A 72,089-nucleotide genomic window follows, 5' to 3' on the forward strand; every position below is an offset into this window, starting at 1 on the left:
TAAGGTGCACGTAATGCAATTTACATGAGAATCAATATAATGTATTACATACCTGTTCATGCGAAGGGCTTAGTTGCTTTTGCTAAGAGGTTGATCTTTTCATAGACCTTTTTTTTCCAACCAATTCTAATGCATCATTTGTCTTTCGATGACTGTGATTAGAGGCAGTTTGATTTTTGATACCCTTTGCTAGGTGAATTTTTTCATCATAATCTACAACGTTGACTCCTGACTTGTTGAAGATGATGTTTACGCTTCGGCTCAACTTCTCATGTAGGTTAGGGGAAGCATGATTTTCACCTTCGTTGTTTTCTTCTATTTTCTTAGAATGATCTTCATGAGCTGCAATAGACTAATAGTGAATTAACTGCACCTTTTCAAGTAAGTCCCTTGACACTTTTTCATGCATACATAGGCTTCTTCACTTTTCGATGTCAAATCTACAACATGCATAAATGCCCTACATAGTTGTTGGTAACGGGAGGCTATGTGGCACTTCTCATCAACACCAGATAGACTGACATTATCTGTATCCAACAATTTAATCTTTGCTTGTCTCATCCATCTTCGCATTAAATATGACTCATGTATTTCTTGTATGTTTTCTTGATTAAGTGTCTTTAATGCATGACAACATAAAATACCTTTGAATTCATATATTTTGCACATACATTCAACTGTTTCGTTGTCAACATTATACGTAACATGTGTTTCTTGTCTTTTTAGATGCTCTTCTCCCTCTCATACAATGTGGTATTTGTGCATATTTTCAGTTTGCATACATCCTTCTATGTTGCAATTCATGACCTATATAATCTCCTTCTTGATACATTCAAATACAGTTAGTGTATACAGATCTGCAGATCACATCAATATTTTTATGCCCAAAGTTATAGGGCGTATGTTGAAGTATTTCACATCTTTTTCAAGCTTATTCTGTCTAAGATCGTCTATAAATAATTTATATTGTTTCATGAAGCAAAATATTGTTAAACATAAATACAAGGTTTTCTTCAGTGTGGCATGCATAAATTCAGCCATTTGTGTGTGTATCATATATACACAAAAATATTGTCTTTCATATGCCAATGTCTACTTCTCTTTGTTTGCATATAAATTTCATAACTACACATAGTCTTCAAGGTCGTACATCTGAATCATTTCCTCCCAATCAAACATAAATGTGACATCGATGCTCTCAAGTGCACACCTTGTAAACTTTTTATCAAACCCTGTCTTCTGATTAAATATGTGTCATATGTTCTTTACTGCATTTTAAAAGATATGCCACAAACATAGGCGATGATGTGTATCTAGTCATACATGAGACACAGCAGCCGCAATTGCGTGATCACCATCTGTAAGTACAGTTTCAGGGTGCTTTCCATTCATTACCTGTGTAAATACTCTGAACAACCACTCAAAGCTTCTCTTGGTTTGGTCATACAAAAAAGCATCGCCTAATATGCAAGTCTGTGAGTGATCGTTCACTCTGACAAACTGCGCAAATGACCACTATTCAGTATTAATCTTCACTGTCGTATAAAAAATAAGCACATCATTGAAGCATTCATAATCTACTCTTGACTTTAAATCTACCCAAAATATATTCACAGTATATCCATCTTCATTCAGTTGCATTTCACTAAAGAAAACAGGGTCATTGTTTGATTTCTTCTGTAGGTAATCAACCAAAGAACATATTGCTCTATTCTTCATGTTATCTGTCCTCTTCCTTCTCAAGTGGTTTCTTAGATCCATAAGTGTGAATGATACATTCTTGTGACCACCATATATGTGTGTGCATAAATTATATGTCTTCCTTGGTGTAATACCGACACTATCAACTATTTCAGCAATTACAACATGCGCTTCAGTTACTTTACGATATGACGTTAACATAGGAGTCATAAATGAAACTGCTAATTCATGGTTGTGATAACTTATTAATGTATAAACTACATATTTCTCATTAAGAAATCTTCTTAATATCATTCTCGTTGGACAACCGCATCTTGAATCTGGATTGCTTCTTGTTGGATTTTCACTTGACTTTTCCAACTTTTCCAACCTTTCTTAGAACAAACATATGTCTTTCTCATTACGACACCTTGTGCATTTTTTGACCAAGAATACCTTCTAACACTAAAGCCAAGTTTTAAGGCATAATTATTGTAAAATTTATATGCAGCTTCCTTATTATTAAACTGCATTCCTTCTATTGAAACAGAGTCAAGTGTACTATCATGTACATTCTCAGTGCCTGCACCTTTATCAAGTGTACTGTCATGATCGTCTACCTTATTATCGAATTACATTTCTTCTGTTGGAACATTTAAGTCAAGAGTGAATCCAATGTCTGCACCCTTCTTATCATGTGCATCATTAGTGTACATGTTCACTTCTTCAGGTGCATCGTTAGTACGGATGTTCACTTCTCCATAACTTTCCAATGATTGAGATACATCATCTTCACTGCAATCGGATGATAAGTTCATAACTGTCATATGCAAGATATCAATTTGTGTTAGCTAGCGCATACATTTACTACAATTTACTCAAGATGCATATAACAATAAATACTGATTAGTTAAGCAAGTCAAAGAAACGATTGAATGAATCACAATATAAAAGCAATAGCGATTTGTTATTTGCTTATAATATGCATCGAGTTGTTATTTACCATACCAATAAAAAAAATGATTTATCAAATATGTGTGTTGACGATAGCGATTCACATGACAACAATTTAATTATATCTACGACGTTGTGAAGCGATTTCAATAGAAATTGCTAAATGAGCATCGATTTGAATATGCAAATCACCACCGCAAGCACACAACAATGTAAATTTCGCACGCACACATTTTAAAATCATACTACAAATATCTTACAAATTGATACTAGAGAACACATAATATCTTACAAATCGATATGCATATCGCATAATATATTACAAATCGATACGACAATTCAACATAATAGCTTACAAATCGATATTAACAAACAAAACAATATCTCACAAATCAGTAGTATGTTATTACAACCACGATTTGCGTTACATTACATATACTGAGTGAATGGATGATACCGTGTAGGGTAGAGGCCTTTCCTCGCATCTGTAACCAAGCATTCTTGTCAATAGGTCTCAACGTTTTACAAATATCTTCAATTTTCCAACCATCGAAAAGTCAACATCCACCTGCAATAACAAAATAATGCCTTAATGGCCATAGTCAGAATACAAATAAAATTCAAGTTTATTAACCTCTTTTAAGTTACAAAAAGCCTAAACACTTAGGCTATTTCAAAAAATTATTATATATTTCAAAAGGTTTTCAAGATATTTTCTCAAATTATCTTTTTTAGAATTTAATAAGATGTATTTAAAACATTTTTGTAGTCATAGTCATGAATATGTGACAAATTCATCTTTATTGAATTTTGTAAGGCACAAAAACAAATTTCAAAACAAAGAGAATTTATAAATGAGTTTTCTCAAATCTTTCAAAAAGTGTATTTTTAAAATAGCATTCATGCATCATATATACTTAGGTTGTATCATTGCAGGGGTCCACAAGGCCATACGCTCATCCATTTGACACTTTCACAAAATTGATTTCAAAATATCTCCATTGTCAAAGTGGTTTTCAATAATTTCAAGCATGCATCATGTTTTTCATTAACTCTTTTCAAAACATATGCCGTATGTATGTTTTTAGGATTTAGAATAATTTTTTAGGCATTTGAACAAACAAAGCATAATCGTTCAATCTTTGGTTCGATTACCTCTGGTTAAGGCGACAGGAACAGTTGAACCTCGTACTGACAGGCAAGTCCCATCTTCCAAGTTTTTCCCGCATTTTTTAAAACGGGACGAGTTTTCTAAAAATCTTTTCAAAAGGTAAAATTTCGCATGATAACATCCCCTAGTGCAAGGTTAATGAATATGGCATCCTACGAGAAGAATGGCATTTTAAGGTTCACGGTTCGTGACCACACATATTATAATCTTTCTATGGGATGCCTAGTTCATGATAAACAAGGTTACCCAAGGGAGTGGATGAATTGGGAATTGTTACTCGACACTCTCCGACCCTTGATGGGGGATGCACGTAGTTCCAGAGACATCCAAGGAGGACATTATATTGTTGTGGAAGGTCGTCACTCGTCACTCAGAACAGCCCTCAAGAAACTCACTTCATGAAGAAAGGTCTGTTGTTTATCGTTTCCAGTGCAGCAAAGCAGGCAATGATTATAATTTCATTGCTTGTAACCTGGCTAGGCTCCAATTGCCTTACTTGCGATCGGATCTGGAAGTTTAAACCACCGGAGTGGTTCCCAGATCTGATCTGAAGATGTAATGTGTTTCTCTGTTCTGGTAGGGGTTTGCCTAACCCCAGCTAGCCAATCAACAAAAAAAAAAGATAATTATGGCATCAGAGTAGGTTCTTAACTGGCACTGTTCATTGTTAGTCCTAACTTCATGCAGTTGCACAGTTGAAGGTAGGTCCATGTCTATCTCAACGAAAGGAAATGGAGCGCATGCTCAAATAGCAATTGGTTCACCGTCTTCATGAATACACTCATAAAGATTGTGTATCTATGCTTGTTCCAAAAAGCTCCGAAAAACATTTAATAATTATAGGTGGAAGCATTGTATTGGAGCAGGTTATATGTTCCCCCCCGAACAGGGCAGTTAGCTACATCTCATGATCAGGGGTCTCAAAAAGCACCACGTATGTAAGCATGTGCATCTCGTATCCCCATGTTTGTCAGCATTAATTAGCATTGGAGTTTGATGCGATTGCAAAGACTTAAGTACCCTCTCCTCCATTGGTGCAAAAAAAATGACGGTTCTTGAAAAGGAGTGGTTGTAAAGACTTAAGTGCCCCGAAGATGATTATTTAAGACCCAGTCTCTGCACTACAGGATTATCCGAGAAAGATATCTCCCCTGGAGGAGGCCATGAACATCAACCCTTTCACACACACTCTCCCTTCTATTTCTGCTTCTGTGCACATCCAACAGAAGATCTTACATTGCTCCATCAAGCACCGACTGACCTGCACATTTACTGTTGTGGAGCCTGATTCAGAGTTTTTACCCTTACAGGAGGAGGGTCTGGGGGATCCTCTCAGTGTGGGTAGCATCATTCAACTTGAAGAGTTATGGAGTCTGATTCAGAGCTTTTACCCTTACAGAAGGGGGGTCTGAGGGCTCCTCCCAGCGTGTTCATGGCCTTTTGCCCTTACAGGAGGGGGGTCCGGGGGCTCATCAACCCTCTCTTGCTCTCTCTCCCTTCTATTTCTGCTTCTGTGCACATCCATCACAAGATCCTATATTGCTCCATCAAGCACCGACTGACCTGCACATTGACTGTTGTGGGTCCTTACTGATGAGCTGCCTCTAAATTTATTCGACTCTGGGTCCTTACTGCACTTGAAGTTGAGTCGTTGTATTTTTTGTTATTCGGTGGGTGGTGAGACCCTCCTCTACTCTCTCAAGACTCTTAGCTTGGGCAATCTTTCTTTTGATTATTGTGGTCGTAATGTATCGTTGAAGTTAAAATGAGGAATGAAATGACAATAGAAATCGCTGAAAATTTACAGAAATAAATGCCCTCCTTCTAGAAAACTGAATCGTCGGTTCCTCTTCCTCGGACGGACATAAATGCCCTCCTTCTAGAAAACTGAATCGTCGGTTTGTGAAAATGACAAAACTGCCCTCCATCGATATCGCGGGAAAACGTTCCGCAGAGTTTGCGTATGTAGCAAGCGTTATGTTGTATGATACAAATAGTTCAAAAAAATCCTTTCTCGCTCTAAGCACTCTATCGGAGATTCTTTGCTTTCATCTCGAGTTGCCGGAGCATCCTTTTCTTTTTACCAGAGCATCTGTTTCCGTCTTACGCGCAGTCGCAACATCGTTGCCACCTTCTGTTGCATATTAGTTGTTACTGTTGCTTACTCTACAGTTGGAATATCCAAATTCCCATCGTTTCAGTGAGTTTCGTGTAAGTTTTCTTTCTTCAATCTGAAGATTGGTTCTTATACAAGGATTTGTATTATGAACCCAAATATTCCGACGATTTCTAATGATGATGATCGTGTATTGTGTTGTGCAGGTTAGCAATGTCTGCGCCTCATCAGATTAGAGATACCCCGTCGTTCTATGGGTTGTCTATTAGAGAAGTGATCCGCCAGTCCCATCTATCTAAAGTTTTTGAAAGATACCAAAATATACTTAAGATTGAGAACGATGAAGACAGGGAAAAAGCCTTGGAATCGTATTTTGTGGAGGATTATCCATCAGATATCGAGGCTGCGGACCAAAGGAAGAACTTTGAAGAACGAAAGATGCAGAACAAGGATGACGAAGAGAAGGCAAAGGCCAGAAATATTGATGAGAATATAAATAGAAGGCGGAGAATTAACGCACAGCAGATGGAAAAGAGAAAGAAGAAGGCGGAGGAGTGGGAAAGGGATGTTAGTAATATGATGGCGGAGGCTCATAGGAGAAACTTGGAGAGTAGAGCAATGCGACACAAGGAGGCGGAGGAGAGGCGAAGGCAAATGAATAAGGAGGAGGAAGAGAAGGAACAGAATATTCCTCAGTTTGAGGAAGAAAAGGAAAGGCGAAGGAGGGAGTTGGAGTTCGAGGAAGCTAAGGAAATGCAAAGGCAGCAGAAGGAGAATGAGGAAAAGAAGGAAAGGCAACGGAAGGAGAAGGAGGAGGAGGTAGAGAAGGAAAGAGAAAGGAAGAAGCAGGAGGAAGAATTGCAGGAAAGAAGGAAACAACAACTGCAAGAGAAAGAAAGGCGGCGGAAGGAGAAGGAGGAAGAAAAGGAAAGGGAAAGGAAGAAGCAGGTGGAAGAACTGCTGCAAAGAAGAAAACAAGAAATCGAGGAGAAAGAAAGGCGGCTGAAGGAGAAGGAGGAGGAAGAAAAGGAAAGGGAAAGGAAGAAGCAGGAGGAAGAGGCGAAAAGGGAGAGACAAAGGAAGCAGAAGGAGGAGGAGATAAAGGAGAGAGAAAGGAAGGAGAAGGAGGAGGAGATAAAGGAGAGAGAAAGGAAGGAGAAGGAGGAGGAGAAAAGGCAGAGAGAAAGGAAGCAGAAGGAGGAAGAGGAGAAAAGGGAGAGAGAAAGGAAGGAGAAGGAGGAGGAGAAAAGGCAGAGAGAAAGGAAGCAGAAGGAGGATGAGGAGAAAAGGGAGAAAGAAAGGAAGGAGGAGGAGGAGAAAAGGGAGAGAGAAAGGAAGGAGAAGGAGGAGGATAAACGCGAGAGAGAAAGGAATCCGAAGGAGCAGGTGGAAAAGGAGAGAGAAAGGAAGCAAAAGGAGGAGGAGGAGAATAGGGACAGAGAATGGAAGCAGAAGGAGGATGAGAAAAGGAAGGCGAGAGAAAGGAAGGCGATAGTGGAGCCGGTAGAGATGGAGATTGAAAGGCAGTTCGAGGCAGTGGACCCACCAGAAAGTCCCAGGTTGGAGCGAGAACAGCAGAAAATAGCGACCAAGGTAAATATATCCGTCCTGTCTGCGAAGATTTAATAATATGTTTAGCGATTTTGGTATAGCGATTACTGTGTTAGGTATTGATATTTATAGCGATTACTGTGATAGTATGTCTGCAACCGATATTATTTATAGCGGTTAGTAGAATAGTATTTATAAATACAAATGGAAGTAATTTATAATTTGTAGGAATAATATGTTATTTTGTGTTACAGGGAGGTCACAGGAGAAGTAGAGCACCAGGTGAAAAGCTCAGAGGTCGCTGTCAATGGCCTGTAGTTCTGTCTTGGTATGGTCAACTGAGTGCATATCAGAAGGACCGACTACGAAATATGCACTTCAGTGGCCTTTTGGACCAGCAATATTTTGAAACTTGCTGGAATACCATGACTCACCTGGTAAATAAGTGGAATGATAAGACTAACACATTCCAGTTTGATTCTTTTGAGATCACCATGACTCTAGAAGATGTGGCGAGGATCACTGGCCTTAAGTGCGATGGCAGTGTTGTCCTATTACGGCATTCAAACTATAACGCAAGGGAAAACTGCACTTTCCTTCTAGGAATGTCGATGGACGAATGGAGTCAATGTATTTCTGGTGGAAGCAATTCCACATCAATGAAGGTCTCAGTTTTTCGTAATAAATGGGAAGGCCACTCCGCTACTTGTGCATCTGAAACAGCTGACCAAGAGTTGTGCGACTTCCTTCTATATTTTTTTGCTCTTATATTATTTTCCGATTGTTCGGGTTCGAGAATAAGTTCCATGTGGCTGCAGTACCTGGCAGACTTAGACGAAGTCGACAACTATGCCTGGGGTGCCACTATGCTCGCACACCTGTACAGTCAACTCCACCGTGCGAGTAATGGTACGAAAATAGTTGGCGGATTTTGGCCATTTATTCAGGTATTTGTTGATTACATACTTAGTATTTGTAGACAAATCTCATTGCAGTCTGTGGCGTTGCTAATAATATTTTTTTTGTTAGGCCTGGGCGTTGGAACATATTATCCCATTGCGTCCACGGTGTGGCCCTCCGATTTGTGGTTTTCCAAAGATCGGTCGCTGGGCCAGAATAAACGTCGCAGTTTATAATGCTAAGTCCATTTTAGATGGGCTGCAATTAAATGAGGTAAACGTTCTAAAATTGTTTACAATCGCGTCAGCATTTACCATTGAGTATTATAAGTCGTTGTAATGTTCAACATTCTTAAGTATACATCGCTGCAGGATTGTCTTCCGTAGTGCATATCGTTGTTGCCATATCATGCGTAAATAAATTTTAATATATTTGTCATTCGTTATTAAAAAGAATTACCAATGTACAGGTTTTGTGGAGACCTTATGGAGATGGGGAGGATGATGATGAAGACGTTGTTGCGGAGGCTGCTAGATTGTCTTACCGCGATTTGTGGCTATTCTGCAATTTTGAAGCCGAGATGCAGCAAGGTAGTCGAGTTCTCCTACAATCTGGCTTGGGGCAGTCTATCCCAAATAAGCCTTTGGAGGTGAGAAGGAAGATGAATAATGGTGGGGGCAGGCACGTGAATTGGAGCGATCGGTACAGGGATGAATTATTTAATTGGAACTCAGGTGGTTTCCCTGCCGTACCGTATGATCATGAAGGACGACAATTTGATCCCTTCTATTTCGAAAGCTATTGGGAACCAATGCGGCGAAATCGGAAGATTGAGAAAATTGTCAACCCATGCCTCCCAACTGTCCCTTCTCATGTTGTAGCCCAGCCTCTACAACCAAAACGTCGCCTCGATCTGGTTAATATGACTAGTCCATCAGTAACAAATCACGAGGAAGACCGAACTCTTGCTCCAAAAGAGAAGACTGTCTCTGCCGCAAGGTTCGAACTTATTGAGAGGGAGAATAAGAAATTAAGGACAGAAGTAAGAACTATGGGGACCCAATTGAATGCAGTGGTGGACATGATGACTAGTCTTCTTAGGCAAGGTTTCGCAACGAGGAGGCCACCCAGGATAGACGGTCCACCAATAAAAAGTGAGAGACAAGTCTATGAAATTTCATCAGATTCATCCAGTGACTCGGAATAAATCCTAGATTTTCATTTTTATCACGCTATACATTTGTTGTAATTGTATAATGAGTTGCGGTAACGTGAAATTCTTTTACTGTTTAATTCTTTATTATTACATCTTTTCGACTTTGGGTCTCGGTAATAAATAAACTTTCCTCTATGGGAGGATTAGTAGGTTGATAAGAAGGATGGTTGTCTTCATCTATATTTTCTTTTTTACTAAACTAATTGAGTTCATCATCACTAAAAATATCATCATTTCTAGATAGTAACTTAAACAAGAAAGAGTAATCCATATTCTCTTTATGGGATTCATCCTTCTCAAAACCACTAACGTTTCCTAAGAAAGTCACATTCCTAGAAACATATAGTTTGTCGTTCTTAACATCATAGCATCTAAATCTTTTTTGAGTTTCAGAATATCCAAGAAATGCATAAGGAATGACTTTTGGTGAGAGTTTGTCATTTTTGTCGGTAAGGACAAAACATTTACATCCAAAGATTCTTAACCTATTTTAGTCGGGTTCCTTTTGGTATAAAATTTTAAAAGCTGAAGTTTTGTTTAGATTTTTTGAAGAAAAGTGATTTATAAGATAAACGGATGTAAGAGCCGCCTCGGCCCAAAAACTTTTTGGAATGTTTTGAGCAATGAGTAAAGTTCTAGTTGTTTCAATAATATACCTATGTTTTCTTTCAGCTAGATTGTTTTGTTGTGGTGTTTTTGGACAAGATCTATGATGAACTATTCTATGGTTTTCAAGATAGTTTTTAAAATCATTTGAAAGATACTCTCCTCCGGAATCAACTCTAAAGATTTTTAAATTATCATTAAATTGATTTTTAATCATCATATGATATGTCTTAAACGATGCAAAGACTTCATGCTTATGTTTAAGGAAGTATATCCAACAAAATCTTGAATAATCATAAAAAAAATAACATAGTAAGCAAATCCTCCCTTAGATACTACGGGTGTCGGTCCTCGAAAGAATAGCGCACAAAGTATTGGCGAAGACAAATACAGCGATTGTTTGCCATCGCTGATTACAGCGATGCAAATAATCAATAGATAAGGAAAGGATTTGTTGTCATCGCTGGATACTTCGTGCTTTGAGTCGGAGAGCGATCTGTGGCATCGCAGCATAAATCCGAGTGCACAAGTTCAAAAGATTTGTTTGTAAACGTAGATCTTTGTTCAAAAGTCAAGCTTCTCATTTTTCCAGAAATGCAATGATTATAATTGAAATTACTTTTACAGATATCTTTGTCTTCGCAATCGCTGTATTTGTCTTCGCCTCGAAAGAATAGCGCACAAAGTATTGGCGAAGACAAATACAACGATTGTTTGCCATCGCTGATTACAGCGATGCAAATAATCAATAGATAAGGAAAGGATTTGTTGCCATCGCTGGATACTTCGTGCTTTGAGTCGGAGAGCGATCTGTGGCATCGCAGCATAGTGATTTGTGGGTATTGTTTGAATGTCAAATCACTCGTGGAAAACGTATTTTTGAATATTTAAAACTTAATGAGCGGCATGGAAAGACGTATTTTTTAATACTTCGAAAGCAAGCATTTAATTTGGCGGCGGTTATCAAAAAAAGGCGGCATGCGAAAAGCCGTATTTATATTTTTTTTAAACGCAATCAATTAATTAGCTTCGTGCTTTGAGTCGGAGAGCGATCTGTGGCATCGCAACATAGTGATTTTTGGGTATTGTTCGAATGTCTAATCACACGTGGATAGCGATATGTGGCATCGCAGCGTAAAACGTTGTTGATTTTTGTTGGACTGTCAATCTTAGCGTGATGCGAAGGATTGTTCAAGTGTGCTGCGATATGTGGCATCGCAGCGTAGGACTGTCAATCACTGTGCTGCGATGCCACAGATCGCATTAGAACACATATATGCATGATTGAATCACTATGAAGTTTTTTTGACAAACTTAGAACATATATATGCTTGATTAAATCACTATGATTTTTTTTTGACAACCTTAGAAGACATATATGCTTGATTGAATCACTATGATTTTTTTTTGACAACATTAGAATACATATATGCAAGATTGAATCACTAGAATTTTTTTGACAACCGTAGAACACATATATGCATGATTGAATCACTATAATTTTTTTTTACAAACTTAGAACACATATATGCATAATTAAATCACTATAAAATTTTTTTACAGCGGTAAAACACATATATGCATGATTGAATCACTATAATTTTTTTTTTCAAAAGCTTAAAACATATTTATGCATGATTGAATCACTATTATTTTTTTTTGACAACCTCAGAACACATATATTCAATATTGAACCACTATGATATTTTTTTGACAGCCTTATAACACTTTTTTGCATGATTGAATCACTATGATTTTTTTTTATGAGAGCCTTAGAATACATATATGCAAGATTGAGTCACTATGAAATTTTTTTGGTAGCCTTAGAACACATATATGCATGATTGAATCACTATGATTTTTTTTGACAACCTTAGAACACATATATTTAATCACAAATATATGCATGATTCAATGTCTAAGATTTTTTTTTGACAGCAATATAACACATATATGCATGAGTGAATCACTATAATGTTTTTTGACAAGCTTAGAACACATATATTCATGATTGAATCAATATAAAAAAATATTGACAGCGTTAGAACACATATATGCATGATTGAGTCACTATAAAATTATTTGGCAACATTACAACCCATATATGCATGATTGAATCAACATAATTTTTTTTTGACCGACTTACAACACATATATGCATGATTGAATCACTATGAGTTTTTTTTACAACCTACGAACATATATATGCAAGATTGAATCACTATGATTTTTTTTAGGGCCTTAGAATACATATGTGCAAGATTGAAATTTTTTTGAAAGCCTTGGAACACATATATGCATGATCGAATCACTTAAAAATTTTTTTAACAGCCTTAGAACACATATATGCATGATTAAATCACTATGAATTTTTTTTGGCAACCTTAGAACACATATATGCATGATTGGACAACCTTACAACACATATATGAGTGATTGAATCACTATGAAGTTTTGTTGACAGCCTTAGAACATATATATGGCAGATTGAATTTTTTTTGACAGCCTTAGAACACATATATGCATGATTGAATCACTATGATTTTTTTTTGACAACCTTAGAACACATATATGCATGATTGAATCACCATGAATTTTTTTTTATAGCATTATAACACATATATGCATGATTGAATCACTATAAATTTTTTTGGCAACCTTAGAACACATATATGCATGATTGAATCACTATAAAAAAAAATCACAATCTTAGAACACAAATATGCATGATTGTGTCACTATAAATTTTTTTTGACAGCCTTAGAACACATATATGTATGAATGAATAACTACATTTTTTTTACAAAAAAACTGTATTTATATTTTTATAAACGCAATCAATTAATTAGCTTCGTGCTTTGAGTCGGAGAGCGATCTGTGGCATCGCAGCATAGTGATTTGTGGGTATTGTTCGAATGTCTAATCACACGTGGAAAACGTATTTTTGAATATTTAAAACTTAATGAACGGCATGGAAAGACGTATTTTTTAATACTTCGAACGCAAGCATTTAATTTGGCGCGGTTATCAAAAAAAGGCGGCATGTAAAAAGCCGTATTTATATTTTTTTTAAACGCAATCAATTAATTAGCGGGCTGTTTTCAAAAAATGGCTGCACGTTAAAGGACTTTACCTTTGTAGGTGAGGACGGCGTTTCAGTATCTCCGTTGCAAAGGTGCCATCGATATCTTCGTCCAGGCATGGCGCCGAAGAAGGGGACAATCAGAGCAGTACGACCAGCCATGGCGGACAAGAAGAGGACTAGTGGAGCAATACGACCCAGCACGACGCCAAAGACGATGGGAGCACTACGACCGGGCACGGCGGCAACGGAGAGGACGATGGTAGCAAAACGACCAGGCACAGCGCCAGAGGAGTGGACGAGGGGAGAAAAACGACCAGGCACGGAGCAAACGGATAGGAGGATGGGAGCTAAACGACCAGACACGTTGCCAATGGAGTGGACGATGGCAGCAAAACGGCCACGCACGGCTTTGAACAAGAAGACAACCACATCCACAGTACCAGGACTAGCGCTTAAGAGGTATATTCTTTGAAACGCCTGAGCGGTTTAGTGAACATTTGGCTTTTCATGTCGTATTTGGACTAGTGTTGTTTACTGTAGACAATAATTTCAATGTCCAATCCTGAATACCACGCTCATGGTGCACTCAGTGCAACATCCACAGTCTCGGGTGGGCGGCAACGCCCTGACGAGTTCGTAGATGACATCGAGCAGATGCAAGATGAATTTGCAGATGGGAACACTATCAGTAATTTTGTAAGTATTTGTCCACTATCAATTTCTAGGTCATCGGTTTGCATGTTCTGAAGTTCGTAACTTTGTGCAACCAGATAATGTATGATTTTGTCAATTACATTCAGAGCAACCCAACGAGCAATACAGTACGCATCATCAGCCCGTATTTCATGGTATGTCTGTGCCACTGTTGTTCTGTTTGCTTTCATGACGTACTCACGTTTCTTGGTGGTTAAACCTTGCTATTTCGTGCAACAGATGTACGTCCGGCGAAAGCCATACGACATAGGATTCGAAGATGCACTACCTTGTTGGAACAACGATGATGAGTGCATAGACATTTCGAAATTTGGAAAGGTAAGTGAACAAACCTCTTATCCAAGGTTTATTCGTAACATCCCCATCACGATAAGTCTCTGGAACGAAAAATGATTTTATCGATTCGCAGATTTTACTTCCTACACTCTGACAACATCCAGACCATTGGGTCCTATACGAGATGAATTTTCAGCTAAAACAACTATGGTGCTACAACTCATTGGACTGCCACAGTGGCGTAGAACGTGATGCTATGCATTTGGTAAGCTTGTACCCAAAGGTGAAGTAGCTATTCGAGGTGGACCGAACTGTAATATATTATCCCTTTTTCATAGGCGGGATTCCTTAACGGGCAAATGGGTGTCGACATTGGTGAGTGGATGTTGCTCTGTGCTGACGATGCTCCGTTACAAAGTAATGGGGTCGATTGTGGCATATTCGTAATGAAGCATATTGAAGCAATATACAATGGAGAACAACCTTGTTTCCACGCTGTATAAGCTTAGTATCCGATGTTATTGGGTATTCTTGTTATATATTGGATTTCACATTACCTATTTTGTTGCAGAAACATATTCCGGTAATACGCGACGAAATATGCGGAAAATTGATTGAGTTTAAAACGAACGGCAGACATAATAGTATAAAGTGAAACCTATCGATTGCTCTGTCTGTACAACCTAACGAGGCCCTCCATCACCGTTCTCGCCGTCCTCCTCGACAGTAACCCAGTAGGTGCAGTCGCGCTGAGGGTGGCCAGCAGGAGCTCCGCCAAGTCATGTAGTGTATAACTGTAATGTTTCAAGGTGTTAGTGGGTATCTAAATTTTTGTCATGTAGTGTAAAAGAGGGTCGACCCCTATATGTTGTAACCTTTTCAGGGTTTTTTGCTAATGAAGCTTAAGTTGTCTTCCCTCTCTATTCTCCTCTCTTCTCCTTTTGTTATTGCTGGTTTCCCGATTTCAATATGGCATCAGAGCTCTATTGAAAATGAAAGGGTGCTTTGTTGAAGATCGGTGAGAGGAAGAAGCTTCATCTGCATCGGTCGTGCTGGGACCCACCTCAGTTTGTGTTCTCCACAGCTGACGTCCGTACCAACCTTGAAGTCTTGAACTTTTGGTCGATTGATGTTGGATTCCATTAGCTCTTGATTTTTTGTGATTGAATGAATCAAGAATTTTAATGGTCGGATGAAATCTCAATTTTTAGTGGATTTTCTTGTATTTTCTGAAAAAACTGATGAACATTACCCTGAATGCAAAAAGTTTGTGATTGTGATGCTATCGGTGGGTTTTGTTTGCCCAAATCAATTATAATCTGGTCATTTTTTGGTGTGTGATAGATTGGGACTGATTTGAAGGGCAATTTTGGTGTTTGGGTGCAATTTTGATGATAGATTTGGGTTCCTAGTTCAGGCGATAACCCATTTTCTGTAGTTTTTCTCTGTTTCGACCAGCATATTGTGTTGGGTTGCTGGTGCTTTCGACCAGCACAAGTACGACCAGCATATTTTTCTCTGGCGAAAGATATTTCTAAATATCGCATTACGTGAACTTATCAATAAGAAAGGTTTGTTCTTAGAAATCGTTGTATTGATGAATCGACGGTAATGTACACCTAAGGTGATTTCTTTAGACGTACTTGTGGATTTATTTGAGACCCAAAGATTCGGTCCAATCGCATTGACTACCATTCAGAATAGCCCTCTGGCATGACATTGTTTTCATTAATGTGGAGTGCTTTTTTATTTAAGATTTGCTTTTGGTTTAATGAAACTGACGTATATACTCGAAAACTGACAGAGGGTGATAGGACGTTTCATTAATATTTGAATGACACAACACACAGTTCCACTTTGCTTCGCGAATAAGGAACTGACATAATCGACAATTTCTGCATACACGACTTATTCTTGAATCGAGTGCATAGGCGGCTTCGACGCAGTTGTCGTATCCATCTATACCTTTTTCATAGGTCTGTAAGATCATAATTGAAGAAACCGTCGTTTAAAATTCAAGCAATTTTTAAATGCTGCCACAGGTTTTCATGGTCGTAGCAGTGTGGTTTGCCGTTAGACCACCAAGCGTATCGCTTTGTACTATTCGTAAAATACGAACGCGACATTAAAGCGATGTTTAAGCATACAACATTTCATAGCGATGTTGAATATTATCATTTCGAACATTAGAAGTCTTTGTTCATTGCACACATCGCAGTCTCACCCTGCGACTGTCAATCACGCGGGTTGAGCGCACATCTTTTATCAATTACAAGCCTTTTAGACCTCACCTCCGTCAGTTTCTCCTCCGAAATTAGAAAGGACGTCAACTTTTTGCAGAGTTCTTCGCGGAATCCGGGTACATCAACCTGCAAAAACAGATTGTAAACTAGAAGCAATAGACATGCCCTTAATTGCCAATAACAGAGGCCAAGGAATGGCATACAGCGTTGAAACAGGGTTCTGCACCATTGTATATCGCTTCAATGTACTTTATTACAAATACGCCGCAATCAACGCCATTATCTTGTAAAGGAGCATGGTATGCCGTGCGATAGATCCACTCGCTGACATCGACTCCCAAAATGGCTATGAGGAAACCGATCTGAGAATAATGCGACCGAAAGTAAATTCATGACCCCAGTACACTACACGATACTCATATAGATGGAATCTTACGAGATGGGAAATGTCTAGCCGTAAACCACTGTCAACTTCCAACGAATTGTAACACCATAGTTGTTTTTCGCGTAAATCCATCACGTATAAGACCCAATGCTTTTCAGACTGCCAGAGTGTAGGAATCAGTATCTGCAAATAGATCAAAAAAATGTTGTTACCACTGTCACGCTGTAATATTGCACTGTAGGTTTGTTTGCTTACCGTTTCACTTGTCATAAGGTCTCTGCAGTGATTATCGTTAACCCAATAAGGTTTGCCGTCTTGAAATCCACTGGAGTATGGCAAACGACGTGATATAGTCTGCAAACCGAAATAAACATTGCTAACACCAACGTTAACATACGAATCAATTGGACTAAATCAATAATGAAAAGCAACATAAAATACAACCGATATACCATGAAATATGGGCTGACGACGCTCACAGTCTGGCTTGGTGCGTTGCTTTTAATATAATTTACGAAATCGGATATAGTCTGTTTGCAGCAAAAATGGTGTTGTATTGATCATACGTACACATGGCTTACGTTTATAGACAACTACTACTAGTTTAATACTAACAAAATTACTGATCATGTTGCATTGTGCGAATTCACTGCGCATTCGGTTGATGTCCTCCAGGAGTGATTGACTAAGTTTTCGCCCAACTTCGTTGGTGGATGTTCGACTGAAATGAATGCGGACATTGCAACGACCGATATTTAAATTACATTATATAGTACACAAAAACAAATCGCAAAAAACGCATGAAAGAGACGGATTTTGCTGAACATGTAGACTATGTGTAGACAATATACCCAGGATTCGCCATTGTTGGTCGTGTAGCTGTCTTCGTCTGCCTCACCGACTATAATTTTCTATGTTCGAGGGCGGATCTCCAGGTTTATGAAGGAACCGTCGGTTTGGTTGTTGCTGGTTCACGAAGTAGAAGACAAACACACCTTCCAGTGCTTGTGCGACTATTTATGACCTAAAAGATGTACTGCTCAACCAACATGATCAATGAATACTGTACGACAACTCAAACATTTATGGGTATCCGTTGGAAAATACACATTGAGTAGCCTTTTATTTATAATATATGGATACAACTTTTCACAAGATAACAATAATGATTTCAAAAGGCAAGTGGAGGTGTCGGGAACGCGAAAGATTTGCTGGAGAAGAAGTTCACTGGAGGTGTATGGCGATTTGTGGTTATCATTGAATAGCGATCTGTGGCATCGCAGCACAGTGATTGACAGTCCTATGCTGCGATGCCACACATCGCAGCACACTTGAACAATCCTTCGCATCACGCTAAGATTGACAGTCCAACAATAATCAACAACGTTCTACTCTGCGATGCCACATATCGCTATTCAACGATAACCACAAATCGCCATACAGTGATGTCATCAATGGCAGAAGCAAAAACCCGCTATCTATCGATTTGAACAAATTCAACCACGAACCGCAAGTCGTCAATGACAAACGACTATAAACTCTCAAAAAATTCGGCATTGTGGAGATCGGGTCATGCAAAGAGGCATGCCAACTAAGTTAATAGCCCACATGAGATTCCTGTGTGCCAAACCTATCTGTCGACTGCATCGTAGCCTGTCATGAAAGAGAAAATATTAGACACTGAATTAAGTTTCACAAGAAATGCATACCTCCTCGCAACATCGATTACATACCAAAAGCCTTGTAAAACTGTAGCGATCGTTGCCGGAAATCTGGTCGGGAGGAATGTAGGTTTGAACGTTTGTCGGTACTTCTGCAGGGTATTGCTGCATGATGGACATTACACGAGTTAGCTATTTGACAAGCTTCACGCAATGGGAAGCAATATAATGTTTTACATACCTGTTCATTCGAAGGGCTTTGTTGTTTTTTATTACAGGTTGGTTGTTTCTTAGTCCTTTTCTTGCCAACCAATTCTAGTGCACCCTTTGCCCTCCGACGACTGCAATCAGAGGCAGGTTTTCTTTTGATACCCTGCGCTTCATGAATATGTCCATCATAATCAACAACGTTCACTACTTACTTGTTGAAGATAATGTTTACGCTTCGGCGCAACTTCTCGGGAGTGTCAAGCGAGACATGATTTTGACCTACGTTGTTCGATCCCATTATCTTCGGCTGGTATTCATTCGCTGCAAAAGACTTAATGTGAATTAACTCCACGTTTTCAAGTAACTCCGTTGCAGCTTTTCTCGCACATGCATAGCCTTCTTCGCTTCTCGATGCCAAATCAGCAACATGCATGAATGACCTACACAGTTGTTGGTAACGGGAGGCTATGTGGCACTTCTCGTCAACACCAGATTTACTCGCATTGTCCATAACGAGCATTTCAATCTTCGCGCGTCTCGTCCATCTTCGCATTACGTAAGACGCAGGTATTTCTTGTATCTTCTCTTGATTGAGTGCCTTTAATTCATGACAGCATAGGATACCTTTGAATTTATACATTTTGCACGAACATTCTACCCTTCTGTTGTCGACATTGTACGTGACATGCGCTTCTTGCCTTTCCTGATGCTTTTCGCCCTAACAAAAAATATGGTATTTGTGCATATTCTCGGTTTGCACCAGTTCTTCTATTCTGCAATTCATGACATGCAACACCTCTTTCTTGATCCATTCAAATATAGTTAGTGTATACAGAGCTGCAGGTCGCATCAATATTTTCATGCCAAAAGTTAGAGGTCGTGTATTGAAGCATTTCACGTCTTGTTCAAGCTCATTCTGTCTTAGACCGTCTACAAATAATTCATATTGTTCCATGAAACGAAACATTGTTAAACATGAATACAGGGTTTTCTTCAGCGTGGCATGCACAGATTCGGCTCTTTGTGTGCTTATCATACCTGCACAAAAGTATTGTCTTCCATATGCCAATGCCCACTTCTCTTTTTCTGCATATAAATTTTGTAACCACAGACAGTCAGCAAGGTCGTATGTCTTAATCATTTTGTCCCAATCTGACTTAAAGGTGACCTCGTCTACGCTACGAAGTACACACCTTGTAAAATGTTTGTCAAACCCTGTCTTCTGATTAAATATGTGTCCTATGTTCTTTGCTGCATTTTGAAAGATATGCCACAAACACAAGCGATGATGTGCATCTGGCCACACATGAAGCACTGCAGCCGCAATTGCGTGATCACCATCTGTAAGTACAGTTTCAGGATGCTTCCCGTTCATTGCCTGTGTAAATACTCTGAACAACCACTCAAAGGTTTCCTTGGTCTGGTCATACACAAAAGCACCGCCTAATATACAACTCTGTGCGTGATGGTTCACTCCCACAAACTGCGCAAATGGCCACTGTTCAGTGTTAATCTTTACTGTAGTATCAAACACAAGCACATCATTGAAGCATTCATAATCTAATCTAGACCTTGAATCTGACCAAAACATATTCACGGCATATCCATCTGCGTCCACTTGCATTGCACTAAAGAAACCATGTTCATTGCTTGATTTATTCTGTAAGTAACGAACCAAACAACATATTTCTCCGTTCTTCATGTTATCTGTCCTCTTCCTGCTCAAGTGGTTTCTAAGATCCAAAGGTGTGAATGGCACATTTTCGCGACCACCATCAATGCGGGTAAACAAATTGTATGTCTTCCTTGGTGCAATGCCGGCGCTATCGGCTATTTCAGCCATTGCAGCATGAGCTACAGTTACTTTATGATGTGACCTTAGCATAGGAGTCATAAATGATGCAGATAAATCATGATTATGATCACTGATTAAAGTACGCACGACAAATTTCTCATTCGGATGTCTTCTCAAAACCAATCTCGCCTGACATCCACATCTTGATTCTGGCGTGCTCCTAGTTGGATTTCCCATTGATTTCTTCCAACCTTGCTTGGAACAGACATATGTCTTTCTAACCAAGACACCCTGTGCATTTTTTGACCAAGAAAACCTTCTCACACTGAAGCCAACTTTTAAGGCATAATCATTGTAAAATTTATATGCATCTTCTTTGTTATTAAAATGCATTCCTTCTACAGGAACATAGTCAAGTGCAATTCCATGTACATTCCCAGTTCCTACGGTTTTATTAAGTGTACTGACATCAAAATCAGGATCATTATTGAATTGCATTTCTTCTCCTGGAACATTGAAGTCAGGTGTACTTCCGTGTACATTCCCGGTGCATACACTTTTATTATGTGCGCTGTCATGGTAGTCTACCTCATCATTGAATTGCATTTCTTCCACTGGAACATTCAAGTCAATAGTGGGTCTAATGCCTGCACCCTTCTTTTCATGTGCATCGTCAGTGCAGATGTTCAATTCTTCAGTTGGGTCATAAGCATAAATATTCAATTCTCCAGATCTTTCTATTGATTGAGCTACATCGTCTTTATTACAACCTGATGATAAGCTCAATAATGTTTTAAGCAATATATCAATTTGTGTTTGCAGTAACATGGCAAACAAGTCGATATTATCTCACAAAAACGAGAGTCTGTTACTAATACAACGGTTTGAGATACAATGCATATGATGAGTGAATGTAGGATACCTGATGGGGTAGAGGCCCTTCCTAGCATCTGCAAACAAGCATTCCTGTCAATAGGTCCCAGCGTCTTACAAATATCGATAAGTTTCCAACCTTCGTAAGAATAAGATCTACCTGCAATAACCAAACAAAGCCTTAATGACACACAAGACGACATGCCTTCTTCATCGATAGCATGATGCTGGGAAGCTGCTCACGCCGCCTTGATGGAACTGGTTGGAATGTTTGTGCATCATTGCTTTCTTCATTAATGCCTAACAACAACGACAAATAAAAGAAGACAGTGGAATGTTTTGTAAGCAATATATCAATTTTCGTTAGCAAGCGGCATAGGTTTACTACGATTTAATCAAGATGCATATAAGAACGGATACCACTAGGGTTACGCAAGTCAAAGCAACGATTTAATGAATAAAAGTATCAAAGCAAGTGCGGTTTGATGTTTGCTTGTGCTGAGCATCGACGTGTCGCTTACCATGCCAATAAAATAAACATGTCGTACATGTGTGTTGACGATAACGCTCTCATAATATCCACGAGGCTCTAAAGCGAGTTCAATAGAAGTCGCTGAGAGAGCAACGATATGCATGTTCGCAAATCGCCCCGCCATGCGTGTCAAGATGTGTTTCTGCACCCAAACGTTTTCAAAGTCTGTGTACAAATATCTTACAAACACATATTACAAAACATATAATATCTTACAAAATGATATGTATAGCGATTTGTCAGATATTGAAAATTGATACGGCAGTTCAGTTTTTATAACTTATAACTCGACGATACAAAAACATACTATCTAAAAGGTCGATAAATATATCGCACAATAAATTACAAATCGATAAGGAAGAACTTGAACATAATAGCAAACAAATCGATATTAACTAACAAAAATGTATCTCACAAAAACGAGAGTCTGTTACTAATACAGCGGTTTGAGATACAATGCATATGATGAGTGACTGTAGGATACCTGATGGGGTAGAGGCCCTTCCTAGCATCTGCAAACAAGCGTTCTTGTCAACAGGTCCCAGCGTCTTACAAATATCGATAAGTTTCCAACCTTCGTAATAACAAGATCTACCTGCAATAACCAAACAATGCCTTAATGGCACACAAGACGACATGCCTTCTTCATCGATAGCATGATGAGATGAAAAGCTACTCACTGTGCCTTAATGGCACTGGTTGGAATGTTTGTGAATCATTGCTTTCTTCCATGATGCCTAACGACAGCAGTAATGAAGAGAAGACACTGGAATGTTTTGTAACACTGGAACGTTGATAATGGGAGCACTGTTACAGCAGATGGCGCAGGCGAACGTCTCCACTTTAAATGGTTAACATCAAACTTTCTGGAAGGAGGACTTTTTGTCCTTTTCCCCACCCGTCGTTTCACAACTTTTGAATGGAGGATATTTTTGTCATTTCCTCGAACCGTCATTTCAGGGCTAGAAAAGCAAGTAAGGGTGATTAAGTCTTTGCAACAGCACCAGAGTCCGATGCAAAGTTATGTAAACATACACGGGAATACGAGCCCCATGTGCATGAATACGTGGCGCTCATTCGATCCCCCGAACACGGACGTGGGATTTAGTGAATCATCGGGGGCGAACATACACAACCCTCCCGACTTTAATCAAGGCCACCACCACACACTAACCTACCAACTTGATTACGGAGCATTTTCCCTTTTGCATAGACTGACGAGATTTTTCTTCCTTTTTTTCAACTGGACTCTCTCTCTCTCTCTCTCTCAGGTTTCCGACCTTCCCTTTTTCTTCTTTACTGTCTTTCATTTCTTCTTGCTATGCATATAGAAACTGATTAAATCACTGGTTAGTGCATAATGGTTGAATAACTCTATTTTTTATAGTCTGTCCACTCATTGTCTTTAACTTTTTTCTTTGTTGTGCTTTTCTAGTATTGCTAATGCAAAGTTTTCATTATTGCTTTTGAAAATGTAAGTAAAACAGCATTCTTTGCAGTAAATGATTCTTTTGTAATTAGCTTTTTGGATTCAGTGATGGGGTGTGAGGAGATGATCTCTAATGCCCCTAGAGGCTGTTTTGTCTGCAGACTCACCTTGTCAAACTACATATTTTCCTTATATCGCTACAATCTGGAACTTCACATACTGTATTGCTACATATTCTCTTTATATACCCGGGCTATGTTCAATTCTAGATGACTATTATGTGCGACAGAATGATCCTAATAATACAGTAATTCTAATAACCACCGCCCTATCGCCTGCGTAGCCAGCTGGGTTGTTGAGAGGGTGCTGAGATGAAGGCGAACCCTGCTGGTGCACAGTTGTGTCTGTTTCAGAGGTGAGCCACATATACCAGGGTGGTTGTTGGGCCTCACTCTAGGTTTTCCTCACTTGGTCAAGGGTTCTTAGTCATAAAAAAATACAGTAATTCTAATAATCTCTCTCCACATGGTTAGATTTTGCAAAAAAAATGTTGGAAATGCCTATATTTATAGTTCTCATATTAAATTTGTATTTACTGCATTTTTTATCCTTGATCATTAAATTTGTTGAATACAATACTTTATAAAAAGTGACTGATTCTAATCATCTCCATGCTTATGAGTACGTACCTTTTTTATAAAGCTCCTTATGAGAAAATTTACACCATATGCTATCCCCTGCCCCCTTTTTTGTGCTTTCAATTTCATCACTATCACTATGATCATATATTTTGTTACAAAGTATAAATTATTCATGAAATCTGAATAACAACTCTTGCTTTATTTTATTGTGAGTGGTTTATGTTTGTTTATTTTGATTTTAATGTTACTTTTGTTTCTTTTCTTTCAAAAGTAGTAGTTTTCTCTTAACAATGAACTCATAGAGGTATTTCTTGACATATAACATGATCACTGGCTTCCTGGTTATAACTCATGTTAATATATATATATATATATATATATATATATATATATATATATATATATATATATATATATATATATAATATTGTTAGTTGCTATGAACATGAATTTTATATGGATCACACAAGTTTTTTCATTTTGTTATTATAAATTTTTTTATTTTTTTTATTATAAAATAATAATTGAAGAGATAGTCACAGAGACAACACCTATACCAACACCGACTGATGGAATAAAGCAAAAAGAGTAAGAGATAGATTATCTACTGGTTGATCCGTCCTACTATGGAGTATGAAAGAGGCTTGACATGCGGATATTGAGGGAACCTGCTCTGTTGTCAAAAAATAGGTGTTCAACATATTCCACAATAAATACAACATTAGTAACAAAAAGTCAAGAAAACTACGCTAAAATAAGAAGCATCTAACATCTTCAGTGGCAACAAGAAGAGTTGTTGAAGATACACAAAAGGTTGACAGTTAGAGTGAATAACACTTGGTATCAACTCATAAACACTAAGCAGAGTTAGAGCATACAATAAAGAGGATGTTGGTTGTAACTTGATCGACACTCGCAACGACTCCTACATCACATGTAAAATCAGCAAGCACGTTCAACATAAACTTTGTTAGCTCCTGGTTTGATAGAGGACTGTACACGGGTTCAATGACTTAATTAGCTCTAGCATAGGCCTTCCAAACAACACTTCACTCGTAGCTTACAGTACTGAGGAGGAACCAAACTAAGCACCGTCTTGGGTTCATCTACTCTCTCTCTCTCTTGGGCATCTCTCACACACAAGAAACACATACGAGAAGAAGGGGTTTCAAAAATTTCAGATTTCTTTAAAACTTCTCTCTTTGAATATTACATGATAATTGGATCGACTTTATGAAAGAAGAGAAAGACGTAAGCCTTAGAGACCCTAATATAAAAACCCATGTTAATGCAGACCTAGTTCTAGCTAACTAAACTCGTGCCCTTATATTCCAATATTTACACTACAAGAAACATGTGGATTAGCGACGACCTAAATCCGTCGCTAAACAGCTTAGCGACGGATTGGCATCGGATTAGAGACGGATAGCTTTCATCGTGAATTTTTCGATGCTAATTAGCGATGAAATATATCTGTCGCCCATTCTGTCGCTAAGTAGCGACAGAATGTATTTGTCGCCAGTTTTGTCGCTAAGTTGCGACAGAATAACGAATGCCAACATCTGTCGCAAGGCCGTCGTTACTATACGACAATTTTGGTGTTGCGACGAATTTATAGTCGTCGCTATATTCAATGCTAATAGTAATTAGCGACAGATATATTCATCGCTAATCCATCGCAAACAAGGAAAAAATTTAAAAAAATTATTTGAAAATTAAATATTGAGAAAAAATTTCTCGTGATACAATTTATATTTCCTGTACATCATCCCAAGAATCAGTTAGATGCTTGGAGCTGATGTTGACAGGAGAAGTCTCTGAGCTATGATTGGAGGAAGCAACGACTAGTGAGGTGTTCATATTACTCCCAAACCCGAACACACGACCCTTTTTGGGTTCACCTCCTGCAGTCACCCATGCTGCAAGATCAAATAATGGATGCTGAGTAGAGTCATCGCCATATCGCTCTACCATCTGTTGCTCATATGACACCTACAAAATAATGTTTACAGTATGAATTAATAATTAAGAATTATAATGTTTATGATAACTTGTATATTATAATAATTATTAATACAATAAATACATACTGTTGTCACTCTCGCCTTCTCCAATACGAACTCTCTTGTGGTCTTACGTTTATGTGTTTGAACAAGCACATCTTTGTATGGCACAATGCCTCATTTTTCTACTTCCTGCAAAGTGAAATGATAAAAGATTTAGTTAACAGGTTTGCAACAATACTTATAAAATTGATTTGTTTATATATTGATGAGTTATCATTTTCTTTAGGTGGCTCCCAAAAGTCCTAGATTCACCTATGTGTAGATGGGCTTCGGGCATTTTCGCTCAATTTTGTGCAGCCTTCGCTGAGTGGTTTCAAAATGCATCCCCAGCCCACTTGTCACACATTGCATCCCAAACATCTGACCTGATAGTAGGAGGTTCATGACCCTTCCACTACAGTGGATCATCTAACCCGCCAGATGCTTTTCTTGCTGCAATCTTCATATTATGCAGCATGTCTGCAAATTGATTGACAGCTACCTTCTGCCACACCTTCCTTGCATCATGTTCCTCCATCGTAGTCGCGAAGCGATTCATGCCTATATATATTTTCAGAAAATTAGTAGACATGACTATAACAAATAATTAAATATAAAACACATTAATTATGACAAACAACTATATACCGTGAATGAGGACCATAATCTGTCTATCACCTCTTTTGGATACTCTTTCTATTGAGCGATCGGTCCTGATAGATGTTGAAGTAGTGAATTCCTAATATCGCGTACTACTTCTTGTGGCTCGAACCTCGTGCTGCACATGAATTGGTACACAGTAAATATCAATATACAATATTTATAAGATATGTAATAAATGAAAACGAAATACTTACCGTCGATTATCGATATACACTATTCGAATGAGTCTTCTTATGCCAGACTGAGAAGACCCTGCATCCTGTGTTGGCTCCTGACTTATATGATCAACTGGTGTAGGTGGGTCATATACAGGCGAAACATTATCTGTAAAAAAATATGTTAGAAATTCTCAGAATACACATTTTAACTAATCAAGCATCCAATTAGTACTAATGATATACCTATCAAAGGAGCTCGTGAAGATGAAGGTTGAGATTGACTACTACTGGATGAACGACCACTGTAAGCTCCACAAACCATATTCTAACAAATAAAAAATATCATGTAATACATTCAAATTGTTTCAAATCATTCACATCAAGTATTTCAATACATTAAAATCATTCAAATCAAGTATTACAATACATTCAAATTATTCAAATCATTGGAATACTTGCAAATCATTGCAATATATTTCAATACATTCAAATCATTGAAATACCTGCAAATCATTTAAATCATTGCAATACATTCAAATTATTCACATCAAGTATTACAATACATTCAAATCATTCACATCAAGTATTGCAATACATTCAAATAATTCAAATCATTCACATCAAGTATTGTAATACATTCAAATCATTGTCACACATTTCTATATATTCAAATCATTCACATCAGGTATTGCAATACATTCAAAACATTGGAATATATTCAAATAGAGGTTTGTATTACAAGATTTTGCTCACAAACTTAAGAATTCTTCCTCATCACTTGTTTGACTTTCATATTCTTCTTCTTCTTCTTCTTCATCTTCATCTTCTTCATCTTCTTCTTCTTTATTGTTTGCCCATCCACTTGGTATATCATTTGGATCATATTTACGTTTACGAATAATATCCTAACCAGTTAAAAGAGAATCATCAGAATGTTATGATGAATAAAATATCAAATTTATCATGCAATATATGATGTCATACAATCACAAGAATTATGATGCATGCATTGATAACTCAATATTTTCATGTACAAACTATTCATAACACGATACATTCATTTTAAGCATGCTTTCATTATATAATTTCACATGTAAGTTATAATCAAATTGAAAGTAACTACATACAAGCATGGATACAATCACATTAAATATTACAATACATCGAAAACATTCATATCAAAAAAATGTCAAACATGTACCTGCAGCAAACACACTCCAATATCCTTCTAACTACTATCATGCCTAGCATGGAATCCGTACTCCAAAAATAAGAACATTTTTATTCTCATACATTAAAATCATGCTCAGCATGATCTCCAAAGTCCAACAAAGCAATCATATATATCAACAACTAAGTGAGTGTGTGAACAGTAAAGTGTTGCATTCAATAAATTAAATAACATGTGATGCACTTGCATCACTTACTCACCACGGGTATTTACCTGTTTTGTATTGTTTTTGTCACTTACTTACCACTGGTGGCAGGGCACAAGCGGGATCCGTTGAGAAATCTGCAAGAGACACAGTGTTAAAATGAAGTCATCATCTGCCGAGAAAAAAAAATAAAATAAATATCAAAGTCGAACGGGATTCCGATGAGGCGGAACGCCTCCCAGGCATCGACCACCTCTTTGTTCTGCCCAACAGGTTTTCGAGTTCGGCCGGCCAGTCAGTAGGCCAGCGATGTACGACAGCGGCATGAGGTCTTCAGAGACAGTGATCGTCCCCTAGAGCGGGAGGCATGGGGTGATGTCATGGTTCAGGAACCCGACGATCGTCGGCCGCCCCCCGGCCCCTTTGCCAAAAAAAAAATGAGGCAGAAGGGGCGACCCCCTGCCCGAAAAAAAAAAGAGGCAGGGGGGCGACCCCTTGCCGGAAAAGCAGGGGAGCGACCCCCTGCTCGAATAAAAAAATGAGGCAAGGGGAGCGACCCCCTACCGAAAAAAAAAGAGGCAGGGGGTCGCCCCCCCCCCCCCCTGCCGAAAAAAAAAGAGGCAGGGGGGCGACCCTCTCTGCCGAAAATAAAAAATGAGGCAGAGGGGCGACCTCCTGCCGGAAAAAAATGAGGCAGGAGCCCCCCTGCCGGAAAAAAGAATGAGGCAGAGGGACGACCCCCTACCGAAAAAAAATGACCCACTTACCTGGGAGACACCGGGCGGTGATGGGCCGAGGGAGGGACGGGCGACGGACCTGGGAGCGACGGGCGGCAGGCCGGGAAGTACGTCGGGCGGGAGAGGGTGGCGGTCGAGGGAGTGCATCGAGCGAGAGAGACGAAACAGGAAAGAGAAAGAAGGGTTCTGATTAGGGATTTACGGGAAACTTAGCGACGGATTTGGCGACAACCTACTTCTGTCGCAACTCTGTCGCAAATTTACATGACCAGTTAGCAACGAAATATTTCTGTCGCTACGTAGTGACGGAAAAAACTCTGTCGCTAAATGTCGTAGATATTGCGAAAAAAACTTGACGTCGCTAAGCCGTCACTAATTAGCGACGAATTTGGCGATGAAAGTTTTTCCATCGCTATAGTGATGGATGAGCTTACGAGACCAATTCAAGAAAATGTGTCGTGGTGTATGTTGTTTGCTGATGATATTATTTTGATTGATGAGTCTAGAGCTGGGGTTAATGCTAAGTTAGAATTATGGAGACAAACATTGGAAGCAAGAGGTTTTAAGTTGAGTAAGAGTAAGACATAATACATGGAATGTCGATTTAGTAAGCAACGAAGTAGTGATGGGAGTGTAGTGAAGCTTGGTGAGCAAGAAATACCGGTGGATAATTGTTTCAAATATTTGGGATCTATCATTCAAAAGTATGGAGAAATTGATGGGGATGTAAATCATAGGATAAAGGTTGGGTGGATGAAATGGAAGAGTGCAACTGGAGTGTTGTGCGATCGTAGAATGCCATTGCAGTTGAAGGAAAAGTTTTATAGGATGACTATTAGGCCTGCTTTACTATATGGTACAAAATGTTTGGCTGCCAAGAGACATCATATTCAAAAAATGAGTGTAGCTGAGATGCGTATGCTGAGATGGATGTGTGGAAATACAATAAAAGATAAGATTCAGAACGAGGAGATACATAAGAAGGTAGGCGTTGCACCCATTGAAAATAAGATGAGAGAGAATCGTTTACGGTGGTTTGGACATATTCGGCGAAGGCCTAATGATGCTCCAGTTAGAAGGATGGAGAAATGGAAAAATATATTAGTTAAAAGAGGTTGGGGTAGGCCTAGGAAGACATGAATGGAGGTGATAGGAAAAGATATGAATGCTTTGAACCTCACCGAGGACATGGCATTGCATAGAAATGATTGGAGGAGAAGGATTCATGTGGAAGACCCAGAATGATTTTCTTTTTTGGTTCATATCGCCGACCCCAATTGTTTTGGGATGAAGGTGTAGTTGTTGTTGTTGTATTTCCGTAAATATTATGGATTTTAGCGATGGATTTATTTCTCTCGTTAATCCACCGCAAAGTTGCGACGGAAAAAATCCGTCGCAAACTTCCGTCGTTAATGACCATTTTTCTTGTAGTGTTACTTGCCTCCTACTCAACTACATGTATTTAAACTACTTGAACTAATATATTAAATAAAAAAATCAAGAAACTTCCTAGCATTCACTACTTTTACTTGGAAAACCTAACTGACCTAATTTAACATAACTCTATTTAAAATAAAGAGTTAGTTTAAAACCTAAACAAACATAATACTTAAAACTAACAACCATTACAAAAAAAATAAAAACTTTCATTATAGAAAGTTATATTTTTAGAATTTACAATAATATTTTTGAAATGCAAAAATATGTTGTTGCTGGTCCTACTCCAAGGCCCAAATCAATAAAAAAAGACAGCTAGTTTGCTTGATTTTACAAAATAAATGATAGTAACTAAAATTCACTCAATTACATCTCACCACAGGGATCAATATTATGAGTTACCAACAATATACTTATGTATTTTTTTTTTTTTAAGAATGTATCAACTGTCTTGAGAACTCTTTTAAAAAACCATCAAACAGCAAAAAATATTCAAAAAAAAAAAGAGTTGAGAATCAGAGATTTTGGCTATATAACATCAAATATGCAGGCATTTCTAGAAGCTCGCCACTTTACAAAGACAATACAGTAATCTTACGCATTCGTTGTAGGCCACTTGAATTAATGGGTTTGCCTCATTTAAAACCGGGTCACTTAATGAGCCCGTCTTCCTGTTAAAAAAAAAACGATCACACCAGTAGGCCACTTGCATTAAGAATAAATTCTGCCTGTTCCAACAAAGAAAATTTGAACATTGGAAAAGTGAACATTGGTACCATCGAGGTGGTATTCCATGTGGTAAGTGGGGCTTAAGAGTTATCTGGTAGGGGTCGGACTAACCCAAGCTTGCCTTTAAGACAAAAAAACAGAAGAAGGAAACATTGGTAGTTAGGGTAGCTGGTTGTCCCCGGGTGCTAATCAGGTCACCGAGGCTATGCCCCCAGCTTGCTTACGAGGGAAAAAGAGAAGTGAACGTGCGAGATTCATTGTTCACATGACCGTGGAAAGTGGGTAAACTACTCGGCAAACCCGTAGAACTACAGATGATTAGGTGAGCTTTTGTTAATTCAATTATTCAAGAGTAAACAGAAAGATAACACGGGTAAGCTTTCATCATCATCATCCACCTTTTAAAACCATTCGGGATTCTTTTATTATTTCATTTGTCATTTCCTCACATGGATGAATGGCTTCGGCATCAGTCAGGTTTACCCCGAGTCCGGCAATATGGCATAAAATTTGTGCGTTAAGCACTTGATTGCCCTCCCTCCATCAGGCCTTGGGCCCCACAACTGATAGGCCTGTCTCCAAGATGGAGGGTGATCAGGTGCTTAATGCACAAATATTTGTGCAATGATCTTTTCAGGGGTAAAAACGCTGGGTGCAGTGAGATTAGCAATCTCACCCAACATTTACCATCACAAACCCCACTTGTATTGTAGCTCACTCAGCGTACTTATTACAGGATCCTCTCTCGTCTACCCCTGAGCTGATCCATATAAGGGTTGCCCTCATATGTGCAGGGTCTCAATTACCAAGTCACCGACATCCTCCTGCTCTTCTAAGGACGTAACAGCTTGCTAGCATTCTTCAAAATGGCGACCAAGCAACCTGAATCCGGTGGGCCTAACTCACATGCCATTGAACTTTCCGGCGACGATGTCTCTTCGCAATCTAGCCGGAAAAAGGGTGGGTGGACCACCTTCCCCTTCATCATAGGTGAGTTCAGTTCCAGCAGCTTCACTGGCTCATACTGTATCCTGTTTTCATATATATATATATATATATATATATATATATATATATATATATATATATATATATATATATATATATATATATATATATATATATATATATATATATATACGAAGCAGAGTCATGTCTGTTTGTGCACAACCAGGAAGCTATGGCATGTTAACCGTCGCTGCATTTGGTGCATTTGCCAACCTCGTGGTGTACCTCGTTCAACAATTCAATGTGGACCGGATCACTGCGGCCCAGATCTTGAACGTATTCCTTGGATCCACAAACATTGCTCCAGTTGCCGGCGCCATCATCTCGGATTCCTACCTTGGATGCTTCTTAATCTTTGTGATATCTTCGATTATCTCCATCATGGTTTGCCCATTCTCCAATATCTTTTGTATGAGGAACAGCCTCTCGTCCTCACCTTGCTTCGGCTGTAAGGGAAAGGGCTGATGCCTGAAGGATTTGAACCTAGCTAGACAGCCCATCTAGCGGCCTAGCTAGGCCCATCCCACTATGCCAAACCCCTTTGGGGCACCCATTCAACATATTATTCTACATAAGCATCATAGAAGAGCAAGCAGCGTATTTTTATTCCCCATAATGCATGAAACGTTGCTTTCTTGGTTTTATATTGCTCTTGTTTTGAAAATCAAAACTACATTATGAGATAAATGACTTTGCTTTATTAGTACATGAAAAAGCTAACTCCAATCTTTGAATAAACAGGGCCTTATTACATTAACTCTAACAGCAATATTGTCGTCGCTTAGACCGCCACCATGTGCACCATCAAGCAATTCATGCACACCTCCATCGGGTTTTCAGTATACAGTCCTCTATGTTTCGTTGGCGTTGGTTGGTGTAGGCATTGGAGGCACCCGATACACAATGGCCACGTTTGGGGCGAACCAATTCGGAGACCCCAAGAGTCAGCAAGTTTTCATTAGTTGGTTCTTCTTTGCAATGTATGCAGCAAACGTCCTGACCTTCACAGTCATTGTATTTGTGCAAGATAATGTTGGTTGGGTTTGGGGTTACGGGATATGCGTAGCAGCTAATGTAATTAGTGTTGCTGTCTTCCTCCTCGGCAAATGGCATTACCGAGATGTGAGGCCCCATGGGAGTCCATTCACCAGCTTTGCTCGCGTTGTAACTGCAGCAATCAGAAAGAGGGGAGTTGTATTGTCAGAAAATGCTGATAACTACTTTTATCAAGATGATGAGGCGGCCAAAAGTCAGAGATGTCCAGTGACTCCAAAACTCAGGCATGACTTTCCTTCCTTTTCACCCATTTTCATTTCTTTTCTAATATATATGCTTGTACGTAAGCTTTTTCCAATTATAATACAACCAGTTGACTAGACAAAGGAGACAAAAAAAACAAAGCTTAAAATATGGTTATGGAAGAAGCATATCTACACAACAATTCTTTTTAAAGAAATACAACCCGGATTTGATACAATTCTCTGTACCTGGGGTCCATTTTCAATTGATTGAACATCACAGCTACCAAAGACTGGCGTCTCTCCCTTTGCGTTAGAAAACGGCGATGGCAACGCAATGGTGTTGAAAATTCATTGATGGAGAAGCGAAGCTAAAGTTGAAAGTAACATTATAAATAACGAAAGATCACAATCCTAGTAGACAGAACATACAAACATTGGAGGAAAAAAAATCATCACGTAACCATGCTATGTTTTAAAGGTGAGTCTCGTCATGTGCATAACATAGTTGGTCGGGTATGACCCCCATAGTATTTATCCAGACAACAGAGATAAAAGAAGCTTACATTTTCATAGAGCTTTTCATGCATGCATAAGAGAAAGAAAGACCTGCCAAAAGATATCTCTCATATATGTATTAAAGAGAGGTTGTTCATTCACATATGCATGCATGAGAGAGAGAGAGACTTATGAAAACTCAATAACCATTTGTGCAATATGGGGATATTATACTCATTTTGTTCATTTTAAGGGAAGGGATCTAAAAGAGAGAGAGACTTATGGAAACTCAATAATCATTTGTGCTATATGGGGGTATTATAGTCATTTTGTTAAGGGATCTAATTGGGTCTACAATAGGGGTGCTTGTATTCATTTTATATCTTTTTGGCAACAATATTCTCCAGAGAGCTCATTTGAGATATCATGGCCTTTTCTAATCCTTCTAGTGAAGGATTCGCCCCAGTTTAGGTTTGCCTATTGCTAGAAAATAGTCCTAGAGCTTAGAATTGTCTAGATTTTAGAGATTTTCTTGTCCCCAAAATCCATAGATTCCCAAACAAGTCCCCTAGATCCTTGATCCTTCTTCATTTTGCTTCCAAAAGTTTTCTCCAATTCCACCTAAACACCTTGACATGTAGCTGCCGGTATCACCATATAGACCCACTACTTCAAAAGTCATGCCTACAGAAGTTCTCCTTTATCGAATTCAGCAGATGAAGATATTGTGCTGGCTTGTAGTGATTGCCATATTCACAAAAAGTCACTCTTGTCTGATTCCCTGCAATCGATAAATTGGATTATTCATTTTAGAAACAGAGAATCAGATTCCGTTCGTAATAAGAAACTGCACCAATAACATGGTAACAAGTCACCCCTAAACAGTCAGAAATTGATAAAGAGAAAATCTTTAGCATTGAAAAGAACCTGGTTTGGTTTATGGATCATATTTTTTACTGGGTATGGTTCTATGCCTAGCTGGGGTTACCTCTTCAGAATATTTCTTTGTATTCCATAAATCTTCGATGAAATTTATCTTTTCATTTAATGAACTGATAGGGGTCCGTCTAGCCCCAGCTTTCCTATAAAAAAAAGCAATGAAAAGAACCAATTAGGCAATCACTATGCAACTGCTCAAACGAATATTCCATTAAAAAATAATTTAAGGAAATAGTAAGAAGGAACTACCAGGTTCCTTGCATGCTGATATTTGTTTGATGCGTGTTACCATGCAGGTGCCTGAACAAAGCAGCTATTATAACAGAGGGTGACACACATTCAGATCGAACACTGGCAAAACCCTGGAGACTATGCACCACTCAACAAGTAGAAGACCTCAAAACCGTCATCAAACTACTACCAATTTGGTCCAGCAGCATATTCCTCAGCATTCCTATTGGGGTCCAATACAGCCTGACCGTCCTCCAAGCCCTCACCATGGACCGTCACCTTGGCCCGCGCTTCACAATACCGGCCAGTTCCTTCGTTGTCTTTTCTATTATTGCCTCATCCTTATTCATTGCTTTCCTGGATCGTGTTGTCTACCCACTTTGCCACACTCTGTTGGGGAGGTCCCCCACTCTGCTTCAACGCATTGGTGTCGGGCATGTGCTCAACATCATTGGCATGGCTGCCTCGGCTCTGGTCGAGGCGAGGAGGTTGCATATAGCGCATAGTGATGGGCTCACAGACCAGCCCAATGCAATTGTGCCCATGTCTTCCCTTTGGCTTGTGGTTGGACTAGCAATGATAGGTGCTGGTGAGGCGTTTCATATTCCTGCTCAGATGAGTTTCTACTTTGAAGAGTTCCCTGCATCACTCAAAGGCACCTCGACAGCCATGATCGCGATGATGATCTCATTCGGATTTTACCTAAGTGCTGCTTTAGTGAATATAGTGAAGATGTCAACTGGTTGGCTGCCAAACAATGTTAACCATGGGAGAATAGACAATGTTTTTTGGATGCTTGGTGTGGTAGGAGCTATCAACTTCTGCTACTACATTTTATGTGCTAAGCTGTACAAAAGACAGCCCTTCAAGCGTTGAACAATTTATGCAACTGAAGGAAGTGGTGCCAGCAAGGGGAATTTGGTATCCATTCACAGTGTTACACCACAATTCGATAAAAGTTTTATTCCAGGAAGAAACTTAACAAGGTAGTTGCATGTGTAATAAATTATTATTGTAAATGTCACACTTGCATCCCGATAAGATCCATTTGATTACCTTGAATCTCCAACTTCAAACTCTATAAAAAGAATTCAAGTGGTTGATGTTGTTGGATTTTTAAATCTACGAAAAACTAAAAGGATCACCTGAGAATTTATTTTTAAATGCCACTATATAAGGTTTGAGAACCGTAACCTAATTGTAATCACCTGAGAATTTATTTTTAATTCAGCTCTTCATAGAATTAAAAATTAATAAAAAAAAGCATAAAAGATCTCTTCACATAATAACACCACATCATATGAGATATCGCATGGCCCAACCGAATTAGATCACATAAAGAGATCCTAAACCAACTTATTGTATGTAAGCCCACAAAAATCCCAACAGATGAATGCAAGGATGAGAAAGAGAGAGATATGTGGATATGAGATTCACGTATCTTAGTTACTTGACATACTTGTTTCCATTTTTTTTTGGCAAGCTGGGGTTAGGGAGACTTCTGCCAGTTACAACTCCCTGATCACATTACAGTCTATGTGACACTGGGTCTGGAAACCACTCAGATGGTTTAGCTTTCTATATCCCAGAACATCTTAAGGAATCAAATCGATCAAGAGAACAAAGATACATAGTTGCTCGATTTATCAATCAAAATACATTGAAACCTTTAGAAAAAAGGAGAGAATCTTCATCAAATCTGCTTTCTTAGCAACAATCTTGCCTCTCTCTTAAATTAAACAATTGATAGATGCAAAAATATCTCATTATGAAGAATCTAAAACTTCGTCACCCTTTGAGATTTCAGTTAAAATCTCATTCCATGATAACCACCTTCTAAGACTACGTACCTGCCACATCCTTGACTACCCATCCCAACATAATATTTCTCCCAACATGACCTTTGAAATTAAAAAAAATGCAACTCTTCAAAAGTCCTAATCCAACTCTCTTTAGGACGAGCTCATCAACCAGCAAATAAGCATCTATAATGAATGATATTATCCACGTCCCTACACATTCGGAAGACATGAAATTATACTTCATTGACAAGCAGCAAGATAATCTGGCTTTCCTCGATTTGAAAATTCTCAAACACAATTTTATATATTGTGAGTTTTCCACAGCTTGCGAATAATAACATGAAACTCAACCAACCACACATCATTTATCATCATTTTCTTGAATTCATTTTCCCCCCACCAATGCAAAGTCCGACTTATAGGCTTACCCAGAGTCTTACATCTACCAAAAAAATGCACAATTCTCTTCCAAAAATCCCCTTATATATTCTGAAATTGATGAAGAGATGATCTGAATTTCAAGAATCTGCTCTAAACAATGCACATTGATTAGAAATTTGCACTACTATCTGCTGTGAGATCAATTTTGAGTTAGTCTAATCACACATGCCATTCTCAAGGTTAAAGGATCTCTAGCAACATTACCAGGAGGCAGAATCAGTTTACTCTGATGAAATTTGTGTGGGCCTAAAAGAAAAGAAAAGAAATAAAATAGGGAAAATCCACAAGAAAACAACTATTCAAGCATAACCCAAAATAACCTCTTTTTTTTATAATCTCAAGCATCAAACACAAATGCACATGATTTATTTACACGTAAATCAAATCTCTCAAATATAAACAAAGAAGCATAAGCAACTTAGCTCATCAAAAACCATCTCTTTAACATCATTGCAACATCTTTCACAATCTTCCATGTGCTTCAACAATCACTCGCCTTTTCCTCTTCAAATATCCTCCAAAATGGTTAATTTTACACTTGCAATAGAGCTCTCAAGGTGGGTAGGGCATGTCTCACCATTTTTTCCATTTTTTTCTTTTTATTCTCTCTTCTAGACACTCCTTTTATCTCCTCCAAGGTCTTATACAAGATTCTTCTAATAAAAAATACCACATCATCAGGAAACCCTTACTTTTGCAAAAATGACTTACACACCCATTTTTAAACCGAATAACAAAGTAGCCTTCTAAATTAGGTTTAAATACCAACAACCTCCTTATGTAATGAAATATACAAAAATACAAAACAAGTGTTTCTAAGGGCTTACAATATCATAAACACAAGGTGTACATGCACATACATAAGTCCAACTAAGAGACAATACAAGAGCACAAAAGCACTACACAAGCACTAGTGCATTCGAGAAACAAAGAATTTGAAAGAATAACACAAAAACATTAAAAAAATTTATTGAGCATGAATGCTTAAGACAATCATTGAATAACAAGAGGGAGGGTTCACCCCTATTTATACACTAAGAGGTAGTCTCAAATAGAGTTGTTGGATTGTTCCAACAACTCTATTAACTAGTCAACTCTATGTTGACCAGAGAAACCCAACAACTCTATTAAGTCAAAGACCAAATAGTCCCTATAAAAATAAAAAATGACAAAAATAAATAAATTAAAGTAAATGTATCAATGCGCCCATAATGGGCACAACCTATTACAATGACTGAAATGACCAAAATACGCATAATTGGTATTTACTTATTATATCAATATAAATACACCTTAAACCCAATTTCACTTCATTTTCTTTATTCCAAGCATATGCTTCAACCTTTCAGAAACATCATGCTTTAAAGTTTTGTAAATATGTCTGCAGTATCAATGACAATGCACTAACTTCATTTCTTTGTTTTCAACTTGATTTCAATATGCTTGCTTCTATCATGAAAGACATGGAACTTTTCCAATGATATTGCTAACTTATTATAAAAATATATGCTTCTCTTTATTCTTTTTAAGGATTTTTCATAAAAGAAGCACCTTTTTAAATCATAAAACATGTCAAGAATTTGCGACCACCAACTCTAACTCACATGTAAATAGGATAACATTATGTTGCTTTTTAGGTCTACATGTAAATGTGGTATCACCCATGAACAATGCAATGTTGGAAATGTTCTTCCCTTCATCTAAATCTCTTGCCCAAGCACTATCTATAAACAACAAGGTGAAAATCATTTGAAAATAAGTAAAATAAGTCATGATCAAACATACTTTTTATGTAGCGAAATATTCTTTTGGCAACATTGAAGTATTAATTTTTTCCTTCATATATCTACTCAATAGGCCAACTCCAAAAAGAATATTTTTTCTTGTACATGTCAAACAACAAAAGCTTCAAACAAAGTTTTTAAAGTAAGATTGATTGACATTTCCATAATGAGTACCTTTCTTTAATTCAATCCACACTCTATTAGTGTGTTTGTAGGATTTTACAAATCCATCTTTAATTGCATGATAATTCTTCTTGCATAGGCACTTTGAGAGGTAAAATGTTTTATCATTCATTTGCTTTACTTCAATGCCAAGGAAATGTGAGATCAACACCATGAGCCGTGTTCTTCTTGAATTCATCAATCATGTTTGAATTGTTATTGGTGAAAATGAGATCATTAATATATAGACATACTATCAAGATGTCACTCTTTTCATTCATCTCTCATATGGGACATTTATTCATAGGGCCATTTTTTAAAACCATTTACACAAAAATAAGCATCAATTCTTTCATTGTAAGCACATGGTACTTGATTCAAACAATATAATGCTTTCTTTAACTTATAAACTTTATCTTTATGACCTTTCATCACATAATCCAATGGTTATTCATATACATTTTTTCTTTAAACCTGTAGAGAGAACAAAACAAAAGTCACAACTACACAAAAGAAGGTATTATAACCAAATAGTTATGAAGTTTCAAAATAAATATATATATTTCGAATAAGAATAACACTCAAGCAGAATTTTTCAAATAAAGTAGCAATAATTTTAGACAATTATTAAGAAAGATAAGAGGAGCATACCTCGAAGAGAATTTTTTATGAAATCAATTTTAGACAATCATAAACTCAAAATCAACATATTTTTCAAGAAAACATAAATATTGATCATAAGGGAATTTAATCACTAAAGAACTTATAAGTTATCAAGAAGAGATAAACAATCATGTATTAATAATATCTCAATTTTTTAGAAAAATACTTCTAATAAAGCAAATCATCAATTTATACTAAAAACAACATTCATATAAAGTATAACATTTTAAAAAAGAGAGCACTCAAGAAAAAAAAGAGTTAATTAAATTTATGCATACAACAATGTGAACAAGATAGTCAATACGAAACATATATATGCAATATTTTTAATGCACATAATAATGAATTAGAGCAGTCTCATAAATCATAACCCATTAGAATTCACTCACACAACCAAGAATGGGTTTAAGTACAAGGAACCAACTAACAATCTTTAAAACATATATATATATATATATATATATATATATATATATATATATATATATATATATGTTATCAATGAAATGCATGCAATTTTATTAATAAACATTTTTCCATACAAGGAAAAAACTAGTAAAAGTTTAGAAATTTCATGGAGAGATTTTAGAAATTTTTATAGTGCTATGCTACTCACTAGACTGCACTTTGATATCCTTCCAAGCAATTCTGTCCTAAACTTTGGGTATTAAAAAATGGGTTTTTAGGTCAAGTTTTAGGCTAAGGAAGACTATGGTCAGAAAGTAGGGTATTTTAACTACCCTGAGTAAATGTTTTAGGATTTGGTAAGGTTCGTAGGTAGGTAAAAATAGGTATACTAAAGAGGTCTATTTTATAATAGAATGTTGTCACTCTTACACAAAACAAGGTATTGGAAAATGTCAATATCTCACAATTTACCAAAGGGTTTAGGTTGATTCTTTTTGTCTCAACCTCTAACTGCTTACAGATTGATCCCAATAATTTGATATATTTGGTGTGTTTTATACTATAAACAGAATCCCTACAAAACTAAATTCTACTAATCTCAAACATAGTACTAATTCAAATAATGCTAGATTAGCATCACGGATGCTCAATCCAACCTTAATAGGCAAGAGAGTACTCTAAATTACATGAATTTAATATCTATTACCAAAACTAGCTGCAAAAAAAAATAGCTAAACAAAAAATGACTTCTACATACCAAGTATCTTCAATACAACCTAATTTACCAGTTATAATATTGATTTCAGATCTAGACTCAATAATAGTCAATCGGATCAAGAAGATGATGCATTTGAACTTGATTCAATTGCATCTCACATCAAACAAGAGATCTCCATCCATGAATTTCACGTAGATTGAATTTAACGCCAACCTATGTGGAACTCATCTAACCTCAATCAAAATTCAATAAATTCAGATGCAAATACTTCAAATCCAATCGGATCTACACTTTTGTCCATCATTTCACCAATCTACTATAGAAAATACTCTATCTAAATGAATTCCATGATGAATTTGGAAAGATCAAGCCAATTTAAAAGGAATTCACTCCAATGTTGATGGATTGGCTCAAATCTCCATTGATCTTGCTGAATTTGTGTTAGATTTATTGTCACTCCATGATTCATGCACTATCTGATCTCGATCTCCATGAATTCCACCAATTTGATCTTATTTACAAAAATTATTTTCACATTGAATTTGCCTTCACAAGGGAAATCAACTACTCTATTTTTGGATTTTTTTTATCTTGATTGCAATTTTTTGGTGTTAATGAATGGATCTAACTACTATATTACCAAAATGATAGGATTCTAACTCTAAATGGTAAGGAATTGGTTGAAAATAATGAAAAACTGAAAGGAAAATGGAGGATTAGGGGAGTCAGTTAGAGTTGATAGGTGACATGGAGGGAAATAGCGCTTATTCTCCCAGTCTCTAGTGCTGAAGGACTAGGGATCAATAGCCAAATTCCTCAATTGAAGATGAGGATCCTCCCGAAGAGCTCTCAAAATGGAACTCTAAATTCTATTGTGAAATCAATGAGAAAATGAAGATGAATGATAAGAGTTACAATAGCCTACACCTAGATCTTTTTTTTGAAGTTGATGAATTTGGATATTGCTCACTAATGATCCAATCCAACTCTAAAGTAATCAAAGTATAATATAGTGGACTCAGTTGCATCGATCATGCTCCGGCTAGGCATGCTAGGTGGTGAGTACACATCAAATGCATTTCAAAAATATTGCAAGATCTATAGAATTTGGCATCAAGTGATAACTTCCTACACTCCTCAACAAAATATCATAGTAAAAGGAAAAATAGAACCATTTTTTTATATATCTATAAGCATGATAAAAAGAATAGGGTTGGATAATAAATTTGGGCTAAAGCGATGGCATGTGCAGTTTGTCTTCTTAATAGATGCCCAATAGAGAGTGTGAAGTTCACGATACTGAAACAAGCATGGATCTCCTACAAGCCAAATATAGCACATTAGGGTTTTTCCCCTGGGCTTCCCAACAGCCGCTCCGTGTGAGATCGATGGCCTTCAGCCGGCCGGTCTCCCTCCTTGGTCGTCCCCTCGCACTCGAGCGCTGGTGCACTCATATAGGTGGTGTGGTTCCCTCGTTGGTTCTTGTTTCTCATGTCTCTACCTGGTAGGGACGGTTGAGGAACGAAACCAGAGGTTGTTCAACCATTCTTCCCCCTCCCTCTATGGGGGAGGCAGACATCTTCCTGATGCTGCAACATGATGGGCATGGGTGCAGCGTTCAGACGGAAGGTTTCATGTGCTTTGATAGCGAGCAATTGGTCGATGCTAAGACTGCTCCCTCTATCGTTGTTGATAGTAGATCCCCTTTTGCATCCATCGATCGCCTGAATATGAGCGTCATTGACTACCCGACCTATGGCTGATCCAGGAAGCGCGACTGCGTTGGCGTCTCTCATGACATCGTCCTCTCAGGTCGAACCCTCTCTGGTTGTGCTGGTGGATATGGCCCAACATGGCTCAGGTTTTGTGGATGGTGATGGTGTCCAAGATTCATTGAACACTAGTGTTGAAGGACATACTTTGAACGTTTGGTCTCCCAGATCTGGTGAGAAACTTCAACTTCATGTGGCTGGTTCTGAGCAACGTTCATGGGCTTAGATCGTGCGATGTGGGTTGTCTTTCGGTAAGTCTGATTTGCCTCCTATTTGCATCGTTGATAGAGAGAAGATGTGCATCCCGCAAAGCATCTATGATCAAAAGGCTAAACGCTTTGAACACTAAATGGGATACACGTCCCATGGAGAGTGAATTTTATATTTCCAAGTTGTGCAAGAGATGGAAGCTGAACTCAAAGCTTGATTTTTCTTCGTTGTTGGACAATGAATTTTTGGTTTAATTTGGTAATCCAGAAGATCTTAATTGTGTCCTTCAACGAGGGCCATGGACTCTCGTGGGCAGAACCCTTTTGATGGAACAGTGGGATAGAGTTGGCATACTGAAATTCCATTGGCTGCGGTCGATTCCTATATGGGTTCGGGTTTTTGGCCTCCCACCTGTGGGATAATGATATGTTTAATCGTATTGTGGATGCTCTTGATGGTGTTCTGATTGCGTTTGATGGCACATCCTCTAAGGTCAGGCTTCAATTTTACTCAGATTCTTATTGAATTTCCAATAAATTATGATCGTTGTGATTCTATTCCTATTAAGTTGGGTGAGTTGTGTTATGGAGATCTACGATTTGAGTTTGATTCATCGTCGAAGGTGTGTGGTGTATGCCACTCACACTACAAAAAATCACCAATTTGCGACGGATTTTTTTCGTCGCAACGTTGCGACGGATTAACGAGAGAAACTAATTCATCGCTAAGATTTGTAATATTTATGAAACTAGCGACGAAAAAACTTATGTCGCTACCTCTGTCACTAGTTAGCGACGACTTAGCGATGACAGGTTTTTGTCGCAACACACGCGACGGTTAGCGACGGATTTGGCTACGAAAGTTTTTCTGTCGCTACGTAGTGACGACGTTAGCGACAGAAATCTTCTGTCGCTAACTGGTCATGTAAATTTATGTTGGAATTGCAATGTAATTAGGTCGTCACCAAATCCATCGCTAATTTTCCCATAAATCCTTAATCAGAGCCCTTTTTTCTCTTTCCTGTTTCGTCTCTCCCGCCCGACCGACGCACTCCTCTGTCGCCCGACGCACTCCTTGGCTCATCGCCTGCCGCCCGTCGCCCCCCGGTCTGCCGCCTGCCGCCCGACGTCTCCCAGGTAAATACCGCTTTTTTTTTTACAAGGGGGGGATGCCCCTTTTATTTTTCCGGCAAGGGGTCGCCCCCCCCTGCCTCGTTTGTTTTTTCCGGCAGGGGGGCGACCTCCTGCCGTGTTTTGTTTTTTCCGGCAGGGGGGCGACCCCCCTGCCTCGTTTTATTCGGACAGGGGGTCGCCCCCCCTGCCTCGTTTGTTTTATTCGGCAGAGGGGGCGACCTCGTGCCGCGTTTTGTTTTTTTCGGCAGGGGGGGGGTGACCCTCTGACTCATTTTTTTTCGGCAAGGTTCGCCCCTTGTTTTTCCAGTAGGGGGTCGCCCCCGTGCCTCTTTTTTTTCGGCAAGGGGGCGACCCCTGCCTCGTTTGTTTTTTCCGGCAGAGGGTCGCCCCCTGCCTCATTTTTTTATTCGGACAGGGGGTTGCCCCCCTGCTTTTCTGACAGAAGGGGAGGGGGCGGCCCTGCCTCATTTTTTTCGGCAGGGGGTTGCCCCTCTTGTCTTATTTTTTCGGCACGATTAACTGATCAATGACATGCTCTGGGTCGGGAATCACTAACAACAATAGATTTGTACATGTGAAGGCTACATAAGACAATGATTTTTACTAATGGTATAAGCACTGAAAAATGGCGATTTACCAATGGTATCAAAACTATAGCTTTGTAAGTTAGATGAGACAATGATTTATACATGTGAAGGATACATATTACAACGATCGATCTTGAAATGATCACTATTTACAACGATTTTTACAGTACAATTTTTACATTGCGATTTCAATTACACAAGTGAATCATCATGGAGATTTATTAAGTTACATCAAATTACATAATTCATAAATCACGCAGGTTTATTATGTTAAATCATGTTAATACAATGTTATGTTTCATCATGTTAATACAATCAAATCCAATTATTTAGTTGAAGAATTCATATGTGATTCCTGTGTTCCATTGTTCACTTTTGAATTGAACTGAGTTTGTCATGAAACAAAACAATATAAGAGACTATATTAAGTTAAACAAGAAATGCAAACATCCTCTCAACATTGATTACATACCAAAAGACTTATAAAACTGATGCCATCATTCCACTCAAACTGGTCGGGAGGATTGAAGGTTTCAACGTTGTAGTGCACGTCTGTAGGGTATTGATGCATTTTGGAAATTACAAAAGTTAGATATTGATAAGGTGCATGTAATGCAATTTACATGAGAAGCAATGTAATGTATTACATATCTGTTCATGTGAAGGGCTTGGTTGCTTTTGCTAAGAGGTTGGTCATTTCTTAGACCTTTTTTTGCCAATCAATTCTAATGCATCTTTTGTCCTTCGACGACTGCGATTAGAGGCAGTTTGATTTTTGATACCCTTTGCTAGGTGAATTTTTTCATCATAATCTACAACATTGACTCTTGACTTGTTGAAGATTATGTTTACGCTTCGGCGCAACTTCTCATGCAGGTCAGGGGAAGCATGATTTTCATCTTCGTTATTTTCTTTCATTTTCTTAGAATGCTCTTCATGAGTTGCAATAGACTAATAGTGAATTAACTGCACCTTTTCAAGTAAGTCCCTTGACACTTTTTCATGCATACATAGGCTTCTTCACTTTTCGATGCCAAATCTACAACATGCATAAATGCCCTACATAGTTGTTGGTAATGGAAGGCTATATGGCACTTCTCATCAACATCAGATGGACTGACATTATTTGTATCCAGCAGTTCAATCTTTGCTTGTCTCATCCATCTTCGCATTAAATATGACTCAAGTATTTCTTGTATGTTTTCTTGATTAAGTGTCTTTAATGCATGACGACATAAAATACCTTTGAATTCATATATTTTGCACGTACATTCAACTGTTTCGTTGTCAACACTATACGTAACATGTGCTTCTTGTCTTTTTGGATGCTCTTCTCTCTCTCATACAATATGGTATTTGTGCATATTTTCAGTTTTCATACGTCCTTCTATGTTGTAATTCATGACCTGTACAACCTCCTTCTCAATACATTCAAATACAATTAGTGTATACAAATCTGCAGATCACATCAATATTTTTATGCCCAAAGTTATAGGGTGTATGTTGAAATATTTCACATCTTTTTCAAGCTTATTCTGTCTAAGATCGTCTACAAATAATTCATATTGTTTCATGAAGCGAAACATTGTTAAACATAAATACAAGGTTTTATTCAGTGTGGCATCCATAAATTCAGTCCTTTGTGTATGTATCATACACGTACAAAAGTATTGTCTTCCATATGCCAATGTCTACTTCTCTTTGTCTGCAAATAAATTTCATAACTATACATAGTCTTCAAGGTCGTATATCTGAATCATTTCCTCCCAATCAAACATAAATGTGACATTGATGCTCTCAAGTACACACCTTGTAAACTTTTTATCAAACCCTGTCTTCTGATTAAATATGTGTCATATGTTCTTTGCTGCATTTTGAAAGATATGCCACAAATATAGGCGATGATGTGTATCTAGTCATACATGAGACACTGCAGCCGCAATTGCGTGATCACCATCTAAAACTATAGTTTCAGGGTACTTTCCATTCATTACCTGTGTAAATACTATGAACAACCACTCAAAGCTTCTCTTGGTTTGGTCATACAAAAAAGCATCGCCTAATATAAAAGTCTGTGAGTGATGGTTCACTCTGACAAACTGCGCAAATGACCACTATTCAGTATTAATCTTCACTGTCGTATAAAAAATAAGCACATCATTGAAGCATTCATAATCTACTCTTGACTTTAAATCTACCCAAAATATATTCACAGTATATCCATCTTCATCCAGTTGCATTGCACTAAAGAAAACAAGGTCATTGCTTGATTTCTTTTGTAGGTAATCAACCAAAGAACATATTGCTCTATTCTTCATGTTATCTGTTCTCTTCCTTCTCAAGTGGTTTCTTAGATCCATAAGTGTGAATGATACATTCTTGTGACCACCATCTATGTGTGCGCACAAATTGTATGTCTTCCTTGGTGTAATACCGGTGCTATCAGCTATTTCAGCAATTACAACATGCGCTTCAGTTACTTTACGATATGACGTTAACATAGGAGTCATAAATGAAATTGCTAATTCATGGTTGTGATAACTTATTAATGTATAAAGTACATATTTTTCATTTAGAAATCTTCTTAATATCATTCTCGTTGGACAACCGCATCTTGAATATGGATTGCTTCTTGTTGGATTTTCACTTGACTTTTCCAACCTTCCTTAGAACAAACATATGTCTTTCTCATTACGACACCCTGTGCATTTTTTGACCAAGAATACCTTCTAACACTAAAGCCAAGTTTTAAGGCATAATTATTGTAAAATTTATATGCAGCTTCCTTATTATTAAATTGCATTCCTTCTATTGAAACATAGTCAAGTGTACTATCATGTACATTCTCAGTGCTTGCACCTTTATCTAGTGTACTGTCATGATCGTCTACCTTATTATCGAATTGCATTTCTTCTGCTGGAACATTCAAGTCAAGAGTGAATCTAATGTTTGCACCCTTCTTATCATGTGCATCATTAGTGCACATGTTCACTTCTTCAGGTGCGTCGTTAGTACGGATGCTCACTTCTCCATAACTTTCCAATGATTGAGATACATCATCTTCACTGCAATTAGATGATAAGTTCACCACTGTCATATGCAAGATATCAATTTGCGTTAGCCAGCGCATACGTTTACTACAATTTACTCAAGATGCATATAACAATAAATATTGATTAGTTAAGCAAGTCAAAGAAACGATTGAATGAATCACAATATAAAAGCAATAGCGATTTGTTATTTGCTTATAATATGCATTGAGTTGTTATTTACCATACCAATAAAAGAAGTGATTTATCATATTGTGTGTTGATGATAGCGATTCACGTGACAACAATTTAATTATATCTACGACGTTGTGAAGCGATTTCAATAGAAATTGCTAAATGAGCATTGATTTGAATATGCAAATCACCACCGCAAGCGCACAACAATGTAAATTTCGCACACACACATTTTAAAATCATACTACAAATATCTTACAAATTGATACTAGAGAACACATAATATCTTACAAATTGATATGCATATCGCATAATATATTGCAAATCGATACGACAATTCAACATAATAGCTTACAAATCGATATTAACAAACAAAACAATATCTCACAAATCAGTAGTATGTTAATATAACCACGATTTGTGTTACATTATATATACTGAGTGAATGGACGATACCGTATGGGGTAGAGGCCTTTCCTCGCATATGTAACCAAGCATTCTTGTCAACAGGTCTCAGCGTCTTACAAATATCTTCAATTTTCCAACCGTCGAAAAGCCAACATCCACCTGCAATAACAAAATAATGCCTTAATGGCCATAGTCAGAATACGAATGAAATTCAAGTTTATTAACCTCTTTTAAGTTACAAAAATCCTAAACACTTAGGCTATTTTAAAAAATTATTATATATTTCAAAAGGTTTTCAAGATATTTTCTCAAATTCTCTTTTTTAGAATTTAATAAGATGTATTTAAAACATATTTGTAGTCATAGTCATGGATATGTGACAAATTCATCTTTATTGAATTTTGTAAGGCACAAAAACAAATTTCAAAACAAAGAGAATTTATAAATGAATTTTCTCAAATCTTTCAAAAAGTGTATTTTTAAAATAGCATTCATGCATCATATATACTTAGGTTGTATCATTGCAGGGGTCCACAAGGCCATACGCTCATCCATTTGACACTTTCACAAAATTGATTTCAAAATATCTCCATTGTCAAAGTGGTTTTCAATAATTTCAAGCATGCATCATGTTTTTCATTAACTCTTTTCAAAACATATGTCGTATGTATGTTTTTAAGGATTTAGAATAATTTCTTAGGCATTTGAACAAACAAAGAATAATTGTTCAATCTTTGGTTCGATTACTTCTATTTAAGGCGCCAAGAACGGTTGAACCCGGTACTGACAAGCAAGTCCCATCTTCCAAGTTTTTCCCGCATTTTTCAAAACAGGGCAAGTTTTTCTAAAAATCTTTTCAAAAGGTAAAATTTCCCATGATAACATCCTCCTAGTGCAAGGTTAATGAATATGGCATCCTACGAGAAGAATGGCATTTTAAGGTTCAGGGTTCGTGACCACACAGATTATAATCTTTCTATGGGATGCCTAGTTCATGATAAACAAGGTTACCCAAGGGAGTGGATGAATTGGGAATTGTTACTCGACACTCTCCGGCCCTTTTTGGGAACACACGTAGTTCCAGAGACATCCAAGGAAGACATTATATTGTTGTGGAAGGTCGTCAGTCGTCACTCAGAACAACCCTCAAGAAACTCACTTCATGAAGAAATCTCTGTTGTTTAACGTTTCCAGTGCAGCAAAGCAGGCAATGACTATAATTTCATTGCTTGTAACCTGGCTAGGCTCCAATTGCCTTACTTGCGATCGGATCTGGAAGTTTAAACCACCGAAGTGGTTCCCAGATCTGATCTGAAGATATAATGTGTTTCTTTGTTCTGGTAGGGGTTTGCCTAACCCCAGCTAGCCAATCAACAAAAAAAAAAGATAATTATGGCAACAAAGTAGGTTCTTAACTGGCACTGTTCATTGTTAGTCCTAACTTCATGCAGTTGCACAGTTGAAGGTAGGTCCATGTCTATCTCAACAAAAGGAAATGGAGCGCATGCTCAAATAGCAATTGGTTCACCGTCTTCATGAATACGCTCATAAAGATTGTGTATATATGCTTGTTCCAAAAAGCTCCGGAAAACATTTAATAATTATAGGTGGAAGCATTGTATTGGATAGAAGAATAGGCATACATTGACTTTAATCAAGGCCATCACCACACACTAACCTACCAACTTGATTATTGAGCATTTTCCCTTTTGCATAGACTGACGAGCAGTGTTGTGAGAGGCGTACGCCTCAGTACCTGAAGCGTACACCTCAGAGGCGAGGCGCACGCTCAAGGTACTGAGGCGTTTCAGGCTTGAAATGCTTTCACTCATGTGAAACCCACGCTTCCAATTTTTCTTTCGGCTTTGAGAAGGCTTGTGAGAAGGTAGTTCCTCTTTTTTTTATGTTTCCTATATGTTATAAATGCTGATGGTACCACTATCAGCGTGAAAATAGAGACGTGAAACAATGGCTATTCATGGACCTGTTAAGCGTAGGTTAATTGTAAGCAGTGATGACGATGATGATGTTCCTTTGGTATTCAAGAGAACCAACACACTATCCAAAACAAAACAATCAGATCCATCGATGAGTAATCCGCCTTAGAAAAAGCCTGCCCCTGATATAAGGGCTCCTAAACCCCAAAACTCAAGTTTGCAAATGGATAAAGGTGCATCATCTACGAAGATAATGATAAAGAAGACACTTACTGCAGGCTCACAGGATTCAACTCAAGTATCTGCTCGGTCAAATTCAAATCATTCATCAAATCAAACCTTAATAAGCAACAAGTCGACGGTTTTGATTTAGATGATGACAAACCATTGAATTTCAGAAGACCAGTAGTTCTAAAAGTGGTTGCTAAACCTAAGCCTGATGATTTGAAGGATCTGGAAAAGGAAAAGATAAGTTCAAACGCATCATCTGAAGATTTTGAAGATGATAAACCGTTGGCTTTGAAAACAACAATGAAGTCTTTAAATCCTGTTGGTATTTCTATTAAAACAGAGTCAGACTCTGATGAGGACAAGAAGCCTTTAGCTTTTAAGTTTCAGCAAAATGGTTCTGGCAAAGGTTTAAACGGTCAATTTCCTTCAAAGATTAATTTTCTTATGATTTTGTACTAAAATAACTAAAAGCTAGTAGTTCTTATTTAATATTTTTATTAATATTCTATATACAAGAAAATACGTTGTTAGCGACGGAATATTTCCGTCGCTAGTTAGCAACGAATTAACGAGCGAAAAACATCCATCGCTATAATGAACGAAGCTTACAAAAATAGCGATGGAATATAGTTTGTCGCCAAGTCCGTCGCTAATTAGCGACGACTTTTGCGATATATTGTTTTGTCGTTACGGCTGTACCATTTGGCGATGATGTTTGCGATAAAAGTTGTTCTGTCGCTAATTAGCGACGGACTTGGCGACGGAATATAGTTTGTCGCTCGTTTCGTAAATTTGATTTACGTTGGCTTAGCGACAGAATTAATCTGTCGCTAATTTTCGAATAACCCTAATCCCAGACAGCTTTTCCTTTTCTTCTTTCGCTGCTCCCGTTGTTCGCTGTTCGCCGGTCCCACCGCCCGCCGGTCCCACCGTCCGCAGGCCCCGCCACCCGGAGACAGGTAAACGACGTTTGCGACACCGCATTTTCTGGCAGGGGGTCGACCCCCTGCATTTTCCGGCAGGGGGTCGACCCCCTGCTGTTCTGGTAGGGGGTCGACCCCCTGTCGAAAAACGCAAGGGGTTAACCCCCTACCTGTTCCGGCAGGGGGTCGACCCTGACAGGGGGTTAACCCCTTGCCGGAACAGGCAGCTGTTCCGGCAGGGGGTCGACCCTCTGCCTGCTCAGGCAGGCAGGCGACCCCCTGCTGTTCCGGCAGGGGGTCGACTCACTGGCAGAAAGGCTGGGGGTCGACCCCCTGCCCGAACAGGGGGTCAGTTAACCCCCTATGTTCCGTAAGGGGGTTAACCCCCTATGTTCCGTAAGGGGGTCGACCCCCTGTCGGAACAGCAGGGGACTCGACCCCTTGCCGGAACAACTTCTTTTTTTTGTGGTGACTTCATTTTAAAACAGTATTTTTTTGTGCAGATTTTTCAACGGAACCAGCTCGTGCTCAGCCATTTGTGACAAGTAAGTGACAAAAACAATGCAAATCGGGTAAATACCCGTGGTGAGTAAGTGATGCAAGCGTATCACATGTTATTTAATTGATTAGATGTAACACTTTATTGTTCACACACTCACTTAATTGTTGATATTTAGGGTTGTTTTGTTGGAGTTCGGAGATCATGCTGAGCATGATTTTAATGTATGAATATGAAAGTGTTCTTATTTTTGGAGTACGAAGTCCATGCTAGGCATGGTAGTAGTTAGTGAGATATTGAAGTGTGTTTGCTGCAGGTACTTGTTTGTCATTTGTTTGATATGAATGATTACGATGTATTGCAATGTTTGATGTAATTGTATCAATGCTTGCATGTAGTTACTTTCAATTTGATTATGACTTCCATGTGAAATTGTATAATGAAAGCATGCTTCAAATGATTGTATCGTGTCATTAATAGTTTGCACATGAAAATATTAAGTTATCAATGCATGCATCAAAATTCTTGTTATTGTATGACATCATATATTGCATGATAAATTTGATATTTTCTTCATCGTAGCATTCTGATTGTTCTCTTTTAATTCGTTAGGCTATTATTCGTAACATCATAAGAAAATGACTGCAAACCGTGAATGGATGTACCGTAGGATAGTGGACAATGAGTTATCGCATGAATATATGGATGGTGTTGAAAGTTTTATTGAATTTGCAACGGCAAGTATCAGTACAGTGGATCCCACAGGTCAGATTAGGTGTCCCTGCAAGATTTGTAAGAATAATCGATTGGTAGAACCTCATAGCGTTAGACATCACCTATACAAGAAGGGTTTTGTGAGTGATTATCAGAACTGGACGTTTCATGCAGAAGAATTTAGAAACGATTTTGATGCACAGGTGAATGTGGTGCACGATAATCCATATACGAATTTGATATTTGATGCCGCAGGAACAGAACTGGGTTATGCTATGAGTTCTAGTGATGTAAGAACTGCTGTAGATGAAGAATCACCAAACGATGCAGCTAGTAGATTTTATGATTTACTTATAGATGCTGATGAGCCACTTTGGAATGGTTGCGAGAGTCACACTATCTTGTCTGCAGTTCTTCAACTAATGAATTTGAAGTCCGAGTATAATTTGAGTCAATCATGTTTTGACCATTTGTACATGATTGTGAAGAGTATGTTGCCCAAAGATGAGAAATTGTCACAAAATTTCTATCGTGCGAAAGTTATGGTCAACGCTCTAGGTATGGGTTACAAAAAGATTGATGCTTGTCAAAATCACTGCATGTTGTATTTCAAGGAGCATGAAAACAACATATCATGCTCGTCATGTGGGCATCCTCGGTTCAAGCCAAAGACAAGAGGCAATGGTAGCACGAGATCAAAGGAAGTTTCATACAAGTCGCTCCGCTACTTTTCTATCACTCCTAGATTGCAACGATTGTATATGTCTTCAAGGATAGCTAAACACATGAGATGGCATGCAAATAAAGTTCGACACGATGAAAACAAGATCATGCATCCTCTTGACGCTGAAGCTTGGAAGCACTTTGATTGTACTCATCAGAACTTCACAATGGAAGTGTGAAATGTTAGACTCGGTCTATGTACAGATGGATTTAATCCATTTGGGGGTAGATCAACTCCATACTCATGCTGGCCAGTATTTGTAACTCCATATAACCTTCCACCAAGCTTGTGTATGAAACGTCTAAATCTTTTCTTGTCTTTGTTGATCCCTGGTCCGACCTCACCTGGCTAAAATCTTGATGTATATTTAAGGCCATTGATTGATGAACTAAAAGTACTGTGGGATAACGGTGTTACCACGTATGATGCCCACAAAAAACAAAATTTCAACATGAAGGCCGTTGTTCTATGGACAATCAGTGACTTCTCTGCATATGGTATGCTATCTGGTTGGAGCACACATGGGAGGTTGGCATGTCCGTACTGCATATGGAATGATTAAAAATTTTATTTGAAAGTATTATAATACTTGATACGAATTATTTGAATGCATTGTAATACTTGATGTGAATGATTTGAATTATTTGAATGTATTGTAATACTTGATATGAATGATTCGAATGCATTGCAATACTTGATGTGAATGATTTGAATTATTTGAATGTATTATATTTTATGCAACAAATGATTTGAATTATTGTAATACTTGATGTGAATGATTTAAATTATTTGAATGCATTGTAATACTTGATGCGAATGATTTGAATGCATTGCAATGCTTGATGTGAATGACTTGAATGCATTGCAGTACCTGATATGAATGATTTGAATGTATTGTAATACTTGTTGCAAATCATTTGAATGTATTGCAATACTTGATGCGAATGATTTGAATTATTGTAATACTTGATGCGAATGACTTGAATGTATTGTAATACTTGATGTGAATTATTTGAATGTATTATATGACATATATATGTTATTTGTTAGAATATGGTTCGTGGAGGTTACAGTGGTCATTTATCCAGTAGTAGTCAGGCCCAGTCTTCATCTTCACGGGCTCCTGTGATAGGTATATCATTTAATTAATTGGATGTTTGATTAGTTTAAATGCGCATTCTGAGAATTTCTAACGTATTTTTTTACAGATGATGTTTCGCCTATACACGACCCACCTACACCAGTTGATCACACAAGTCATGAGCCAACACAGGAAGCAGGGTCTTCTCAGTCTGGCACAAGAAGACTCATTCGAATAGTGTATATCGATAATCGACCGTAAGTATTTCGTTTTCAATTATTGCATATCTTATAAATATTTTATATTGATATTTACTGTGTACCAATTCATGTGCAGCACGAGATTTGAGCCACAAGAAGTAGTATGAGAGATTAGGAATCCACTTCTTCAACATCTACCAGGACCGGTTGCTCAATGGAAAGAGTACCCAAAGGAGGTGTTAGACAGATTGTGGTCCTCATTCACGGTATACAGTTGTTCCTTATAGTTAATGTGTTTCATATTTAACTTTTTTAAGTAATGTCTACTAACTTTCTGAAAATATTTGTAGGCTTCAAATCGCTTTGCAACTACGGTTTAAGAAAATGATGCAAAGAAGGTATGGCAGAAGGTGGCTGCCAATCGATTTGCAGGCATGCTGCACAATATGAAGACTGTAGCAAAAAAAACATCTGGCGTAATAGATGATCCACTACAGTGGAAGGGCCATGACCCTATTACTATCAGGAGAGATTATTGGGATGAAATATGTGATAAGTGGGCGGGAGATGCATTTTGAAATCGCTCTGCGAAGGCTGCACGAAATCGAGCAAAAATGCCTGAAGCCCATCTACACACAGGTGGATCTAAGACATTTGGGAGCCACCTGAAGAAAATGGTAACTCATCAATATATAATATTAATTTTATAAGTATTGTTGCAAACTTGTGAACTAAATCTTTTGTCCTTTAACTTCGCAGGAAGCAGAAAAAGAAGGCATTGTACCATATAAGGATGTGTTTGTTGAAACACATAAACGAAAAACCACGGGAGTCTTCATATCAGAGAAGGCGAGAACGACAATGATATGTATTTATTCTATTAATAATCATTGCAATATGCAAGTTATCATAGTGTTATCATTAATTATTAATGCATACTTTAAACCTTATTTTGTAGGAGGCATATGAGCAACAGATGGTAGAGCGATATGGCGATGGCGCTACTCAACATCCATCATTTGATCATGCAGCATGGGTGACTGCAGCAGGTGAACCCAAAAAAGGTCGTGTGTTCGGGTTTGAGAGTAATATGAACACTTCATCAGTTATTGCTTCTTCCAGTTACGGCTCACAGACTTCTTCCGCCGACATAAGCTTCAAGCAGCAGCCTATTCTTTCCGGTGATGATGTACGCCAGATCATTAAGGACACACTGGATGACTACTTCCATGACACCGTCGCCCCCTTTCTCCGAGATGAGATCAACAATCTTGTGCTAAACAGAGGATCTTCGATTGTAGGTCCCTCTCAGGTATAATCATATATTTAGTTTTTTGTCTGCCTTAGAACACATATGAGCATAATCGAATCACATATATAACTTTTTGCCTACCTTAGAGCACATATGAGCATGATAGAATCACATATAGAGGTTTTTGCCCGCTTTAGAGCACATATGAGCATGCTATAATCACATATAAAGTTTTTTGCCTGCCTTAGAGCACATATGAGCATGATAGAATCACATATAAAGTTTTTTTGACTGCCTTAGAACACATATGAGCATGCTATAATCACATATTCAGTTTTTTGACTGCCTGAGAACACATATAAGCATGTTATAATCACATATTCAGTTTTTTTGACTACCTTAAAACACATATGAGCATGCCAAAATCACATATAGAGTTTTTTTACTGCCTTAGAACATATATCATTCATAATAGAATCACATATAAAGTTTTTTGTTTTGCCTGCCTTAGAGCACATATGAGCATGATAGAATCACATATAGAGTTTTTTTTGTCTGCCTTAGAACACATATGAGCATGCTATAATCACATATTCAATTTTTTGACTGCCTTAGCACACATACGAGCATGATCGAATCACATATATAGCTTTTTGCCTGCCTTAAAGCACATATGAGCATGGTAGAATCACATATAGAGTTTTTCTAGCTGCCTTAGAACTCATCTGAGCATGATATAATCACATATAAAAAAATTTAATGCCTTAAAACACATATAATTCATGATAGAATCACATATAGAGTTTTTTGCCTGCCTTAGAGCACATATGAGCATGATAGAATCACATATAAAGTTTTTTTATTGTCTTAGAACACATATGAGCACATGATAGAATCACATATAGTGTGTAATTTATTTCATTATATTTTGTTTATCAATACTGACTGTTCTTTTCTTGTGTAGGCTGCTAGCGATAATCAGCGTAGCGGAGTTGAAGGGACAGATAAAGACAATGAACAAGAAGACGCACAAAATCTTGGCGATGATTAGAGAACTGTGTTAAAGAAGTTCTATTTTTTTTTTGTTTCCTAATTGTAATTGTTGAATTGTAAATAATTAAACTTGTTAATTTTAAGGTGGAACGATTAACTGTTGTAGATTCCTTTTATATGGATTTTTTTGTGTAGTTTATTTTTTATTTACAGAAAATATAAATTGTACAGGAAATATAAATTGTACTGTTCTCGGTATTTAATTTTTTTTTATTTTTTTTTTGTGTTTGCGACGGATTAGCGACGGAAACATCCGTCGCTATGCATATAAATCTAGCGACGGCTTAGCGATGGACATAAATCCGTCGCCAAGCTGAGGTCGCCGTTTAGTACCGGCAGATTGGCGATGGAATATATCGCTCGTTATTCCGTCACAATTAGCGACGGACCGGGCGACGAATTTATTTTGTCGCCAGTTAGCATGAAAAAATTCGCGACGTAAGCATACTGTCGCCTCGTCGTCGCTAAGCCGGTTAGCGATTGATTACTGACGGAATAGCGACGAAATGAGGTTGTCGCTAATCCACTACTTTGTTGTGGTGGAAGCTTACGCTTCAACACCCCGAGGCTTACGCATCGCTTCATAACATGCTCAAAGCCTCGCTTCACCTCATCGCATTTAACAATTTTGCTGACGAGATTCTTCTTCCTTTTTTTCAACTGGATTCTCTCTCTCTCTCTCTCTCTGGTTTCCGACCCTCCCTTTTTTCTTTACTGTCTTTCATTTTTTCTTGCTATGCATTTAGAAACTGATTAAATCACTGGTTAGTGCATAATGGTTGAGTAACTCTATTTTTTATAGTCTGTCCACTCATTGTCTTTAACTTTTTTCTTTGTTGTGCTTTTCTAGTATTTGCTAATGCAAAGTTTTCATTATTGCTTTTGAAAATGTAAGTAAAACAACATTCTTTGCAGTAAATGATTCTTTTGTAATTAGCTTTTTGGATTCAGTGATGGGGGTGTGAGGAGATGATCTCTAATGCCCCTAGAGGTTGTTTTGTCTGCAGACTCACCTTGTCAAACTACATATTTTCCTTATATCGCTACAATCTAAAACTTCACATAATGTATTGCTACATATTCTCTTTATATACCCGGGCTATGTTCAATTCTAGATGACTATTATATGTGACAGAATGATCCTAATAATACAGTAATTCTAATAACCACCGCTCTATCTCCCGCGTGGCCAGCTGGGTTGTTGAGAGGGTGCTGAGATGAAGGCAATGTTGGGTCGCGTTTCACCGCCGGTCCGGAGTCACCGGCATCTCAGCCACCAGCTGGTCGGAGCCCCTGCAAAATCAAACACACAGAATGTGTACCTGAGGCGGTCATTGCCGGAGGGCGGAGGATGTTGCTGGAGATGGGTTTCATTCAACTCAGACGGTCTGGAGCCACCACAAGCGCAGACCTCTGAATGCCACTGGTGAGTCGACCTTTTTCCCTCTTTCACTGTGTACACAGATTTTGTTTTTCCATATTTTTTTCCCGTATGAGGTTGCTCATGAAACCTCCTTTTTATAATCACCGAATGAGAACGGTTAAGCAACCGTTCTTCTTTTATTCGGTGATGGGTTTAACAGAAGGAACATCTTCAGAGAGGGAGCGTTACCCACATCATGGGTAACCACCACCAACGTGGTGGTTTATCCCAACATTCTCCCACTTGTTCCGACGATAAACCCTTTAACCAGAAATTTTTATGGGAATAACTTGATGAATAGAATGGCCTTTTTATTCTTTTCTATAGGTCCTTAGTTGAATCTCTAATCCTTACGAGATTAACAACAACCATAATGAGAATCAAAAGACTGAAAGTGCTCACTTTATTTATATGCATATGTCAAAAAGAGTTTAACAATCTCATCCTCATTACATGTTCGAAATATAATCCCGGTGCTAGCCCTTTAGTAAGAGGTCAGCGATCATCTCTTTGGCACTAATATTAACAATATGTACTAAATGATTCTCCGTTCTTTCTTTAACAACAAAATACTTCAATTTCATATGCTTACATGACGTAGTACTTTTGTTGTTGTTCGAAAAGGACACTGCAACTTCATTATCACATTAGACCTTCAGTGGCTTCCCAATGGAATCGATCACCTTTAACTGTGATATGAAGTTCTTTAACCATATAGCCTGCGAAGTAGTCTCGTATAATGCTATGAATTTTGCTTCCATGGTGTGGGCAGCAATGGTCGTCTGCTTCCCACTCCTCCAAGAGATTGCGCCCCCAGCAAGTAAGAAGACGTACCCAGTAGTAGACTTTCTACTATCAAGGCATCCTCCTAAATCCGCATTTGAGTAGCCAATGACATCGAGGTGATCAACTTTATGATATGTCAACATATAGTCTTTTGTCCCTTGCAAGTACCGCAAGACTTTCTTTGCAGCCTTCCAATGAGGTAAACCTGGGTTAGACTGAAATCTGCCAAGCACCCCTACTGCAAAAGAAATATCTGGTCGAGAACATGTCTGCGTGTACTGCAAGCTGCCAACAACTAATGCATATGGATAAGCACTCATATGTGCTTTGTCAAAATCGTTTTGTGGACAATCCTTTAGGCTCAGCTTGTCACCTTTTGATATGGGTATAGAACTAGGAGAACAATTCTCCATCCCATATCGCTTTAACACCTTATCTATATAGGATCTCTAGGAGAGGCCTAGAACACCTTTTGCTCTGTCTCGACGGATCTCAATGCCAAGAACATAAGCAACCACACCCATATCTTTCATATCAAAATGTGATGCAAGAAACTGTTTTGTCTCTGAAAACAACTTTATATCGTTGGTTGCAAGTAAAATGTCATCCACATACAACATCAATATAATGAACTTACTCCCACTTTCCTTAAGGTATATACATTGATCAATAATGTTTTCTGTAAACCCGAAAGTCACAATCACTTAGAAAATTTTAATATACCACTGGCGGGAGGCCTGTTTAAGTCCATATATTGATTTGTTAAGCTTGCAAACAAAATGATCATCTTCAGAGAAACCAAGAGGTTGTTCCATGTGTACCTCTTTATTCAGATCTTCGTTGAGAAACGTTGTTTTCACATCCATCTGATGTAGCTCTAAGTCATAATGAGCTACGAGGGCCAAAATTATCCTCATTGACTCCTTAGTTGAGACAAAAGAAAATGTCTCATTATAGTCAATGCCCTCCATATGGGTGAATTCTTTAACAACCAATCTAGATTTATGTCTCTCTATGTTACCTTTGGAGTTTTTCTTGGTTTTAAAGACTCATTTACACCATACAGGCTTTACTCCTTTAGGTAACGTGACAAGATCCCACACTTGATTTTTATCCATAGAGTCTAACTCTTCTTTCACGACTTCTATCCAGTGAGAAGATTGTTTGCTTTCAACAGCTTCCATAAAAGTCAACGAGTCATCATCCATATCTATGAAATCACCAAGCTCTTGAAGGTACACCATATAATCAGGATGTATGGCAGATCTTCTAATCCTTGTGGATCTCCAAACAGGTCATTTTTCAAGCTCAGATTGAACATGATCATCCTGTTTGTGCTCTTCCGCATTATCCACAATAGGTTCACTTTGGATTTGTGCATTAACAATCGAATGATCAACCACGCCATCATTAGGAATAACAATGTGGTATCTTTCGATGTTTTCCTTAACATGTGACGAAACTGGATCATGTACTTCGTCAAAACCAAGGCTTTGAAGTGCACTTAATCCTACTGAATCATCTTCTAGGAATCTTGCCTTATCCGTTTCAACATACTGTGGTTAGTGAGATGGTCAATAAAACCTATACCCTTTTGATCTTTCTGGATAACCAATGAAATATCCACTAGTTGTTCTTGGATTAAAGGCTTTAATGTGGGGGTTATACAATTTAGCCTCTGCAGAACATCCTCATATGTGCATATAAGACAGTGATGGTTTTCTACCTGTCCACAGCTCGTAAGGAGTTTTAGGTATAGATTTCGTAGGAATTTTATTCAAAATATACACAGCAGTCCTTAAGGCTTTACCCCACAACTTTATGGGAAGTGTTGAATAATTCAACATAGCTCTGACCATTTCCTTAAGCGTACGATTTCTCCTTTCTGCTACACCATTTTGATAGGCACTACCAGGCATGGTATATTGAGGCACAATGCCTTCCTCTTTGAGAAATCGCGCTAATGGTCCTTCCCTTTGCCCCATCTCAGTAAATCTACCATAATATTCACCACCTCTATCAGACCTGACTATCTTAATAACCTTATCGGTTTGTTTCTCTACTTCTTTCTTAAATTCCTTAAACATCTGAAAAAATCAAATTTTTCAAAGATCAAGTAGAGATACATATACCGAGAATAGTCATCAATAAAGGTGACAAAATATTTTTCGTCTGTGTAATAGGGGGAAAACGGTCCACATACATCCGTATGGACTATCTCCAATATCTCACTGCTGCGTTTGGCACTCTCTTTATATGTGTTTGTATGCTTAGCCTTTATGCAATCAACACATGGATCATTTTCGGTAAAATCTAGAGATTTCAAGATCCCTTCATTTACGAGTCTCTTTATTCTCTTTTCAGAGATATGACCCAACCTTCGATGCCAAAGCATGTAAGATTTAATTCATCAGCTATTTTCAGAAATATGTAATAAATTACATTCATGAGAAACAAATGACAAATTACCTCTCTTTTTCAACCACTTTTTGTACTTTATGCAATCTGCCTTTATGTGTCCCTTCTTCTTGCAAAAGGAACACTTTATGGGACCAGAGTCGGATTGCTTGTCTTGGGATGACTTATCCCCAGTTGGCTTCTTCCTAGCATTTCTCTTAAATGCATTCTTCCTTGGTCCTACCTTGGATGTATGAGAAGTCATATGTGCACTCTGCACCTTCTCCCCTTTCAACATCTCTTCTTCTTCAACACACTTGGACATAAGTTCATTAAACGTTCATTCATCATTATGTGTATTGTAAGAGATTTTGAAATGTCTGTATTCCAAAGGTAAGGACGTTAGAACCAAATGCACTAGGAAAGAATCAGAGATGGTGAGCTTCATGTCATTTAGCTGAGACGCTATGTTTCTCGTCTCCAAAATGTGCTGGTGAATGTTTCCCCCTCTAGAATATTTCATAGATATAAGCTTAGACATCAGGGTACTGGCTCTGGCCTTATTTGAACTCACAAACTGTGCCTTAATGACATTTATGAATTCCCTCACTGTTCTACATTGTGGGATAGCACTGCAAATATTCATAGCTACTTTAGATTGCAGAAGCAACAAGCTAAGCCTATTCGAGCGCTCCCACTTCTCAAAAGCAATCTTTTGATCAGCAGTGCTCTGATCAGTGAGGGTAGCGGGTTCATCTATCCTTAGGGCCAGATCTAAATTCATATACCCTAATGTAAAAAGAACAGTTTCTTTCCCATCAATAAAGTTAGATCCATCAAGAAAAGGTATAGAGCTTGAGCCATCTAAAATCACAGAACTAGAAACTGCATGACAAAAGACACATATCAAAAAGCATTCGTACGAGACTAAAACTTTAGTGGAAAAAGTAAAAGAATAAAGGCCCTTGGTATGCTTATTTTCAGGCGAGTGAAGGGGGTCATCGAAGTCCTACTTTGGTAAGAGCTCAGACACGCGAAACCACTTCGCCTACCGACCATATTCGGTAAAACTAAGGTTATTGTGAAGTTAAACCATCAACACAAGGTACCTTTGGATACACATGTGTCATGTATCTCAACACATTTACCTTATTTTACCCTACTTAAATTTCAAACACGATAAAACTACCTTTGGGTCGTTTATCGTTTCATGAATCTAAGTACAATGTGGATATCGGCTTAAACTATATGATAGTGTAAAATTCTTTGATGACATACGTGTTTTTAGTTACTTTGGTGACATGAAAACACTAAGCCATCTACTATCCTTAATGCCAATATGAAAAAAAAATAATATCTTGAAATGGTCTGTAAACCGAATGGACCAGTCATATGACCTTCGAAATGGTTCGAAAACTGAATGAACCAGTCATATGTATCACGAACCGGTCTTAAAGCACTCTGAACCGGTCTGAAACAGCCCCGAACCGGTCATTCAATGGTCTGAACCGGTTCTGAACCTTATGAACAGATGTCAAGTATGAACAAAAGTTCATAAAAACCCTATAATCGTATGCCAAAATCTCTGTATTTTCTTATATTTAAGAAACCAGAGTCCTAGCATCTCGGAACCGGTGAGAAACTTGAAGGAACCGGCCAAAAATGGCTCTGAAATGGTCCCGAAAAGGAGCCGAATCAGTCCCTGATCCGGTTCAGGCCAAATAGTGCCTGGACCCTATTGTAATCGGATCTGAGTCAGACCCAGTATGAACTGGATCTGAGTCGGACCCGATACAAATTGGATCCGGGTCAGACCCGAGTGTTACCAGATTCGGTCCAGACCCGATGCTTGCTGGATCCGATTCAGACCCGGTTTGTAACCGAATCCGAGTCAAACCCGGTAAAACTGGATTCAGGCCGGACCCGGCTTGTACTGGATCCTGGTCAGACCCGAAATTTAATTGGATCCAGGTCGGACCCGGTTGTAACCGAATCCGAGTCGAACCTGGTATTATCTGGATCCGGGTTGGACCCGGTTGAAACCGAATCCGGGTCGGACCCGGTATTAACTGGATCCGGGTCAGACCCTATTTGTAACCGGATCTGGGTCAAACCCGGTAAAACATGTGGATATGGGTTGGACCCGGTAACAACTGCATCTGTGTCGGACCTGGTACTTACCAGATCCGGGTATGCTCCGGTACTTACCAAATCCGGGTCAGGCCCGGTTGTAACGCCCCAAATATTTAACTTGAAAATTTTGGAATAAATTTTTTTTTTTTAAACAACAGCGAAAAATATTTATTAAATTCTTAGTCAAATTATTTGGGTGGGTTACATGTAATAGCACAAACTCAAGGCATTAAGTAAAATAAACTCTTGCATTAAAATACTACAAATTTTAAATTACAACTTGATGATTTATTACAAGTCAAAATTCCCCAGGATATCCGAAAAAGATATGGTCACATGGCACTGTCGCAGCGACGACTGCAATTGCTCGTCATTCAGTTTCCTGAAAAATATTAATTCAGAAGGAGTCAGACTCCCCTGTCTAAGTAAGAAGCAAAATATCTATATGAATGTGCTCAGTGTCATGTGTACAAGTATATGTGCAACACATGAATGTAAGATTTAACAGTAATTAAACAAGCTTTGAATGTATAGTTCACTAACTGCAAGTATTTCATGATTTTCTATATAAAGAAAACACCTTCATGAATGTCATATCATATTAATGAATCACATTTAGATTCTCACATTTGAATGTAAAGTAAAACATTGTTAAACTATGCATCATGTGAGTAAATCACGATCATACTATAACAAATGTAACATCAAGCAATATGTGTATACTTGAAGACTTTCAACAGTGTACTGACTTTATGTTTCTCTTGTTAATTACCCTGTGGGTACGCACAGGCATAGACATCGTAGCGGACCGAGACCATATGGGGCTCTATTATTTAATAACCTGTATGACTAGCCGTACGGAGGTTCAAAGGGGACGGTCCGTGACCGAGAGAATACTCCCCAATGGCTAGAACTAGAATTAGGATGCACCTTGTACTTCTGCAAAAGACTTGGATCTACCACCTAGAACACATTGGTAGTCCTGGCCCCCTAACTTCGTGGACTGGGGACCGGGTGAGACGCCTAGCTCTCACAAAAAAAACAAGAATGTCTATGAATCTTGTACCACCTACCCTCTCCAAGGTAGACCATGGGTCCGGTAACATATACCGTCTTTCAGGTGTACCCAGAGCCCTGGAAAACTAGTAACATATACCGTTTTCAGGTATACCCAGTATCCCAAGAAATCGGTAACATATACCGTCTTTCAGGTATACCCAGAATCCCAAAGGTTTTATATTTCATTTTACATTTTCTTTATAACCAAGTGCGAGCTATCGCACTACGAGGGGTCCGATAACATATACCTTCTTTCAGGTATACCCAGAGCCTCATAAATCTCATATTTGATTTCTCAATTATTTTCCTGTGCGAGTCATCGCACCACAAAGGATTCTCAAAATCCCGAACCCGCCATAGGGTTCACACAACTTGCATACACTTGCGAGTTAGGGTGCCTTAGCACCACCAAAAGTGAGATTTCGCAGGACTCAGCTCGACTCTAGAGCCATAATTAATATTTAAAACTCTAGCTAGTGTGCACACACACGCAACCCATGGATTATGCTAGCCTTGTGGCTTAATTAATTTCTTATGTATCCTTTAGTTACGATCAAGATGACTCAGCGCACCATGACAATTACCTGAGTCCTTTACGCACCACGACCACTTGGTCGTCTGTATCTAGTCGGTCCCACAGTGTAGTACACGAGTTGCCACCAGTCACTTGACATGGAAAGTCAAGCCCATAGGTCCCGCCTTCCATACCCAAGTGAGCAGGGACCCGAAATACCCTCAGCACCCTAAAGGGATTTTCTCTATTGCTGTTGCACCCATGTTAGTGGTGCAGCGTCACCATTTGATCCTGCAGTGTCATCACTACCTACAGGGCTAACATCACCTACAAGGGGTGACACGCCCTACCATGCCACTGAGTCTCGGGCATGATCTGCCTAGGTCAGTGTTATCATCGCAAAAAAATTTTACTTTTGCGAGTCAAACTGGCCTTTGAAAAAGATTTTGAAAATAACTCACCTCCGTTTTAAAATGCGAGAAAATTCCGAAGAATGAGACTCGCCTGTCGGTACAAGGTTCAACCGTTCCTGGCGCCTTTACCAGGGGTAATTGAACTAAGGATCAATTGTATGCTTAACTTTGCTCAACTTGTCTAAATCATGTTCTATTTCCTAAATGCACAAAGAATCAGGCATGTGCTATGAATTTCTGAAAATGCATATTTGAAAACATGATGTTTGATTTGAATATTGGAAAATATTTGAAGAATTCTTGGAAAAGATGTCACTTGAAAAATCGTGAATCATGGAGAAAGAACATTTTTGAGGAAAATGAAAATCGATTTCTGAAGAATCTAGAGGTTTTGTGAAAATCGATTTTGAGAAATGTGAAATAACTTTGGAAAACTTGATTTCTTTGAATTCAAACTTTGAAATTGAAAATATAACTTAGAAAAACGAATTTGGAACTTGGGAAATACTTGAAATATCATTGGAAAATCAATATTTTGAGAAAATCGATTTTTGAATAAGACTTAGAAATTTTGAGAAAATCAATTTTTGAATACATATGAGCATGGTAGAATCACATATATATTTTTTTGACTGCTTTAGAGCACATATGAGCATGGCAGAATCACATATACATTTTTTTTATTGCCTTAAAGCACATATGAGCAAGGTTGTTAAATGCGATGAGGCGAAGCGAGGCATTGAGCCTGCGCTTCGCCTCTCACAACTGGAATGGAAGTGAAGCGGTGGGAGGGGAGGCAGTAAGAGAAGGACCACCCGCCCAGCTGGTACGGAAGCGAGGGATATGCCTGTCGTCCGGTGGTCGGAGAAGACTGAGCAGCAGTTGCAGCACAGCAACTCCGGTGGTCGGTGGTCACAACTGGTCGGAGGTTGATGAGGGGCGCATCACAGCAACGCCTCAGTACCTTGAGCGTGCGCCTCACCTCTGAGGTGTACGCTTCAGGTACTGAGGCGTACGCCTCTCACAACACTACATATGAGCATGATAAAATTACATATACGGTTTTTTGCCTGCCTTAGAACACATATGAGCATGATAGAATCACATATACAGTTTTTTGACTACCTTAGAGCACATATGAGCAAGATATAATCACTTATACAAATTTTTGCCTGCCTTAGAACATGTATGAGCATGATAGAATCACATATACAGTTTTTTTGACTGCCTTAAAACATATATGAGCATGATATAATCACATGTACAGTTTTTTGTCTGTCTTAGAACACGTATGAGCATAATAGAATCACATATAAAGTTTTTTGACTGGCTTAGATCACATATGAGCATGATAGAATCTCATATAAAGTTTTTTTTACTGTCTTAGAACACATATGAGCATGATATAATCACATATACAGTTTTTTGCCTGCCTTAGAACACATATGAGCATGATAGAATCACATATACAATTTTTTGACTACCTTAGAGAACATATGAGCATGGTAGAATCACATATAGAGTTTTTTTTACTGCCTTAGAATACATATGAGCATGATATAATCACATATATAGTTTTTTGTCTGCCTTAGAACAGATATGAGCATGATAGAATTACATATAAAAAATTTTTACTGCCTTAGAGCACATATGTGCATGATAGAATCACACATACAATTTTTTTGACTGTCTTACAACACGTATGAGCATGATATAATCACATATACAGTTTTTTGCCTGCCTTAGAACACATATGAGCATGATAGAATCAAATATAAAGTTTTTTTACTGCCTTAGAACACATATGAGCATGGTAGAATCACATATACAGTTTTTTTACTGCCTTAGAGCACATATAAGCATGGTAGAATCACATATAAAGTTTTTTTACTGCCTTTAGAACACATATGAGCATGATTGAATCACATATAAAGTTTTTTTACTGCCTTAAAACATATATGAGCATGGTAGAATCACATATACATTTTTTTGACTTCCTTATAGCATATATGAGCATGATTGAATCACATATAAGTTTTTTTTACTGCCTTAAGAATACATATGAGCCTGATAAAATCACATATACAGTTTTTTTACTGCCTTACAACACATATGAGGATGATAGAATCACATAAAGAGTATAATTTATTTTAATATACTTTGTTTATCAATACTGACCTTTCTTTTCTTGTGTAGGTTGCTAGTGATAATCAATGTAGTGGAGCTGAAGCGACAGATCAAGACAATGAAAAAGAGGATGCACAAAATCCTGGCGATAATTAGATTCATGTGTTGAATTTGTTCTACCTTCTTTTTGTTTCAAATATGTAAATGTTGAATTATAAATAATTAGAAGTTGCGAATTTTACAGTGGATCGATTAATTGTTTTAGTTTTCTTTTATATGTATTTTGATGTGTACTTTGTTTTTTATTCACAGGAAATATAAATTGTATCACGAGAAAATTTTTCTCGATATTTAATTTTCAAAAAAAATTTTCCTTGTTTGCGACAGATTAGCGACGGATATATCCGTCGCTAATTACTATTAGCGTTGAATGTAGCGACGGATTAGCGACTACTATAAATCCGTCGCAACAACAAAATTGTCGTATAGTAATGATGACCTTGCGACAGATGTTGGCAATCATTATTCCGTCGTAACTTAGCGACGAAACTGACGACAGATAGATTTCGTCACTACTTAGAGACGGAATGGGCGACAGATATATTCCATCGCTAATTAGCGTCGAAAAAATTGCGATGGAAGCTATCTGTCTCTAATTCGATGTTGATCCGTCGCTAAGCTGTTTAGCATCGAATTAGCGACGAATTTAGGTCGTCGCTAATCCACAGGTTTCTTGTAGTGTCATGTTTGCATGTGTCGGACCGCTGCCCAAAAAATCAAACCAAGGATCCCAATCTAAAAAGGTTGGCGATGAAGGATGGCAGCCAGCTTAGAAGAAGAAAGTCACCAAAATCTAGGCTCCTAAGGTTGCTATGAAGGATAGTAGCTAACCCCTTATTATTTTTTCTCAAGATGGTGCTGCAAATGATCCACAAGTAGCTGAGGTAACTGAGGATATATCAGTTGTGAGGTGTGGATCCTTGATTTTTTAAAGCAAAAATACAAGTTTTTCCACTGAAAGTTTATTTAGAAAATGGATTCGAGATCTGGATACGAAATTGAGAAGAGTACAGAGAACCGTTCTTCAAGACCTTGATCTTTTCCTCTTCCGTTGAGCAGGGATCAACCAGATCAAGGATGTCAGATCGTTGTTACTGGAGCTGTGTTGCGAACAAGAAGGCATACCTCGGACATGAATTCTTAAAAAAAATGAGTTAGGTGGTAGAAACCACCAAAGCTCAAAAAAAGACAAAGAAAATAATAAATATAAAAAAATAGAATAATTTAAATTTATAAAATATATAAAATAATTTAAATAAGAAACAAAATAAGCATATCAAACTTACCACGGGCTTAGGTAGTTCTTTCTATGATCGTTGAGCATGAGAGAATACAGACAACACTTCAGCTAGGTTCGAGCTCCAAAAGGGGTAAGTGGGGTGATCTGGACCCTAGACTAGGTTAGGTAGGCTAGGCTAGGCCATGAAAGTGGTATTGATTGAGAGTTTTGATTTCAGATCCTTTAAATATGGAGAATGCTTCTCTTATTTATAGGTTTTGAAGTTGATCAGGATATGTTCCTACATATCTGAAATTTGAGACAAGATCTAGGGCTAAAATCGAAAGAATTCAAAGCTAGGGCTAAGATTCGATCTTAGGAAGTGATTTAGGGGATAAGATTTAGTTTTAATGGAGGTCATTAAGTAAGGGGGTGTCCTTGGCTGTCAAAAATGAATGAAAATAGGCAGGCTATGCCAATCTTAAAGTTGTTTATATGAATTGATGCGGAAAGAGTCAATAACAAATGAGTTAACAACAATAAAGTTAACGATAATTGTTTTGTCGTTATATCCTCTATAAGTAATAACGATAATTCATGAAAGAGTTAATGACAATTGACTTGTCATTATATCCTCTACCAAGAGTAATAACGATAATTCATAAAAGAGTTAATGACAATTAAATTATTGTTAGCAAACTGGGCAAAAACAAGCTTGATAGGCTAACTTATTTTGGTCATAACATTTTATCTGGATGTCTGTTTGAGGTAATTTTTATTGAGTTGAAAAAATAACACCCTCAAATTTAATCCATCTTTTAAGTAGAAAATTAAATTCGATCAATTAGATGGTAAAAAATTTACTAAAAGTGGGACCTGCCTAAAAATAGGTTTTTACCTAAAAAACAAATTTCTTTTACTAAACAAGTCACCTTGTTTTAGTCATAATATTCCACTTGATGTCGTATCAATGATTTTTGGCTTATTAAAAAGTTGAGATGCTCTAGTTTAATTTCTCTTTTTGATAAAAACCTTGAATACATTTTAAAGGCCAAAAATGAAGTTGAAGTTCTTATAATCTTAAAATATGTCAAAAATACTAGATTTTGGTGCGTGACTCATGACATGAAATGTCTTGGTCAAAATTTGTGTGTCCACAAATGTCCCTCTTTGTTGTCGAGTAGGTAAAGCTTGGTCAACAAAGAAGTACACATCGACTGAAAAAGAGAAAAAAAGATCTATTATAGCAAAAAATTTCAAAAAAGAGATCTTGACAAAGACAAAGGCATAGACGGCTTGATGGTGCAAGATGATAACTAAAGACATGTGCGTAGCTTAACATGAGAAAATCCTTATTGTTCTTGTCATATAGGCAGAGAGGTCTGGCCAAACACGATTTGACTGCAGACTAAGCTAGTATCTTGTTTCACACGAGGGCTTTCTCTTGAACTCTGTGATATGAGTGAGAAGTCTTGTTGAACAAGGTTAGACAATGGTGAAACATGTGCCTTGTCACTTGCAATCACATGGAAGGTGGCTAATAATTTTATCAAAGAAAAAGACTTCTTTTTTAAAAGACAAAGATAGAGACAAACTTTTTTTTTGAGAAAAAACGTCGAAAAGCACTCAAGATATTTTTGGACTTTTTTTTAAATATATAGAATACTTCTTTTTCAGAAATGACACATCCATAGGACAAAGATTTAGGTTTAGGATAGTTTACATGCTCAACAAATGGGTTTCGGATTACTCCATCAATCTGTGGGATAACCTATGGATCTAATGTACATCTATCTACAGGATGATCTTAAGATAGAACTGGGTAGGATTTTTCTAATAGGACATGAGATAATTGGGTTCCTAAGAACTATGTCAACTACGAGAAAAAATATTAGTAATATATAGAAAAATGCATATGACATGATGATGCATGATGAAATGCTTTGATTTGACGATTTTTTACCAAGATGATCCAGAAGTAAGTTCTTAAAATAAATTTTATGACTCATGAAAGATTAATTTTTTTAAAAAAAATAATGCAAAATACCCTTGGCATTAACTTGCTTGAAGTTAATATTGTCATCTTAGACAAAAAATGATCATGTTGCTAAAATGTATTTCTAGACATTCCTCACTCCCTGGCTTAATGATCAGTCATTGAAGGTGGGAGGGTCTTGTCGACGACCAACCATCAGTCTCAAGATAAAGAAGAAACCTTGTTTCACACAAGGGTCTCCCCGACCTAATGAGTAGCCATGCAAAGTGGGAGGTCTTGTCGACGATGAACCATCGGTCATAATATAAAACAAGCAAGACAAAAATGCAGTAAGACAAAGACATATTTTTTTAAAAGATTGACTCAAAATGACACTTCTTGCAAAAGCAATGACAATGATCTGAGCATTGTGAAAAACCCAATTTAGATAAAATTGATAAAGATTATAGAAATTTTTTGTCAAAACAATCTTGTTGTAGGATCAACTTGTAGACCTTTGTGGGTCAAATGAATAAATGACTGCAATATAAATGCTATTGATGAGACAATCAAATCATGATGTTAAAGAACTTCATCACAAACAAAAGACATGAAAAGGATGACATTTATGAATGACAATGATGCATTATATAATGCTAAGTGTCATGGTGAGACTTATGAAATGCAATGTGCATGATGACCTAAGTCTAAAAATGATGCTCCAAATGTTGTTGTTTTTTTAAGAAAAAAAATTTGCCTTTTGCTAAAATATTTGAAACACATTTTGAAAAAAAAATCATATGACTGGATGCTTGCCATGAAAAGTGTTGCAAACATGAGAAGAGTGAGTGCATAAGTGAGTGTATGCAACTTGCATTACTAAACAGTAATTTGATTCTTTTCCAATGTTGATCTGATTTTACTTTCTAATTTTTGCCCCTAATAGAAGTCTTCATAAAA

General features: G+C 37.9%; 1 protein-coding gene across 1 annotated transcript; it reads left to right on the forward strand.

Moving 5' to 3' along the window:
• Positions 1-32,335: 32,335 nt before the first annotated feature.
• Positions 32,336-35,973, forward strand: LOC149839578 (protein NRT1/ PTR FAMILY 2.6-like). The gene is made up of 3 exons (XM_090004897.1): positions 32,336-32,575; positions 32,933-33,471; positions 35,163-35,973. Exons 1-3 carry the CDS (start codon positions 32,336-32,338, stop codon positions 35,971-35,973), a joined length of 1,590 nt encoding a protein of 529 aa, XP_089861023.1.
• Positions 35,974-72,089: the final 36,116 nt, after the last annotated feature.

Source organism: Nuphar pumila, chromosome 4 (assembly GCF_984573655.1).
Source record: "Nuphar pumila chromosome 4, dmNupPumi1.hap1.1, whole genome shotgun sequence".
Lineage (NCBI taxonomy): Eukaryota > Viridiplantae > Streptophyta > Magnoliopsida > Nymphaeales > Nymphaeaceae > Nuphar > Nuphar pumila.

Bases quoted from the DNA above. Each gene is read 5' to 3' on its own strand.
- LOC149839578 (XM_090004897.1), top strand. From the start codon at position 32,336: ATGTCTGTTTGTGCACAACCAGGAAGCTATGGCATGTTAACCGTCGCT. The intron at 32,576-32,932 runs GTTTGCCCATTC...TTGAATAAACAG, and splicing joins CTTCGATTATCTCCATCATG to GGCCTTATTACATTAACTCT. The intron at 33,472-35,162 runs GCATGACTTTCC...GTTACCATGCAG, and splicing joins CCAGTGACTCCAAAACTCAG to GTGCCTGAACAAAGCAGCTA.